Source organism: Triturus cristatus, chromosome 6 (genome assembly GCF_964204655.1).
Source record: "Triturus cristatus chromosome 6, aTriCri1.1, whole genome shotgun sequence".
Classification (NCBI taxonomy): domain Eukaryota; kingdom Metazoa; phylum Chordata; class Amphibia; order Caudata; family Salamandridae; genus Triturus; species Triturus cristatus.
In genome coordinates, this window is record NC_140589.1 from 87,442,125 (window position 1) to 87,514,213 (window position 72,089).

Consider the following 72,089-nt stretch of genomic DNA (forward strand, 5'->3'; position numbering starts at 1 on the left):
ACTGGTCATAATAACCCCGATACAGCACGGGTTGCGTAAGCATATATCAATACGTACGTAAGGAAATAACCCTGTGAACATAAGAGCAACTGGAGTCACCAATCTCTAAAGGAAATCCCTCACTCTCTAATTCACCGAAACTGGTCCCAGGATGCTTGTTTCTGGTCCAGGGAAGACCTGGCTTGGCAGTTCGAGCTGGACAGGTCCCACGAGGAACGGGGTCAAGACTGATTTGCATATGGCTATGTCTGAACTGAGGTGGCGAAGTGAGCTAAAGAACGATGATGGATTCAACCTAGATCTAATAGTGATTGGGGGTGAGTTTTTGAAAAGTTTCAGCGCTCCGTCCATCATCTTCTTGTGTTTGCTTTGTTCGCCCGAAGATAATATAAATACATGTCTGGCGGTCACAGCCCTCCTATCAGCATTTAATATGGAAGGTTTATGTCTGGGTCTCTTGACTGCCCAAATAAGATCTTGTATACGTTTGTTTATGGTATATAACATTTGTTTAGGAGTAGTAATATACCCAACATGTAGTCAAACCAGGGGGCCATCATCATTTCTGCCACAGTTGAATTCTCATTGCAGGTGAATTGTGAAGTAAACTGCAGTGGTAAACTTAAATGCAGGTCTTCATTGGTTATTTCAGGTTTCAACGTCGCATGCTTTGTTGAAATACGTATGCGTACGATGCATGTGATACATATGTCATCATTGATTCAACTTACAGAAACCAGGTGCTCGCGTCCTCAATCGCTCTCCTAGTCGTAATGACGACCCCAAAGGAGCAAGTTAACCACCTCCAAGCTGGTGTCAAATGAACGCGTGAAGGGCAAAAGGCAGCACTTATTGTCTTTAATGTCATTTCTAAACAGATTAGCACATTTGAAAATGTGTTTTTTAGGTGAGCCCCTTATCGCGCTTTACCGGGGTGTAGAATAAACCTGCATGCTGCATCCATCAGGTACACCAAAAGGGAGGTGATGACTGAGGTGCATTAGGAGAGCTCTGTGAAGTCCTAGGGGAGCCTGCTCTTCAAGACTGAGGTGAATAATGGGGTCTGCTTGATGCTGATGGAGCACTGGGCCCATCTTACTGTTTATCCTGCAATTAATCTTTTAGTTGCCAGAGAGGAAAAGGGGAGTTACCATTAATCCAACAATTCAATTTACGGCGTTGGCCATTTGGCCCCACATTAAGGACCAGGAATCGATAAGTAAAGTTAGATGAGTTTTATTCCAAATTAAGGGCCAAACTGATATATATGAATCTCAAAAACATATTGTAAAGATACAGAATAACCAAAGGTAAACTGAAACGTCGAATGAAATTAAGTTTTAGCAGCATACAAGAAATTGATTTATAGCAATGCAAAGGATGAGAAATAAGATTTGATGATCAGTGAACAGGTTTCGATCCTCCTGTCTATACATGAATAAAACTAAAGTCGCCTAAAGTCGTTCTAAACTAAAGTTGGGAAAACTGGGAAAATCTAGTTAAATAAGGGCATGCAGGAAGATGTCAGAATAGAAGATTCCATGTGCATACAAATGGGGTTTAATTCACAACTGCAATTTAGTGGGGTACACATGTGCCTGAGTGGGTTTGCATATAACCTAGTATCTAACCTAATATATTTTGGGCAGTATGTTCTATAAAATAGAACAAAACATGAAAAACAAATTATCAAAAAAAATATTTTTTAAAGTGATCTTAATTAGTTTACAGGGGCAAATATGAGCTTAAATGTGACTGCACGTGCAGCACGGTTACCTCTCAGTGCCTGGGGATATAGCGAGGACACTTGGACAAACGGGGCCTGTTTGCTGTTAGCACTTCTGTTTATGATGTGCAGACAAGAAGAGATGTAATAACAAAGGCCTGTCCTACTGACGTGCTCCTATGCATTACATGCAGTGGAACTGTTGGACATTGAATGTTAATTTTTGTTGGTGCTTTTAGAATTTCTCAACTCCGAGGTTGTGTTGCTGAGGGAGCTTTGCAGTTCGCACCTGATATCAGGTGGCTTCTTTGTGGAGCGCTGCTGCTTGTAAGGTCACAGCTCACTAGGCCTGCGTCCCGGGATCCGGGTCTCCTCCGAAGTGGAAATTGTACAATTGTTCAGGCTGATGGAAGCATTACCACCTCCAGCAACTGTGAAAGCTAAGAACGCAACAGCACACGTAGCTTGCACCGGCAGCTGCGATGTGGTGAGGGCTTATTATTTTCGTGTTTATTGCAGAGGTGTAAAGCTTACTAGAAACATCCCCTGGTTCAGACATGATGTTGGGAAGTTTGAATGGGAGTCTATGTGCCTAAAGACATTTTCAATCAGCAAGATACGTGCATACCTACAGAGATGTTGTGCATTGGTCTCTGACCAGGGCTGTGATCCAAGTTATGAAAGGTCGGGGTTTGTCAGCCCATTTCTAAGTAAATTGTCTTCATTTCTGCATGGTTAATTTAAAGCGCATCTTCACCATTTGAGCCTATTAACCTTCCGAGAGCTTTTATTTGTATAGTTGCAAAATGCAAACGACTCAAAGTGAGCATCATTAATTTTACAGGGGTGGGCGGAAATCCACAGAATCGCGCAGAGTTTTTGTGTAACTCTGCAGAATTCTGCAGAGTACAAGTCTGCTAGTTCCGCCCACCCCTAGTTTTATCAATTTTCATCTAAGACTCCTCCAGATGCTTCATGTCATCACAGTATCTACAAGCTGACTCTCCTCTAACTTTACATTCGCTCTCTTCCTTTTCACTCCCTGTCTTGCTTTTATACACTTATATCCCTTAAAGATCACCAGTGGGAATATCACACAAAGGACAATTATCACAAGTAGTTTCAAGATAGCGCCCAAAATCACATTTCCTAAGTTTCCAAACAATTTGCCCACTGAAGCAAATACACTTCCAATTGCTTCCCACGCACCTGTTGCTTCCAACTCCTTCACATTTTTCTTTTGATCAGTAATGTTCTTAATGTATTCTCTCAAGCCCTTACTGTTGTCAGGGATATAGGTGCAGCATTGCTGGACCTTTAACATCCAACACACTCCGCTCTCCTTTGCAAGAAGGATGTCAAGAAGGATGTCTAAAGCTAGTCTGTTCTGAAAAAACATGGATATTATGGCTACCATTTCAGTATCTACAAATAATAAGGCTGCTGCAGTACTAGAGAACAACTTGTCAACTACAGTAGACAACTTTCTAATCTTCATACAATTCAGTATCACCCCTACAAATGGGATAATTGCATCAAAAATAGCTCCTAAAATCTCACCAGCACTAGTTCCTCTTTTGGGTCTAGAATTCTGTTCCCACACAGGATCATTGAAATGTTTCTCATGATAAATCTTTGGGAAGACTACACCTAAATAGCACGTTCCATACCATTTCTTGGGAAATTTGAAAAAGGTATCCTTTCCACAAATAAAATAAACTCCGGGAATCACAAGATTGTTTCCATCCTAGAATAATTCCCACTTTCCTCTAACTGCAAATGTATGGTCACATTCGGTCTTTCCTACAACTATAAAGTCATATATTTATTCTTGTTGTTCTGCACACACAATTTCCCTTTATTCTGCAAATCTAAAGCTAATGTTGTTTGATGATCATTCCCTTCTTCAGTCCACTTAGGTATCCTGGTTAAGTTTGTTGCTTTTGTTTTATCCCTCTCCTCCTATCTTCCACCAGGTTTTAAAATTCAGGCATTTACAGGAGCTCCAATTGCATTACTTAAGGACACATTCATTTTTGTTAGGCACAGAGAGATTAAGTGATTTGCCCAGGATCACAGGATATTGAAAGTTGTTGCCGAGACTCGAACCCGGTTCCCCAGATTTGAGGTCGACAGCCCTCACCGTTAGGGCCACATCCTCTCCTCCCCTTTATGCTCCTTCTGCAGACTCAGACCTAGGTACTCTTTTTACTTCTCCTACAAAGCCTATTTAAATGTCTCTAATAAATGCACAGTTCAAATTTAGTGATAATCATATCCAGAATGAAATGCCACAGTCTGTGTGATGGTAAAGCATATTCAAAATTCAAACACAATGTTCAGTTCAAGGAGGTTCAGTTGGATCTACACTGTTGTAGGAAAGTGGGTTTCTGTTGCAGTAACCCCCCCCCCCCCACTTTTTGCCAGACTACTGATGCACTTTTTCCTGGTGTACCCTGGGTCCCTGCCAATCAGGTTCCCAGGGCCTGTGTTCTTTGCCCAAAACTAACCCAATTGGCATCTCTGGCCACGGGTCAGCCCCTGGTAAATGGTACCACAGGTACCCAGGGCACTGAGACCAGGGAAGACCCCTAAGGGCTGCAGCACTTATTGTGCCACCCTTAGAGGCCCTGTACCTTTACACACACACACTGCCTTTGCAGGCTGCGTGTTTTGGCGCAGAACAAAGTAAAGAATTGACATGGCACACATCCCTGTGTACTGAGGAAAGCACTAGCGCTGATCAGTGCTAGTGTCACAAAGGGCACTGATTTTTGGTGTGCTGGATTCACCAGCAAATTTTGATCAATAAAGTTTTCCAAACTTGAAATTGCTCTTCATTGCAGTATTTTATTCATACTTATGAAAATATATTCATGGAAGTATTCAATAGTTTATACTTGGTATTCAATTCCTTTTACAACAGTCCATATGTTCCCAACAATCCTTATATTCCTATTCCAATGCATTTCGGCCTGCTGGCCTTCATCTGGGAAATCTATGAAACAAAGAGTGGTATCTATCACTAATAATTCTTCAAAAACAAACAATGTTTAACTCACTAAATCTTTGTCACATATTATCTGGCACCATCACGTGATATACATACTATGCTACGTTCGACAATTGAAGTAGCCATTTACATTTACGCGTGCGGATTATTTTCCGATGTTGAAACCAAATGCATGCGTGTTTTTTCTGCTGTTAACTGGAGCCTAGTAACATTATAAATTAATCTCGCATAAAGAAACCTACTCTCACAAAACCTTTAATAACCTTTAAAGGCACTATCCCATGCAGAAACTGTAGTAATTGCAACAATATCATGGAGGGTAACACCATCACTCACCCCATGCGGGGCAACAAAATCAAGCTACAGGTTAATGGTACCTGCGACACAAAAAACATTATTTATATGCTAAAATGCCCATGCGGAAAAGCCTATGTGGGACAAACTGAACGTAAACTAAAAACAAGATTAACTGAACACAAAAGTAATATAAGAACAAAAGTGTTTAAATCAGCGGTTGCCAACCATTTCATTGAACAAAATCATCAGATTAACCAGATCAGAGCATGTATATTGGAAATTGTGGAAAAAAATGAAGAGAGAGATAATAGAAAGACTTTATTGACACGTGAAAATCATTGGATATTCCACTTGCAAACCCTGCGTCCACAGGGGATAAATGAAAGAACTGAATTTAGTTGTTATTTATAAATCTGTTATTTATAAATCTATTAATATTCTGTCATGATTATGTTAATTGTACATTATGATACACTGTTTCCGTGGTATAATATATTGTAACTATCATCATTGCCATTAAGTGTTAGTATTGCTTAGCATGAAACACACATATAGACACTGGCCCTTTAACTGATACATGCGCGACTTCAAAACATCGTAGTACAGCCCACACGCGTCACACGCCAACTTGCATCGCGCTGAGAACGTTCTGCTTACAGCGCTGATAGAATTCAGTCTCCTGCATATTCGGTAAGAAGGAATTACGTTTAAATGCTTGTAACCCACCCGAAGCAGCTTGCACTCATTTAATATCGGAACCGCGAACATTTGCTTTAAGCGCTTACAAACATTTGTCGGCTAATGTGCCACGCCACTTAACCTGTTTGTAAGTTGAAATAGTAACGTTACCACGTTACATTTAATGCTTGCAGCCCACTCGAGGCAACTTGTACCTTTTTAACATTAGAACTGCTAACATTGGTTTAAAGCGTCAACGAATGCTTGTCAGTTAACGCGCTGCGCTAGCCAATCTGACTGCGAGATTAATTTATAATGTTACTAGGCTCCAGTTAACAGCAGAAAAAACACGCATGCATTTGGTTTCAACATCGGAAAATAATCCGCACGCGTAAATGTAAATGGCTACTTCAATTGTCGAACGTAGCATAGTATGTATATCACGTGATGGTGCCAGATAATATGTGACAAAGATTTAGTGAGTTAAACATTGTTTGTTTTTGAAGAATTATTAGTGATAGATACCACTCTTTGTTTCATAGATTTCCCAGATGAAGGCCAGCAGGCCGAAATGCATTGGAATAGGAATATAAGGATTGTTGGGAACATATGGACTGTTGTAAAAGGAATTGAATACCAAGTATAAACTATTGAATACTTCCATGAATATATTTTCATAAGTATGAATAAAATACTGCAATGAAGAGCAATTTCAAGTTTGGAAAACTTTATTGATCAAAATTTGCTGGTGAATCCAGCACACCAAAAATCAGTGCCCTTTGTGACACTAGCACTGATCAGCGCTAGTGCTTTCCTCAGTACACAGGGATGTGTGCCATGTCAATTCTTTACTTTGTTCTGCGCCAAAACACGCAGCCTGCAAAGGCAGTGTGTGTGTGTAAAGGTACAGGGCCTCTAAGGGTGGCACAATAAGTGCTGCAGCCCTTAGGGGTCTTCCCTGGTCTCAGTGCCCTGGGTACCTGTGGTACCATTTACCAGGGGCTGACCCGTGGCCAGAGATGCCAATTGGGTTAGTTTTGGGCAAAGAACACAGGCCCTGGGAACCTGATTGGCAGGGACCCAGGGTACACCAGGAAAAAGTGCATCAGTAGTCTGGCAAAAAGTGGGGGGGGGGTTACTGCAACAGAAACCCACTTTCCTACAACAGTGTAGATCCAACTGAACCTCCTTGAACTGAACATTGTGTTTGAATTTTGAATATGCTTTACCATCACACAGACTGTGGCATTTCATTCTGGATATGATTATCACTAAATTTGAACTGTGCATTTATTAGAGACATTTAAATAGGCTTTGTAGGAGAAGTAAAAAGAGTACCTAGGTCTGAGTCTGCAGAAGGAGCATAAAGGGGAGGAGAGGATGTGGCCCTAACGGTGAGGGCTGTCGACCTCAAATCTGGGGAACCGGGTTCGAGTCTCGGCAACAACTTTCAATATCCTGTGATCCTGGGCAAATCACTTAATCTCCCTGTGCCTAACAAAAATGAATGTGTCCTTAAGTAATGCAATTGGAGCTCCTGTAAATGCCTGAATTTTAAAACCTGGTGGAAGATAGGAGGAGAGGGATAAAACAAAAGCAACAAACTTAACCAGGATACCTAAGTGGACTGAAGAAGGGAATGATCATCAAACAACATTAGCTTTAGATTTGCAGAATAAAGGGAAATTGTGTGTGCAGAACAACAAGAATAAATATATGACTTTATAGTTGTAGGAAAGACCGAATGTGACCATACATTTGCAGTTAGAGGAAAGTGGGAATTATTCTAGGATGGAAACAATCTTGTGATTCCCGGAGTTTATTTTATTTGTGGAAAGGATACCTTTTTCAAATTTCCCAAGAAATGGTATGGAACGTGCTATTTAGGTGTAGTCTTCCCAAAGATTTATCATGAGAAACATTTCAATGATCCTGTGTGGGAACAGAATTCTAGACCCAAAAGAGGAACTAGTGCTGGTGAGATTTTAGGAGCTATTTTTGATGCAATTATCCCATTTGTAGGGGTGATACTGAATTGTATGAAGATTAGAAAGTTGTCTACTGTAGTTGACAAGTTGTTCTCTAGTACTGCAGCAGCCTTATTATTTGTAGATACTGAAATGGTAGCCATAATATCCATGTTTTTTTCAGAACAGACTAGCTTTAGACATCCTTCTTGACATCCTTCTTGCAAAGGAGAGCGGAGTGTGTTGGATGTTAAAGGTCCAGCAATGCTGCACCTATATCCCTGACAACAGTAAGGGCTTGAGAGAATACATTAAGAACATTACTGATCAAAAGAAAAATGTGAAGGAGTTGGAAGCAACAGGTGCGTGGGAAGCAATTGGAAGTGTATTTGCTTCAGTGGGCAAATTGTTTGGAAACTTAGGAAATGTGATTTTGGGCGCTATCTTGAAACTACTTGTGATAATTGTCCTTTGTGTGATATTCCCACTGGTGATCTTTAAGGGATATAAGTGTATAAAAGCAAGACAGGGAGTGAAAAGGAAGAGAGCGAATGTAAAGTTAGAGGAGAGTCAGCTTGTAGATACTGTGATGACATGAAGCATCTGGAGGAGTCTTAGATGAAAATTGATAAAACTAGGGGTGGGCGGAACTAGCAGACTTGTACTCTGCAGAATTCTGCAGAGTTACACAAAAACTCTGCGCGATTCTGTGGATTTCCGCCCACCCCTGTAAAATTAATGATGCTCACTTTGAGTCGTTTGCATTTTGCAACTATACAAATAAAAGCTCTCGGAAGGTTAATAGGCTCAAATGGTGAAGATGCGCTTTAAATTAACCATGCAGAAATGAAGACAATTTACTTAGAAATGGGCTGACAAACCCCGACCTTTCATAACTTGGATCACAGCCCTGGTCAGAGACCAATGCACAACATCTCTGTAGGTATGCACGTATCTTGCTGATTGAAAATGTCTTTAGGCACATAGACTCCCATTCAAACTTCCCAACATCATGTCTGAACCAGGGGATGTTTCTAGTAAGCTTTACACCTCTATATGGTGCTGGGAGCTTGTCATTACGAACTCCACAGCACCATAATGGCTACACTGAAAACGGATAAGTGTGGTATCAAACTTCTCAGCACATTAAACCCAGACTGATGCCAGTGTGGGATTTAATAAAAAATGCACACAGATGGCATCTCAGAGATGCCCCCTGAAAAACGACCAGCCTCTGATGGGTTCCCTGACTGGTACACACCAGCCTGCCACCACGAGACCTGTCTCTGGACCCCAAGGGTGGGAGCCTACGCTCCTTGAGCCCAGAAACAAAGCCTTTCCTGGGCGGAGGTGTTCACACCTCCCCCAGGCCAGGAAGAGCCATCTGCGGCAGGGGAGCTTGGCAGCCTTTGTAATGCGACCCCATCCTCTCCTGCTATCAGGAGCAGGCCCACTCCCTGTCTCCCCTCCCTTTTGGCGGGAAGACAGGCGGGAAAAACTAGCCAGTCCAGGAGGTGTGCCCACCTCTGCCAACTCCACCCCTCAGGTGGGAGAGGCGAGGTGAAGCCCACTCTCCAGTGCTCGTCATCATGCAGATGGCAGACACTCCCCAATCAGGACTAGGGATTGTGCTCACTCCCCCACATGGGGTGAGCACACCAAGGGTGTAGTCACCCTAAGGTCAGTAGCCCATTGGCTACTGACCTCAAGACCCCTAAAACACCCCGTAAATACAGTATTTAGGGGGCAGCCCTAAACCAAGAAGGCAGATCCAGCCTACCTACGAGAAGAAAAGAAGAAGGACGAAGAGCCGTGCAGAGCTAACAAGAGGGAGACGCCCACTGCTCCTGCGAAATCCCGGCGTGTCCAACAGCCAGCAACATCACAAACCCCAGAGGACCTGCCTGCCTTCACTTCCCAGACTGTTTCTCCCGCGAACACCGGAACGTGTTTAAACTGCAGCTTCTGGTGCCAGCCAGAGACCACGAATCCATCCCACTCTGCACCCGCTGAACCCGGCCACAGCTCGAGTGGAAAAACACCATGAGTAGGTCCCCCCAGTGATCCTGACCCGAGATCCGGCTACCCCTGACCTGCCTCAAGCCTCCAGATGACGCCTGCAGCCTCAATCCAGGAGACCCCGCCCACCGCGACCAGAGCGGGTAAGAGAATCTGATGTCACAAGGCACCCCTGCACCCGACACCCCACGGCCTTGTGTGCCCAAACCAACAGTGCCTAACCAACCCACGCCATCCCAACTTACCCCTCGAAGTGGTGGTCGCACCCAGAAGATCCTCGTCCCTGAGCCTGCAGTGTTTCTTTGTCCCAGAGGTTCTCCGTTGAAAACAACAGGGCACCCGACCTCAAAACAGAACCCTGCACCCGGCCGCCCTAGTGCTGCTAAGGGTGCACCTTTGGTGCTACTTTAGTCCCCAACTTGCCCTGAGCTTAACCCTAGGAGCTTTGCTCCCACAACCCAGTGGCCTGCTTGCCAGCAGCCACCAACCGGAGACCTCTTATCCCCCATTGGCTAACATTGGGCCTCAACACTCTGCACCGAGCCGCCATAGTGCCGCTGAGGATGCAACAACAGTGCATCACTGACCTTGGGAGACCCTTGAGTCTAACCCCAGAACCTTAACTCCCACAGTCGATTACTTACCTGTGAACCGTTAACCTGTTTTCCTTCCATAGGATAACTGACACTTTTTCTGCAAAAAGTTTCTGTGTGGAGTTTTGAAACCTAAAAATATTCCTTAAAAACCGCACAAATAACCAAAACTTGTTTACTTACCTGTTTGCAAGAAATGTCCCAGTGCTGAATCTAGGTATCCAGCAATGAGTTAGAAAAGTAACGTGAAAAGTAACTTACCTGCAATTTATTGTCGAAGCCTATTCATTTCAATATACTGCTCCAAAAAGTTTCTAAGTGTGGAGGTTTGAAAACTGAAAATATTTTTTAAAAATCATGTGAATAACCAAAACATAATTACTTACTGTTTCTAGGAAATGTCCCAGTGCTGAATCTAGGTATCCAGCACTGAGGTAAAAAAGTAACATAAAAAGTAACTTACCTGCAATTTACTGAAAAAGCCTATTCATTCCAATATACTGTATTTGCTAAGTGTTGCATATTACTGCTCCCCTGTAAATAAAACAAAGTACAATTTCTATTGCATTTTCAAACTGTCCTATATCCAGAAACTTATTACTGAAAAGTATGTAATGCTTACCTGTGCCAGGCTTGCTTGGTTCTAAAAATAAACAACACTATATTTTTATACAAACACAATTCAGTTCTTGAGTGTGTGAATTCATTTGCTGACTGAGTGGGTACATCAAATGCTTCACACTGTCCTCTGATACTACCTTGCTGTTCGACCAAGCTACCACTTTAGAGAGTAAGGTTCTATCTAACTTTAACCTCTGCCTACCTCTGGGAACACTTGGACTCTATACACACTATACCTCATTTTGCTGTAGTATATATAGAGCCAGTTTCTTACAACTGGTATCCCAAAATTCCCATAATTATCTCTCTCGCTCTGTCATTGGCAACACTGAATATCCATCCAGGGGATCAGTACCTCCGTCAGGGCACTGTAGCTCTTTTCGATCTCCTGAGTGTAAGCCCTTCCCCTTCCCCTTCTCAGTCGCTCAAATCAGAATCCTCGGTATCCTCTGGAATGATTTGGAGCTCACATTCATCTGGTGGATTCAGTCTCCCTCTTTCTTACCTTTTCTCCAGTTGACACTCGCAGTTCTACATCACTGGGCCCTTCTTCAGGGTCTGGATCTGGCTAGGTTACCACCACAAGACAAGCTTCTCCTGCTTCATCTCCAATTATTGATTCATCAAGACCCCCCACATGCCGATCAAGTGCTGCTTCAGACTTGCTGCTTCAGACTCTTGCTGGCCCCCCCTACAGCTGACTAACCTGCTCCCGTGGTATCTCAGCCACCAATAACACTTCTGGGAGAGGTGCTGTTACATAATCAAGGGGACATGGAACTCAGTGAGTGTGGGCAGCGTGCACCCAGTTGGGGCAGACCGCCACATTTCACTGCAGTTGTGGTGACTAGGATCATCTGGTGAGGGCCACGCCAGCGGGGCTCCAGACAACTCTTCTTCACAATTATTCATCAAGACCCAGTCTCCAGAACTAAGGTCATGACACTGCTCCTGATGAGGTGGGTCTGTAGCTGCTTCACTCTGATGAGACACAGAATGTACCACATTATAAACACATCTGGGCACACCAGTTCGCTATATCTGTCATCCAAAGGCAAATAGCCGTCACAGGGTGAGAAAAGAGATTTACAATATTCAAAGACAATTATAGTTCAAAGAGCCACATATCATATCATCCTTTGCATTCGGAAAAGGTTTTTCTTGAAGAAAGGTCTTAAATCAGGTTCTTCTTTTATATTTTATTTTCGGTTCATAATGGCATGAAAAGCAACGGCAGCCGACGTACGTTTCGCCCCCCTGGGCTTTTTCAAGGCTTTATTTTTCAATTCTATTTACATCACGCAAAGGCAAATGCTTCTGTGTTAAGTACATCCGAAATATCTCGTGCCTGCGATGCAAATCCAATTTATAACTGACATCCCCGTATCAATGCGCGTTGTAATAATGTATGCGTTTTTTTGGAGCGCGATACATAAAGTCGAGAATCAATCATTTAAATGGATGTGCAGATCAGGTAGCATACCCATGTCTTTTTTTGTAATGAAATTACAGAATGTACCACGTCAGCCACTCCTTTGCCGTAATCAAGAATCATGTCATCGGTAATGTTCACAAGCGCACTTGCAGGTATAGCTGGCAGTCTCATTGCTCTGTCCATGATAATTTAATGGAGGGACAATCCTCAACCCAACGCGAGAAGATGCACACAATCACCAGGATGTATCTTAGCGCATTGCACACAGGCATTCTGTTGAATGGACCGCCTGATCTTCCTACATGACTCAGTGTGACTGTAGTTCTCTTCCCTACATTGTTCTGTTGATACACACCACATCTGTGACACAATACTTCAGCCATCAATCTGAATCTATGTTTAAACCAGGTCTGCCTGCACAAGCGGACCATGGCATCCTTACCACATCAGCAGGACCGTGATAAAGGAAACAACCTTCACAACGCAGTCATTACATTGCACTACCTTTACAGAGCAGTCATTACATCGCAACATCCTTTACATCGCATGTCATTACAACCCAGCCATTACATTGCATGTCACTACAATGCATGTCATTACAACGCATGTCACTACAACGCAGGCATTACAGCCCACGTCATTACAATGTATACCATTACAACGCATAGTACCCTTACACTATCCAACACTGACCCTACTGTTGTACTCACTGGAGTTAGAATAGTGATTTTTACCCCTACACTATCCAACACTTACCCTACTGTTGCACTCACTGGAGTTAGAATAGTAATTATTACCCCTATACTATCCAACACTTACCCTACTGTTGCGCTCACTGGAGTTAGAATAGTAATTTTTACCCCTACACTATCCAACACTTACCCTACTGTTGCACGCACTGGAGTTAGAATAGTAATTATTACCCCTATACTATCCAACACTTACCTTAAATGCGATTTAATGATATGCATTGTAATGGTATGCGTTGTAAGGGTATAATGAGATGTAACGAAATGCATTGTAAAGGTAGTTTCTGAAAATGCGATGTAATGTATGCGATGTAAAAGAATGCGTTGTAAAGAACTTTGCGATGTAAAAACTGTGTTGTAAAGGCATGCGTTGTAACATCATACATTCCCGTGATAATGCCTAGCCATTGGTGGCAAAATACTATTTGGCAAAACAGGTCTTCCATCTCCAAATGTCATCATCTCTTTTGACGCAACCTGCTCGGACCCAACTTTGCTGTTCTTCCTCTGGCACCTCTTCCTGAAGCCTCTGAACATAGTCCCATGTATCAGCAGTTGTTAACAAAAGGTTGTAATTGGTTTCATCTGTTCCCTCATTCATATAATCCCCATTAAAGTTACAAGCATTATAAGCACATTACATTGTGACCTCATCAGCATACCTGTTGCCCCCTGTTATACAATCATCTCCACTGCGGTTTGCAGAGCATTTCACACTTACGACTTGGACAAGCATTTGTAATGCTTCAAAAATTCTCACTTGTTCACCATTTTGGATGGGCTGAAGAAGTCCTCGAAGAAGTTATAAACCCCTTTTGGGACCATAACTGTCCAAAGTCATGCATGACACCAAAGCCATACTGACTATCAGTGAAAATCCTCACTTTCAGCTGGTCTGCAACCCAGCATGCTATGGTAAGAGCAATCAATTCAGCCACTTGTGCAGAGAATACTCCTTGAAACTAAGAAGCTTCAATTTACTGTAAAGACTGCGCAAGTAGCTCCCAAATTTCCTCCATGGTCTCGCATAGACAAGCCATCCACGTAAAATGAAAAATCTGATTCAGGTAATGCTCATCTTGCATGTTTGGTCTTGGCTTGGTGTACATTTCAGAGACATCGAGACAGTCATGCTCCACTTCACCATCATCATTGTCATTCTCGGGAAGGAGCATCAAGGAAGCAGGGTTTAAAACAGCACAGTGGTTCAGTGTGATATTCTCGGCTGCAAGTATGATTTGCTCATACTTAGTGTGGCGGTTGATTGTCAAGTGCTGTGTTCTAGTTCTGGTGAACAATATTTCAACGAAGTAGGGAATAAAGACAGTCAAGGGATGACCCATCACAATGCTTTCACACCTCGCTATGCTCACAGCCATTGCCACCATGGATCTGAGACATCCGAGCAGCGCTGCACCTACTGGGTCAAGTGTAGCAGAGAAGTATGCAACAGGTCTGCGAGCACCTCCATGCAATTGCGTAAGCACTGACAGAGTGTAACCCTCTCTCTCACTGCAGAAGAGAGCAAATGATTTATTGTAATCAGGAATTCCCAGTGCCGGGGCACAAAAGAGACTTTCTCTCAACTCTAGAAAGGCAACCAAGCAATCGTTATCTGAGTGTACCAGATCCGACACATCCTTGTGTAACAGCCTCTGTAAAGGCTTAGCCACTAGAAAAAAGTTGGGTATCCATTGATGACAGTAGCCCACCATTCCCAAAATCATCCTGAACTCTCTCTGTGTTGTTGGCGGATTCATTTGCATAATCACCAAGATTATTTCCTGTGACATCTTCCTTGCTTCTCTCTCTATATGATGTCCTAGATACAGAACTTCCCTTAAACAGTAAAGCAACTTATTTGGGGAGACTTTATTATGTCCATTCTCAGCCAAGTGGTTCAACAGGGCGGTTGTATCAATCTTACAAGCTTCTTGTGTATTTGACGCAACCAACAGGTCGTTAAACTCCTGCACCAGGACAGAGTTAAAGGGCATGATCAAGGACTCCAGATTTGTTTTGAGGATATGGTTGAAAATAGACAGACTCTCTGTATACTCTTGTGGGACTTGGCACCATGCCAAAACACGGTTGCTTAACCGAAATGTGAAAAGGAATTGACTGTCCTCAAGCAACGGTATGGATTAAAAGGTCTGGCAAAGGTCGATGACAGCGAACTACTCAGCCTCACATGGAATCTGAAATAAAAACACAGCTGGATTTGATTCCATATGATAACAAGGAACCACAATTGAGTTAATCTTTCTTAAATCCTGAATAATGCCATACTTACAACTAGGCTTCTGTATGCTCATGAAGAGTAAGCTACATGGACTTCTCATAATCCACTTTAAAATGCCTTATTGGATCATTGGCTCAATTACTGGAGTGATTCCAGCAATAGTTTCAGGGGTCAGATTATATTGCGGGGTTCTTGGGTACTCAGCATTGGGCTTTATTTGTATATGGACAGGCTCAACTCCTTTCATGAATCATATGTCCTTTCCTGAAAAATCCCAAATCTCTGGCTTCATTGTGTCTTTAAGACCTGGGGTTAATCATTCGCTTGTAATCATAGGAAATAGTTTAATTCTTGAACTCTGATTTGGCAATTTTAAAACAATGTCCTCATCATCAGTCTGGAACTCCACACCCTTTGGTGTGCAATAAACGGTGCAATTTAACTTGCACAACAAATCGCATCCAAACAGACTCACAATTACATACCACAAATTGTTGATTCTCATCAAATGACCCTATTTTTACATGTACCTCCTCTGTTATGGGACTTGCCATTTGTTTGTTTGCGACTCCTACAACTTAGATTATTTCTCCCGAGTGGGGTAGGATTGGAAATTCCACTGTTTTAACAGTAGAGCGGGTAGCACCAGTGCTGATCAAAAATGACATGGGGTGGCCATTCACCTCACCATCTACGAATGGGCCACTCCCGTCTATCTTCAAGACTACACCAAGCAAGCAATCTTCCTCCCCCTCAGGCACCATCAGGCAGACTGATCGGAGCTGTCATTTTCGAATGTATAAAACACGGGGTGCTGTTGGAACGGGTTATTGTTCTGGAAGGCCTTCTGATTCATATTTGGAACTTGCTTTGAATTGAATCTGGGGCCATGCGCATTTTGCTGTGGCATCGGAGGTTGCGGAACTTGCATTATTGGAGTTTGGAGCACATTGAAATTCTGCACTCTGGGTCTCTGTACATTCTGTAACTGCACAGGGTTATTAATCTGGGGCTGGGCAATCTCTGAAATTTGAACCTGGTTCGCCAGATTAAGACGACATTCCCACTTCCAATGCCCTAGCTTATTGTAATAGTGACAAGGGTTGGTTTTCTTCAAAGTAAGCGCGCGTGCTTCTTGTGCGTTCTAGCAAGCTGGGGGGAAAACTGCTACTACCGGCCACAGCTTGCGCGCGCCCGCGCACATGCACTGCAAGCTGTAGCCGGCGGTAGAATTTTCTGAAGCCCTCACTTAGGGCCCGATTCACAGAACTAACTTAAGACAAAATCCTAAACTTACTACCATTTTGGTATTCACAGAAGGCACTTACTCATTTTGGTATTCACAGAAGGCACTTACACATTTCGGTATTCACAGAAGTTAGGAGTCCTAACTTTAGGACTCCTAAATGCCTTCTGTGAATACCGAAAGTCTTAAAATTAGGATTTTCCTCAGTTTAGTAGTAGTATAGTTAGGACTCCTAACTTTAGGACTCCTAAATGCCTTCTGTGAATACCGAAAGTCTTAAAATTAGGATTTTTCTCAATTTAGTAGTCCTAAGTCTAAACTTAGGACTACTTAATTGAGAAAAATCCTAATTTTAAGACTTTCGGTATTCACAGAAGGCATTTAGGAGTCCTAAAGTTAGGAGTCCTAACTATACTACTACTAAACTGAGAAAAATCCTAATTTTAAGGCTTTCGGTATTCACAGAAGGCATTTAGGAGTCCTAAAGTTAGGACTCCTAACTTCTGTGAATACCGAAGTGAGTAAGTGCCTTCTGTGAATACCAAAATGAGTAAGTGCCTTCTGTGAATACCAAAATGGTAGTAAGTTTAGGATTTTGTCTTAAGTTAGTTCTGTGAATCGAGCCCTCAAGGTTTCGCCAGACCAGCGCCAAAGCACTGGGTCAGGCGAGACCTAAAAACAATGCATCCAGGAGGCTATCACTAGAATCACTATCACTGACCTCACTCATATTGTTTGGCTCCTTTGGCTTTCCCTCTTTCCCTTTCTTTCTCTTCTAGTCCCTTTCTCAGATTCTTCACTTGATAATGCAGGGTATAATTTGAATACCTCTATGATATCAGTTCTCCATTTCTTTTGTTCTGCATCTCACCTAGCATCAGAGTAGGTATGCACTGACTTTCGGGTTCGTCCCTTATACTTTTCTTTTTACCTGGCATGGGCCACACGCTCCCAAGCATTGAGTGCTTCAAACTGTGCGGGTCTAGGAGGTGGTTTCAACTCATATAGTATCCTCCACAAATTTTCAATGATTCTCAAATCATATCATGGAAACACCAGTGCACCTTCTTTCTCTGCGATCTTGTCCCAATGGTTACGCCAAATACATGTATGAAGCCTTACATTTATCATCATATAATGACCTGGGGTATCCTCAGGTGGTGCCTCTTCTTCCTCTCTATCAGGTATTGTCCCATCACCCCTGATCAGATCTCGTACAACTTTAAGATTTCATTTTCAGCAAAAATGTTGATAATCACAAATAGAATATCGTTTCGGACCAGGAATTCTCATCTATTGTTCATTACCAGTCTCAGCGTGGTTCCTAATGACATAGCCAACCAGTAACGGTGCAGCAGCACACCAACTGACCAAAATCAGTGCAACACTCTGTGACATACATTTTTACTCCTCGCAGCAGTTCGCCCTCCCTTACAATTTTTCATGAACACACTCTTCTCAGAACTAAGCAAGCAAAACAAAATGCAAAAGCATTTTCACAAATAACTTTGTCTGCTCCACTAAAGAATCGATAGTATTCAATCACACAAGAATCAATCTTATTCTAATTCATACTTGAATGAAACCTCGACCTGTGGTGTATCATCCGGATTGGTACAGCTTCTCCCTCTGCACTGGGATTCACTATACCAACCATTCTTCACATTCATGCGAAGATAAATGTCCCTATCTCAATTTGTGCCACCGACGACATCGCACGACCAGCACCACAAAACTTAGCAGACAACTATAATATAGTGTATTTTACACTTTTTAATACCATCCCAGGATCTTAGGCCACGCCGGACCCAATACCAACTTCAACTTCTCTGCATTAAGCGCCTCACTCACATAACATTAAAAAGATCTCTGCAAGACATCACACTAGTTCCACAACCGAACCACAAGCTAAGCATAAGCCACTGCAACACGCCGCCCTATTAATACTCAGTCCTCTGCTGTTACTACTCCCACCTGAATGGCTGGAACTCCGCTGACCCTCCAAGCCAAAACATAGGCTCTAGGGGCTGGGGCTGGGTGCGGACTAATCTCGAATGGGATATTCTAACTCCCCCTTCTATAGTAACTAACCATTCTCATGATGCTACCATCTGACTGAGCACTGGGCCCTTCGTACATTTTAACCTGTGATTACTCTTTTCTAGTTGCCTGAGAGGTAAAGGGGAGTTAACATTAATCCAACAATTCAATTGACAGTGTAGCCCCTTTGGCCACTCATTAAGGGCCAGGAATTGATAAATAAAGTTAAATAGGTTTTATTATAAATTAAGGGCCAAACAAATAGAAATCTCCAAAACATATTGTAAAGATAAAGAATCACCAGAGGAATACCGAAACGTCCAATGAAATTAAGTCTTAGTAGCATAAGGCATACAAGAAATTCAGTTGCAGCAATACAAAGGTTAAGAAATAAGATTTGATAATCAGTGTACAGGTTTTAATCCTCCCATCTATGCATGAATAAAATTAAAGTCGCCTAAACTACTCCTAAACTAAAGTTGAGAAAACTGGGGAAACTTAGTTAAATAAGGGTGAGCAGGAAGGTGTCAGCATAGTGGAGACTTCAGTAAAAGTTCTCCACATCAGGACAATATGTAGGTTAAAGCCACAGAATTGAAGTATGAACAGAGAGGTCTGTACCCCTCAGAGTCCAAAGGGTATCTGCTCTAAAGACTAAAGTGTGTACACCAATTAAACGCACAGAACACTCGAGAATTCCATGTCATCAACCCTAGTAGTTTCCCACTTTCTCACAGTAAAAATTGGCAACTGCGTTTGATTTTTCCATCCTACAGTTTGAACATTAGAACGCCCTTGGGTGTCTCCCTGCTGCTGGTCTGACGTGAATCGGCGTCTTCTCTCAGTTTCGTCAGCGCCTCTCCTTTTTGCCAAAAGTTCTCCTCCCGGACCTCACTATCTCTAATGCACAATATGCCTTTCACTAACTATAACATCATGTGAACCCACCTACAAAGAAAGAACACTGCAGCGCAAGCAAAACTTTCCTGTTGAAGGTTCAACATTGAAGACCAAATGCTTAAGGCCTCTGGTTAAGCTAACTTAATAAAAAACAGTCAGTGTACACAGTACACACATGATTATATATGCACCTATGATTAAAGAATAAATGCAAAACATCAATAGATGAATACATGAATACATAAGAATAAAACTTCAGTAAAAGCAGTATAACTCAAAATGCATGAGTTAAATGTGAACAATAACTACAATTTGTAACATTAAAATGCAGGTATTAGAGCACACACTAGTTATGAATGACCACTTGCTACAGTGATACACTCCAGCAGTATGTTTGGGGCTTCACTTCACATTGATAGGGCTAAGGCACACAGTAGATATAGTGTTCTAATGGACGTAAGTATTGCTCTTCTGTGACATATAGGGGTAGAGTTAAAATTATGCGTTTCCAATGTTTAGGGTTAATGTGCCCTGGCGAGCTGACTAGAGTGTGGAGATAAGTCTGTGGGTCTGGTATTGGAGGCTTGTGACAGGCGTTCATATGTATAATAGAAGGGTAGCTTAAAAGGAGGAATCTTTAGAGGAAGATTGAGGTACATGATCTTAATTGCAATTTTAGAGTGGTCTGCACATCAGAGCGGAGTTGTTTTATCAGAGCATGTGGTGCCTTGGGACTGGCTGATACTGAATGGGATTCGATCAGGCAGGACAGTCACCTGAGTCCATGTCCACCACACACATTGTCATCAGTTCTGCGCTTTTTTGGGTAAACCAAATACCTTGTACTCTTAATGTTCTCACATTAAACCAAGGGGTATATTCACAAGAACGTGTGCTAAACATCACCAAAAACTGTTTAATGCAACTTTACACATCGCAGCCTATTGCGGGAAAATAACCCAGTGTCAACGTGGAATTCACAACAAGGCGGTACCATGCGATAGTCTGCCGGAACCGCGGACAATGTCCACGATACAACCACCTCGACGGTGATAAAAACACAAACCACAACACCAAAAAACCTGCAATGGGCCAAAGCGCGAAAAGAAAACAGTGACAACTAGCCCGAGGGCAGCAATACACATGCGTAATGCGGAAAAAAGCACAAGAACAGTATATAGAAAATGCCACCGAAAAAAACATCAACAGCGGAGTACCACAGATGCACCCTGACCGACTGCAGAAGACAATATGTACACCACAACATCCAAGCACCGTGGAAGAACAGGACTGACAGCCACACCGCATTAAAGAGACCAGTAGCAGACAAATCAGAGCAGCAGGAACAACTCGCCCACCGTGCAGCATACGCACAGGAAGTGCATCTCGACATTGACAACATCCGGGTACAAACAGCAACCCGTCCACAAGAGAACACAGGACACTACAGGTTCCGCAAATGTGCACACCATGGCAAATCACATCTGAAACCGCAGGAATATGGAACATGACAATGTACAAGTATAACCTGTAACCTTCAAATATGTTTTAATCACACATGCAGCGCTATTGGACATCCTCAATTGTCCCACGATTTCCATGGATGGCAACAATGTGATGTGCTCATGAGAAGTAAGTGTCAATGATGGAGTTCCTACGGGCCATTCCTGCTGCAGCTGCAGTGGGATGTGGGCCACCTGCCCCATTGTTACCATCATCGTCCGGTACCTCTGGAACTGGGATCCATGAGGCATTGGTGCTAACACAGACGTTGTGCAACATACAACATGCAACGATCATCTTACACACGATGTCCGGGCTGTACAGGAGCTTTCCACTTGTGCAGTTCATGCACCTGAAAATTTTCTTCAACACACCAAATGTGCGTTCAACGATGCCCCTGGTGCTTTTGTGGGCCGCATTGTACTGCCTCTGGGCGGGTGTGTTCGGGTCTCGAAGGGGTGTCATCATCCAAGGGCACAGTGCATATCCTTGATCACCTGTGACAGTGCAGGGAGAAAAGAGTCAATACTTGGTTCGGCAGGATGTGATGGCAGGCCCACCAATACAGTGACGCCTATGCTGGCTGTGTATGGGGTGAGTGTAAGCCAGCCCTCAGGGAGTAGCTGGTGCTGGCAACAACTCCAACAGTCATCAGGCACTCAGTAATGCAATGTCAGTACAACAAGGGGGAATGACTCGAGTCGCACAGGGCAGGTGGCCCCAGATGCACAGCGGCTGACACGGGCTCACCGACATGGGAAGCTGACCTGAAGGAGACTGGGGTAGGGTCATGACGGCATAGCAGGGTCTCGTATGTGTCATATGTGCCTTCCGCTGAGTGTCACGGGGAGAATGGGGGAGCCTACCCCCAGGGCATGATGCAGTGGGCACATGCCAACTGTATCCGGCAACATGGCGCATACGAATGCCACAGGCCCAGGCCCGACACCAAGTCCGTACCTGCCCGTTGTTGATGAAAACCCCCATGCCACAGGCTCAGACACCGACGATGTTCTGCCGGTGGATGATGGACACTCATGGCTCACAGGGTTAGTGGCATCAAGTGTTGCAGGCCTGCTTAATGGAATTATGCCACACTGATCGAAGGGAGTCTGGTGCTGTGGCCGCAGCCACGGACTTGGGTTCACTACCATTCAGGACTCAGGACATTGTTCCACATGTGGGACCTACTGGTCCGAAGAGGACGTCGTTGGAGCATGTCAATAAGGAGTAAGGAGTGATGTGGGCCAGCGTCGGGGGGGCCAGCGATGGACTGCGGAGGCTGCTGAGCTCACGTGACTGGGGCCTGGTGCTTGCACCGGCACATGATGGGCCCTCTTCGACACACAACGGTGTCGGCAGCTGAGCAGTGCGGCTGTGGTGCGCTGGGGCGGACAGGCCTGGTCTGCGCATCAGCGTCCCGGAGTGCATCAGGCGCACAGGGTCGCAGGCCCCGCTGCTCACAGCGACGGCCTCGTTGCAGGCCGTGCGGCGCCGCACTGTCAGTGACGTTGGCCTTCCTGGGAGTGGACCACACCCTGCGCAATGGGGTTTGTCACCACACCCCTGCGCAGCCTTGGTGTACTCAGGGCCAATCCACTATGCTCACGCACACTGGGGGGGAACCAGCGTGCAACATTTCCGCTATCTGTTCCACTGCCGGGGTGACATTGTTGCTTCTACTGCTCACTACTCTCCGGTCACCAGCAGTTGTGACCTGCATGGACATGTCTGTGGTTTGCATAGCCATGTCTGTCCTGCACATCCATGCCTCACTTGCATCCTCGCACATGGCTGCATTCCGCATCTCCACACGTTCAGCAGTTGTGTGGCTGTGGTGCCATGTAATGTCTGTATTGGGTGCAGGGGTAGCCCAGGATGACCATGGAGTGGTGTTGTCGTGTCTGGTAGGTGGTCGTGTAGTTTGACATGTTTGTGGTTTGGTCATGTGTGCATTCCCACAGTCGTGCGTTGTGTGTTGGTGGCTTTGGGGTGTGTGATGTGTTGATTTGTCACTTACCAACGAGCAGTCCCATTCCATATGTGCCATCCTGGAAGCGCTGGTTGATGATGGACTGTCGAAAGATGAAGGAATCATCCACACCGCCTGGGTAGTTGGCGACGACATTGGTGAAGAGTCCCCGGTGGTTCACTATTGCCTGCACATTGATGGAATGCTGATGCTTTCTGTTGCAGTAGTGGTGTGCAGTATCCACAGGGGGCACAAGTGGGACATGTGTGCAGTCGATTGCCCCCAACATGGCCGAGAATCCGGCTATGGTGTAGAAGCCTTGCTTTGACTCCAGCTGTTCCCACGCAGTGTTGGGGAAGTGAAGGTACTGGGGTATGAAGCTGAGGAGGGCATCCAGGACAGGTGTGATGAACTTTGATAGGGCTGGCTGTGAGACCCCTCCGACTCTGGCAGTTGTTGGTTGGAAGGTACCAGAGGCCAACAGATGCAGCACAGCCAGCAGTTTTGTCTGCGGAGGGATGTTGGTTGTCCGCTGTGTTGGTACCGTCAGCCCATGGGCAATGTGGGTCATGATGCGGAAGATGGTTGCCCTTTTGAGCCTGTAGTGGGCAATGACTTCCACGGGCGTTAGGTCTGTGAGAGTGGTGCGATTTCGGTAGGTCCGCTGTCTTACTCTTCGCTGCCTCTGTGGTGTTCCTGGGAGCGGGGTGGGTCCGGGTCCAGGGGGTGATGGAGGTCCTGGGGTGGTGGTGGCGGGTGTTGTGGCCCTGTTGGGGCTCCGAGATGCTTGATGAGTAGCTCCATTGCGTCGTTTGTTCTTTGGGTGTCGTTGTGTGCAGGGTTCCGTTGCCTACTGCAGGGAGTCGTCCGTCTTTACACCTGCTTGAGGCAGTGAAGTAATTAAAATCCAGACGAGGAAGGTAGGTTGAATTCGTAGTTTTATTTCAAGTGTACTCCACCCAGCACACGGAGCATCCCTTTCATTCGAGACTCGAACGGCAACTGGACAGTAACGCCCGAGTCTCCAACAACGGACGCCCCATGCGTGAGCCACATATTTAAACATACACAACTAACACAAAGCATCAATCGGATGCGCGAGTACAACATCATGTGAGTGATACATTGTGCGCTAGTCGCGCGATGCATGACTCATGCGGAAAGCCACTACAACAGTACGTTTATCACCACAGGCAGGTGTTAAATACCTGCGGCTAATACGGCTTATCGCGTGGTTTTGACTCGCATCGCGGATCTGGCAGTTCGTTGTGAAAGTGGCGTTGAGGTTTTTTCATGTGTTTTTGCACGGGAACGCCTACTCTGCATATCTTTAGTGTTAGTTGGTGGTGTCCACCGTGGTGTTAAATTTTAGGGCAGTTATCGCATGAATACTGGCGATGTCTGCAGTTTTCACCAGATTGTGAATGGGGTGTTAATTCTATCTCCACTTTTGGTGCGTTAATGTGGAGATAAATCGGCGATAGCTCCTTGTGAATATCAAGATCAAGATACGTCCTCAGCTACACTCTAACTGAACCTTAAGTGTTCTACCCAACACAAAGAAAATAAAGAATGGAGAACACTCACTACATGAAAATCTATTAAAGAGATATCACTACACCCCCCCCCAAGTAGTTTAACTTACCTAATAGAAGTGAATGCATATAAAATAAGCAAGTATCACCTTTTCTACCTTTTGCCTTCAGCAATAATTTTTACCAATGCTGTACACCATCAGCAAAAACTTTTTTTCCAATACTGTGCAGCCTCGGTAAAAAAACAAGAAAAAAGAAAAAAGTGTTATCACACTTTCTTTTTTTCTTTTTTTGCCAATCCCGAACAGTATCGGCAATTCATTTGTTTTTGTTGTCCATGAATACACATCATTACACTGCGGCAGCCAAGCACAATGATGTCACAACTCACGGGCACACAGATGGCATGACAGTGATGCCAGTTTGTATATTTTTTATTTACCATTTCAAAACGAAGGGTGCTACTTGGAGTAGTAAATCAAATCAAATTATTTATTTGTGTGCAAAAGCAATTTTTGAAAACGTAGCATGCTGGCAACAAATGGCAGATGCAGGGTCCTTCCAAAAATTGTAAAACAATTGTAGTGGGCGAGGTGGAAGATTTGGGGAGCGGGTGGAAGGGCAAGTGTCTCCCCCACCCGGCAGGAAGCAACAAAGTGTGAGAGAGCAACGGATGAGCTTTAGGCAGAAAGGGAGGGTGGGGAAAGCAAACACCAAGGGAGCGGGAATTGGGAGGGGGGGGAGGGAGGCAAGCATCGCACAAAAGAGAGAGCAAGAAAACACATGCATTCTCGTGGAGTACTGAAAAAAAAGAAAAACATTGTTCTTTGAATGTGAGGAGTGGCAGGATGCAAGTCATCCAATCAAAATTATGCTAAAACAGGTAGATTCCATGGGCGGGGCTGAAGTGAAGAGATGAAGCAGGTTGAGAGAACATAGGTTGTTTATTAAATGAAAGTCGAATACAGGAACAGGCGAGCGCCAGGGAACACAACTACTCCTTTCCAACTCCAGCAGCCGTCTCCACTCACACTCTAGAACCTAGAACCTAGAATCCCTACCCATGACATACTACCACTCTAATAACTCATACATACACGCGGCATACAAACACGAGACAACCAAGGTACATGTGTATATACTACACATCCCCCTCCCTTAATAAACAACAGAAAGAATCAGGACAAAGGAAGAACATGGGTATAAGGAGAAAGAACAAAATGAGAAAACAAAACAAAAAAAAGAATGCAATTACAATATTATACAAACAACATTACATCACAAAATCCTTTAACCATGCTGGAGGATTTCTACTCCTTTTCGAAAAACTGACACTATCAGCGTCAGAAGAAAACGAGTCTTGAACTAACTCATGAATGACCCCACCTGTTGTAACAGAACCAAGCTTGCCTTGAATGACGGAAGACCCTTGAATGATGGAAGACCCTTCCCCACTTGTTACAGCAGAATCAAACTTGCCATGAAGACTATCACCCTTGAAAGGTGTAGAATCAAGATTTACCACTGTAGTTTTGTTTCGTTCCCCAGGACAATCTTCAGACTGTAATTGAGATTGCAGACCACTGTTATGAAAGTAATCCTCCACCCAATCATTCTGAGTTGAAACTTCAACCTGTTGATTCTTTTGCAGATCAAGGTGATTAACATCCAACGCTATATTTTTAAGATTCCACACCTTCCCATCAGTTAACCTTACAGCATTGCATAGAACTTCTATGACTTGTTTTGGTGCATCAAATCTACTCTCCCCCTTAGGCACTTTGATAGGTATCTTAACACGAACCCAATCCCCCACACACACATTAGTGACTTTTGTCCCATGACGATTGTCATAAAATATCTTGCTCTTGGAGTGAGTGCATTCCAAATCATTTTTTACCTGCACTGGGGACCATTGCTGAACCCCCCCTTGGAAAAACCAAGAGAGGTTAAACTTACATCTAGGGGTTCTACCCCTCATCATAACAAAAGGCGACAAGTTTGTAGAGGTTTGGATAGTGATCCTGTACGCCCAAACAGCTTTCTGTATCAGTACTTTCCAATCCAATTGTTTGTTCATGGCAGCTTGAATTACTCCTTTTAATACTCTATTAAAGCGTTCCACAGTGCCATTACCACTAGGATTATATAATGAAGTAGTTTTATGCTTTATCCCACACCTGTCGAAATAATCTCTTGCTAACTTGGACGTGAATTGTACCCCATTGTCACTAAGGATACTGACTGGAAGTCCTTCCGCCACAAAAATACCATCCAAAAACTCCAAAACCACTTGAGTGTCCACCTTATCTACAATCTTCACAAAAGGCCACTTAGAGTAAAGATCCATCAAAACCAGACCATACTCTTTAAACTCACCAACCGGTCCAAAAATGTCAATAGCTACCGTCTCCCATGGCAGATTGGGAATTAAACCCTCAGACATTGGAGGTCTTAACGTCTTGAATGACTTGTCAGCGGATGCACATACAGAACAACTTCTGACAAACCTCTCTGTTTCAACATCAATTCCAGGCCACCAATAAGAATTCTTGACGACTAATTTAGTTCTGAGGATACCGAAATGCCCTTCATGACACAACTGTAAAATCTTCTTGCGTAAAGATTTAGGGGGGATAATACGATCTCCTCGCATCAATAGATCTCCTTCACTTGACAACTCTGTACGCACCTCCCAAAATGGTCTCAACTCCCCTTTAATTCTGTCTTTCTTGGGCCAGCCTCTACATATGAAATCAAAAACCAACATTAAATCGCCATCCTTTTTCAATTCTTCCATCCATTCATCCTTTGTGACGGCCGGTGCACCAGAGTCCTGAACAAAAGCAATACTATAACTACTCCAAGGATCATCAACACATTCCTCCAACGGAACTGGTAACCTGGACAAGCAATCCGCAACTACATTATCCCTGCCGGGAACATAACAAATTTTATAAATAAATTCCTTCATGCGCATTGAAATCCTAGCCAGTCTGGCAGAAGCTCCCACACTGCCTTCCGTGGTTAAAATCCTGACTAAAGGTCGATGATCCGTGCGAATGACTACAGGCCTACCCCATAGAAAAGCACGAAAATGTTCCAAACCCCATGCACATGCCAAGGCTTCCCTTTCAATGATGGGATATTTACTTTCTGCCGGAGATAATGCTCTAGAAGCAAATAAAATAATCTTTTCCTTACTACCCTCACTCTTCCTCTGTGACAGAACAGCTCCGAGCCCTTTATCACTTGCATCTGTGGTTAGTAAACAATCCAGACATGGGTCAAAGCTACTTAACGCACTAACATGCTGTAAATCAGCCTTGACCAATAAAAATTCTTCTTCACACTCTGGTGACCATTCAAATTTAGCATGTTTCTTTAAAAGTGCACGAATGTTGAACACCTTCCCTGCGAAGTTATGCACAAATTTCGCACAATACTCTGCCATACCTAAAAAGGATCTGACTTCCTCTTTCGAAGTGGGGGCAGGTGCCCTAATAATGGTATTAATCAAAGAAGGCTTCGGTTTCACCCCTTCTTCACTTACAACATGCCCCAAATATGAAACACTCCTCTCCGCAAACTTGCATTTAGATAATTCAACAGACAACCCAGCATCTTCTAAGGTGTGCAAGACTTTGTGTAAAACGGAATCATGCTCATCCCTATCTTTAGTGGCAATGAGGATATCATCCTGAAAAAAAGAAACCCCTTCTAGGTTACCTAAAAGCTTATGCATCAAACGTTGAAAAACTGCCGCTGCTGACGCAAGCCCAAAAGGCATGCGCCGAAACTGGTAGCAACCAAAAGGGGTGATAAAAGCAGTAAACTTCCTGGATTGCGGTTCCAATACCACTTGATGGTAAGCCTTGGAAAGATCAATGGTAGAAAACCATGTTGCCCCTTTTAAAGATGAAACCATTTCATTTATTCTAGGAAGCGGAAACTTCTCCACCACGATATTGTTGTTTAAGTGGCGTAAGTCAATGCATAAACGGATTTTTCCATTCGATTTTCTTGCGACAACGACTGGAGAAATCCATTCAGATGTATCAATCTCTTCAATAACTCCTTTAGATAATAAATCTTTGAGTTCCTTATTGACTTCATCCCTTACTAATATAGGAATGGGTCTAACTCTATGTACTTTCGGTTCCGCATGTTCTTTAAGTTTGATATGGTGTTCAAACCCCTTAAGTGCTCCCAACTGTTCATTGAAAACATTAGGGTACTTTTTGCATAAAACATCAGCAAGTTTACTACCTTCATCCATAACCAAAACTTTCTCTTGACTATTAGGATCTAAAATAATGTGTAAACTTTTTTGGTCATGCCAGCCCAAAACCGACGGTCCAAGCTTAGCAACATGCAATTTGCCTCTAGCTGACCTTCCTTTAAACAGGAACGTAAGCCATCTGTACCCCAACATGTCTATTTTCTCTCCTGTGAAACTCACAGGATTAACATCTGAAACACTTAAGTAGTTGCCAATCTTATCTACGAAACATGTTCTCCACACCTTTTCATTCACGATAGTATATGGTGACCCCGAGTCAGCATATACCTTTGTTACTACCCCCCCTAGGGATATCTCACAAATGGGTTTGTTCTTCAAATGGTTTTCATCAATGTTCAACACAAAATTCCCTTGCAAGTTTTTAACACAAACATCTTCACTTTCTGTAACCTCTTCAATGTCTAACTCTTCATCACGCACATACTTAACATTACTGCGCCTACGGCACATTTTACTAAAATGTCCCAAAAGTCCACATATCCCACACTTTTTCTTCAAGGCAGGGCAATTTTTACTAAAAGCTAAATGTTCACTGCTGTCGCAACGATAACATCTCCTTGTTTCAGGCCTTCTGTCGCTTGTAAAGTTCCTCTGTACTTGGTTAGACCATCGCCCTGTAACCTGTTGAGTTTTGCCCTTAGGTTGAACTTGTAACTTGAAAACACCAGCAGAGTCTTTCGTTAAATCCTTATCAGACTCCTTAAAAACAGTGGCACACCTGCCCGACATTTCTGATTTTCTCATAATGGCTAAAACATCATCCAAAGGAGCATCTCCATTCACCCATAGCCGATCTTGAATCGGTGAGTTGTTGTTGTGTACTATTAATTGGTCTCTAATTAAGTCATCATGGAGATCTCCGAATTTGCAGTCTATAGCCAATCTCTTTAATTCATCGAGCCACTCATCTACTAATTCTTCTTTATTTTGTTTCCTCTGAAAGAATTTGTGCCTTGTTACTCCAATACACACTTTTGGCGCAAAGTATCTATCCATGTCCTTGAGCACACATTCAAAAACATCTAAATCAGCTACAGTCACCTTTGTCATGCGAGAATAAGTCTTTATTCCCATTGGTCCTAACGAGTGAAGAAGGATTCTTTTTTTCTGATCAGGCTTCATTTTACCTGCCTCATCAATTGCACATACGTAATTTATAAAATACTCTTTCCACTCAATCCACTTCATATCAGGCTGTGGACCACTCACCCAAAATGGATGGGGTGAGCTAATGCTAAAACTCTGTTGTGCCATTGTTTCCTCCGTTGCCGAATCACTTTGATCACCTTGATCCATATATTTGTTTACCTTCCTTATATTAATATTCTTCGTGTGGTGTGCCTTTTTTTTTTTTTTTTTTTTTTGAATAAGTCACGCAAAATAAACCCCAAGGAAGGACAACAACAAAAATAAAATTTTAAATATTTCTTGTGCCCCGACAGCCTCACCTGTTCCTTTCTCCCTTTTTTTTTTTTTTTGCAGTTAGCTTGAAAACGAAAATCTCTGTTCCTTTTAATCCTTAAATTTTAAGTGCACATTATGCCGGTAATTTTTTTTTATCATCCGATCACCTTCTCATCACAACGTACGTGTACTGGTGCTTTCGAGCTCAAAATGGCCGTCGCGCAAGGTCATGTAGCGTGACCCGGCGTGCTGGCGTCACACGTTGTCACCGCGCGATCACAAGCTGAGTGAAGATCCACCCGTGTTTGGAACACGAACTCGGCTGCAGCTTGAAAGATGCGACCCTCGACAGTTATCAACCGTCAGCCAGTAGATTGTTGACAAGGTAATCCTACCTCAATCACGATGTCTTGCACTTTCCTTTTCGTACTACTTTATATTTTTTTTTCCGTTTTTCCACCTCGGGTGCCGAAGCTCTCGCAGCACTAGCGTGTGAAAACAAATGCCATCACACTCTTGTTAGTTGAAATGCCGATTCTCCACTCTTCTTAATTCCACGGTTCTGCAAAATCCCGATCGTCGCCATTTGAAGTGAAGAGATGAAGCAGGTTGAGAGAACATAGGTTGTTTATTAAATGAAAGTCGAATACAGGAACAGGCGAGCGCCAGGGAACACAACTACTCCTTTCCAACTCCAGCAGCCGTCTCCACTCACACTCTAGAACCTAGAACCTAGAATCCCTACCCATGACATACTACCACTCTAATAACTCATACATACACGCGGCATACAAACACGAGACAACCAAGGTACATGTGTATATACTACAGGGGCAAACTCAAGAAGAGGAAGCAGAGCCATTGGATAAGAAGCAAGTAAATGCAAGTGGCAAGAAAGCCAACCAATGATGAGCAATGGGCGGGCTCCAAACACACTGTACGATTTTGGCACAGTCCCCAAGATGTCTTTCAAAAAGATGTCTGTAGACAATAACTAAAAAGCATTACACTCTGGCTGAGTGTTGGACAATCGTATCTCACCAAGTGGAGAAAAAAACAGAAAAGTCATTCAGCACACCCACACGTACACTTACAACACCAGGAATACCCTCTGACAACTCACTTTTCTTGCCTTTAACACACACAAAGAATTTCAAAACTTGACATCGAACCATCTTTTTACAAACCACGCACCAACAAACCATCCTTCACCATCCAACAATGGTTCCTCCAGTTCGAACCTCCCCTTCAAAAGGGCCCTCAAACACTGAATGTGCGACAGTTAATGGCTGTCGGCGCCCCTCTGAGTCTGATGCAAATTGTTCAGTGGTTTTATGAGAAACCATCATCCTCCAGCAGGTGGCAATTAGCATGTTAAAGTGAGCATTCTCGAGCTCTCGACTTTACATGAAAGAGGCCATGTGGTGAATGATGTCACAGTACACCTTAGGAGACCCATCGTGTTCTAGAATGTGCATTTCTGGTGATTTCTAGAGCTGCAGGGCCTGGTAAAGAAAACAGCTTTTCTCTGCACTACAGAGACACTTAAACAGTTGATCTTTTCTTTCCATGGATTTTATACTGTGTCAATTATCTAATGACATTCAATTAGCTTAGATTTTTTTTGCATATGCATTTGACAACATCCTTTAAGATGACTAATGGGATTAATGGTCTCAAAGTGAGAATTGAAATGTTTTTATCTTTTGCCATGGTTAGTAGCTTCTGTGCTTGGTATGTCCTGGTACTGATGCTGCGTGTCATCCTGATCGGGGAGCGCATCAAGAAGGATTTGAGGAAGTTTCAAAACATGAAAATGAGAGCATTGGATTCTAGAAAGACTTGACATTTCAAAAAAGCAAGTCAAGTGGCATAAAAGGTGGAATTTCGTTCTCTTAACTTGCACTTGTGTTTTGAAATTGCTGGAGAGTGTTGTCAAGACAACAAAGTCAGATATGGTGGAATGAATGCCCAAAATATAATGCCTCTCTATGGGTGGGCAACGTGAAAAACGGAGTCCAAGAAACACATGCCACCAGTCTATCAAGTTTCAAATATTGGGCTACAAAGATATAGCTCGAATAACAACTACACAAGTGTTGTAAAAGTGAGGGTGCACAGGCAAAGACAAGTTTACCTTCCTGAACTCCACATCGATGTGCCTGGGCCTTATGTATCTTCAGGATAGATACAACGCTGTGAAGCCAGGAAAAGAAGAATGACACTCGCACTTTATACACTTACCTCCCACTATTGGGGCAGTCGATATTCTGGATGCAACATTTTTGTAGCGTGGTTTGTTTGTGAAATATTCTGACAGACAACCCCATAAAGGCAGGTAACTTGACTGTTTATGCAACAGCACAAGGTTCCCTGACCTTTTACTCATCCATTCCCGGCATCTAGATGTCTTGAAGTTTATGCAGTCACTACTACACTGCAGCCGGATGTTCTGAGGTTCATGCAGTCACTACACTGCAGCCGGATGTTCTAAGGTTTATGCTGTCTCTACCCTGCATCATGGCCTGAGGCTTATGCAGTCACTACACTGCAGCCGGATGCCCTGAAGTTTATGCAGTCACTACCCTGCATCGATACATGTCCCGGGTTTTAAAATATCGCCCGAGACATGGCTCGGGTTTCGGGATAACTTCCCTCCTCAGTAGAGAAAATAGTTAGGGGTGGAAGAGAGGGCCGCCAAGCAACCGTCAAGAGTCTCAGTGCCCGCACAGGCACGCAGGTGCATCGTTCAGGAGCTCGTCAGCTCAAAGCTCGAGGGAGCCATTTTTATAAACAACCGCAATGGACCGCACTCCGCTAGCCCCTCCTCCGGGTCGCCCCAAGGGAAGCTGGTACATGAAGTTCTTGAGTGGTTCACCCCAGTGGGTGCAAGTGCTGGAGCAGGATTTTCTAAATGAAATCTATAGGGTTTTGAAGCTCTGGTTTGTCTATTTGTCATAATTTAATCTACTAATTATTAATTATTAATTATTTGTTTTGTGTAAGTGTTTTTTATACTGATCAACATGTGTGTTTTAACAAGAGAGAAATACACGTGGGAATGCATATGTGTGCTAACTAATAATAATGTGCATGTTTTATTAAATAAACGTTGCTGAGTGCTGTTTATTTTTAAGCACGAAACGCTTTTGAATTAATGCTTTTTTGTGTTGCTAAAGCTAGATAATTGCATACACATAAGGGTATTAGTGGGGTTAACACTGTTCAATCACTATGCTGTGGTAACGTTGTTTTTGTCTCTTTCGATTAAGATGGTCTATTGTGGCCTATTGTGGCCTAATCAAAGATGGCTGACTTTTGAAGCCTGGTTTCGAGTGAGAATTTGTGATGGAAAAGGCCTTGCTGAATATGGATGCGAGTCATCTGTCCACAGTCCTTGCCTGGTTAAAACTTTCCGTGAGGACAGCAGCAGATCTGGGCATGTCTCCAGATGCATTGGGACAGCCTTGGCAGCCTTGGAAAACAAAGGAGCTTTAAAGAAAGACTCTAAACTCTGAGCTCACCAGAGGAAATGTGTGGAAGTTGAGAAGATACATTTAATATTTCGTTCCTGTTCTGTCTTTTTATTTTTGTGACTTTTTCTGAGCGGAGATTTTTCCAAATGTAGCGATGCTACATCCTTTTCCTTCTCGCTCTGCTCAGCGGTTCGGCGGATGAAGTAATATTAAATGTTTCTTTCTTTTGTCTGAATTATTATAAATATACTAGACTAGAGAGGGTTTGTGTCATTGCGTTTTGGCCCCTTTGCCATTTTCTTCCCAAACCTGCGTTGGTGAGGATCGATGCTGTGAAGACGGTGACTTGGGAGATTTCTACCGAGAGACTTGTCCTGATGACCCATTCTGACATTTAGCTAGAATAGGTAATTATGAGAAAATGATTTATTCTGATTAATTTCTTTTGACTAATTTAGATAAAGAATCATAATTTTAAATACGGTGTTGGTGATTATTTCTTGTCAATTATTGAGTACTCTATTTGATCATTGATGTATAGATTGTTTAGATTATGACAATTGCAATAGCTAGGTCTTATCGACCTCGGTGTAGATGTGGGGTTTAGGAGTTTAGGAGTTTTCTTTCCACAGGTTCAATGCTGGTAGAGTATTTGAGTGTATGTTAGTGAAATGGGCCCTAGTGTATGGTGAGTGTATGTGCGTATAACTGTGAAATTACTCTATCCGTGGAAGTAGGGAGATTTTGTACACCCCAATCTGCATCAAGTTCCTGGTAGCAGAGTGATGATGGTTATTGATGATTGTCTTGATCTGATTAGATTGCTTGTACATTAGCTTATTGATTATTGATTGATGTTGGTATATGTACTAATACTATATGTTGGAGTCGTCATGTTGAGTTATATGTAGTGCTTCTGGAACTTGGGAGCTAGTAGCAGTTCCGTAGTAGGGCAGAGGGAAGTATATGCTGCTCTCGGGAAAGACGGGATTGTTGGTCCTGTATGTATGCAGGAAAATTCACATTGTCTGGGTTCGGAATCAGTGACATTGTTATGTTACTATTAGAGATATTTCTGGTATATAAGGAGTGCGTATGGTAGTGAAGGTTATCTATGAAACTCTGGTTTTAAGTCCCAGGGATCCGTAAGGTTCGCCGTTAAAGCTTATCGCGGGAGAAGTAATAGGTATTCTCTGAGCTTGTTTGAGAAACTGAGTAGAAGTAAGCTGCTTGGTTGATGTGTGTTATAATTCTGTAGTGGAGCAGATTGTTCGCTGTTCTCGGGAAAAGCAGGATTCTGTGTGTATGTATTATATTTTCTTGTATGAATGTGCGTGAATGTTTGTATACATTTAGTTGATTGTAAGACTCTTTGGACAAGTCCTAGAGGAAACAGTTAATGAATCTATGTTAGAAGGGCAGAGTAGAGGGATGTGCTACTGTGTCAACGAGAGGTTTCTTGTGAAATAGATTTTCTTTATTATTCTTTGGTTAGCGAAGCAGACAATGGAGATGTTTATATGTTGTAACTAATAGATTTTGTAGAAATTCGACACGAAGTCTACTGAGAAATTTTGTAAAGGAGGGGTAGACGACTGACAGGAGACAGGAGCGAGAAACTGCAGCGACTGCTGACGTCAAACAGACCGCGCTCTCATTGGATATTAGATCAGAATAGTGCTCGCGCTGAGATTGGTGCGTTGGTGTGAGCCGCGCAAGGATTGGTGGAGCTATTCTAGTGACGTAACGTTCCAGGATTGGTGCGTTAGTGTGAGTCGCACTGTTATTGGTTGAAAAATCATATTGTGTAGTTGTATTACGGAAGGGATTAGAAAGTTTTGGTAAGCGTTAAAATGTATTACCAAGAAGAGAAAAAGAAAAAATCTTTGTTCAGAAAGATTAAAAATTGGTTCGACAAGGATAAAGATGTTAAAACGAGAGAGGGTGAATTGTTACCTCCATCGAAAATGCCTGCATCCTTCATGGCTGCGAGATATGGGTATCATACCTGTATATGGTTGGAAAATTGGGTTAGGTATACCAAAGAAGATGGAGTTTTGGCATTTCCAGAACATGGTTCATTTAATCTGGCCGTGTTGAAAAATTTACGGGAAAAGATGTTATGTCTTGACCCAAGACCAAGGCCGACACAATTCGAGGCTTTAGTGGAATGGGAAGAAGAAGTACATGAGCGAGAGAAACAGAGGTCTGGAGGCAACTATAGGTATATGTTTGGGAGGAGACATGGTCGTGAAACTCATCATGATCGAATGACGAGATGGCGAGATGCTAGTATGTCAGAGGGATTATATCCTGTGAGAACAGTTGAAGAGGGAGCAGAAAGAGTTCCTGAGGCAGAAGTGAGAAGATATGGAGTTAATGAATATGAGGATGAGGTTTTAAATGACATGATTTACAAAAGACCACCTCCATATAGACCGGAACCAGAAGAGAGTACACCAATTGTTTCTCCGATAAGAGATACGCATCGTATCATTGAGACAGAAAATGTGACACCTGAGTTAAGAAGTGGTAATCCTTTCAGGGAAAGAGAGAATAGAATCAGTGGCGAAAATACGAGAGAATTAGCCAGAACTACATCGGAGTTGACTGAAAAGATCAAAGAACTGACAAAGAATCTAGACGCTGTTACGGTACCCGTAACCATAGGTCCGGTTATGCCTGTTTTTGATAAGCAGAGGAAGAGTGAGAATGGTTTGGTTATTCCATATGTTGGGAATAGATTGACAAGTTTGGCTGGTCCTTCAGGAGATTCAGGAAAAAGGGGAGAAAAATTCAGACATGACACCTGTAATGAAGGATTAGAGGAGTCTAATTCAGGACTGGATGCTGGTGAAGCTAGTTGTTCAGGGATGCCGATTTTAGAACCGCAGAAGAAAGTGGTTCCAGTGAGAAAATCTACTGAAATAACAGCTGAGGATCTGAATGAATGGATGAAAGTTCTTCAAAAGAGGGATAAAGATTCACAAGCAATTGATGTTGCTAGGTTACGTGTAGAATTAGAAGAGCTTGTTGCAGGGACAGTTCCAACCGAAATTCTAAAAAATCATCATGATGGTGAATTATTGTTTATGTGTAAAAATATTACCTGGAGAGCGAGAAATACTCATGACAGATTAAGAGCAATAGCAAATGACTATGGAGTTGACATTGATAAAGTGAAAGTTTTGCAGAAGTCTTACAGGATGGATTTTACAGACAAAGACATAGAAAATTTGAATGGTACTGGTAGAACAGGACAGATTAAAGAGATGATTGCTTTATTGCGAAAATGGGGTGATGTTGAGAAGTGGAAGGATAGATGGTACAAAAAGAGAGAAGAATCAGGGGATAGGACTTATTCAGCATTTCCTGTGAGAGAAAAGGAAAAACCAGTGGATACTTATCCTATGAGAGAAATACCTGGAGGAGGATATGTACATGTTCCATGGACCAGACAGGATATTTTATCATTTACGAATGATTTCCCTCGATTGAGAGAAAAGCCCGTCGAGTGGTACAGGCAGGTAGACAGGTTTGTGAAATTGTCAAAAGTGCTGTGGATTGACCTGAATAGTCTGTTTGATATAATTGTTCCAGCAGACTTGTGGGCTGAGTGTAAAATAGTTGTGAGTTGGCCTACTGAGGAATATCCAAGGGATAAGAGAACAGGAGCACCAGATCCAGAAGTAATGAGAAAGTATGAGCAGGTGATTGTATACCTGAAAAATAAAGTACCTCCAAAAGAAACAGACTGGGTTAAAATAGATCGAACACATCAGGAAGCAAAAGAATCAGTTCATGCTTTTTACGAGAGGCTGATACTGGCATTTAAACAATTCAATGGAGATGAACATCTGGGTGACAAGGATTTGAGTCATTTTGTATACAGATTTGTATATGGCCTGAGACCTGAGATTAGTGAAAGAATTCGTGAGCATACTGTGGATTGGCAGAGTAAGAAAATAGATGAGATTCTGAGACATGCAAAATACTTCAGTGATGAGATTGAAGCAAAACAGAGAAAGCTGAAAGAGAAAGCAATGTGGGCACAGGTGAAAGTTGCGGAAAGACAAGAAGCACAGTTGGTGGAACAGGCGAATAATCCAGGAAATAATGCAGGGAATAGACCTAGGTATGCGGGGAAAGGAAAGGGGAATCTTGAGGAAGCTAAGAAAAAGTTCCCATGTCACAACTGTGGCCAACTGGGACATTGGAGATCAGAATGTACCAATCCACCATTAGTGAATAATGAGGGAAACTCCTTGAATCAACAGGTGCAGAACGAGGGGAAAAATCAACAGCAGCAACAGCAGAAAGTTGTGAGACAGCAGAGTCAAGAGCCAAAACCGCCCTTGCCGCAGAATAGAGGAGCACAAAAGTATAATCCGGATTCGGGATTCTACAATGATGAGCAGGTAAACAAACCAAGGCGTTCTAACCAGGTACAACAGTACTTGTTAAAGAATGAAGGGAGTGAGTCTGAGGGTGATTATTGACGGTGCCGAAGAGAGGAGGAAGAGTGCATACTTGGTGCAACTCTAGAAATAGACCAGGCAGGACCATTTGTGGATGGAAAAATAAATGAAGAAGGTGTTACTTTTTTAGTAGACACAGGTGCGACAAGATCAACTGTCAGGTCAACAGATATTAGAAATCTTCCTCTCTCGGATGAAGCAATCCAAGTAGTTGGTGTAGCCAATACACAAATCAGAACACGTCTTACTGAACCAGTAAGAGTACAAATAGGGAAATTTTCAGACATGCACAGATTTATCGTCTGTGACACAAGTCCAGTGAACCTGTTAGGTAGGGATCTACTCTGTAAAATGAACTGTACAATTTTTTGTACACCAGATGGAATAGCTTTTGAAACACCAGATGAGGATGTTTTGTACCGAATGACTCTAGAAAATAGAGAAAGTGAGTTAATTGGTGCAAATGCTGTGTTTGATCCAGAGGATTTGCCTCAAGAGCTGAGAGACACAGTGAAAAGGACAGTTTGGGATTTTACTGGAGAGGATGTGGGATTGATGAATAATGTAGATCCTGTGAAAATTTCAGTAAAAGAGGGAATTACTTATCCTAACATTCCTCAGTACAAAATGACACCAGAAATAATTGAGGGAATAACTCCTATAATTGAGAAAATGATTCAGCAGGGAGTTCTGAGAGAACTACTGAGTAGTCCGTGTAATTCACCGATAATGGGGCTAAAGAAGCCTAATGGGAAATTCAGGATCGTACAGGATTTGAGAAAAGTTAATCAAATTGTGGTGGCATGTTGTCCTATTGTGCCAAATCCATCAGTGATTTTGTATCAGATTCCACATGATGCTGAGTGGTATACAGTGATTGATTTGTGTCATGCTTTCTTTTCAATTCCATTGCATCATGACAGCCAGCCGATTTTTGCATTTAGATTTGGCCAGCGTATTTTAGCATGGTGTCGTATCCCACAGGGGTATACAGAGAGTCCTTCAATATTCAATCAGTTATTGAAAAAGTCATTGGAGAGTTTGATCATGCCTGAAAACTCAGTATTAGTGCAGTATATTGATGACCTACTTGTGGCATCAAAGACACGTGAAGCTTGTGAAGTAGATACTATAGCTTTACTGAATCATCTGGCAGATGGAGGGTTAAAAGTATCTCCAGCTAAATTGCAGTTCTGCAAGAAAGAGGTGCATTATCTTGGACACAATATTGAGAAAGGTCTGAGAAAAGTGACTGATGACAGGATCAAAATTATCAGGGAAATGAAAGCTCCAAAGACCCAGAGGGAAGTGAGAATGTTCCTGGGAATGGTGGGTTATTGTCGTCAGTGGATAATTAATTTTTCGCTGATAGCAAAGTCACTGATTAAGCTGACTAAAAGTGAGATGACAGACCCATTGGAACTAGATGGAGAACAAATGGCAGCATTCGAAGAGCTGAAAAGCAGAATGTGTGAAGCCCCTGCTTTGGGTATGCCAGATTATGAAAAGGAGTTTGAATTGTACTGCGGTGAGAGAAATGGATGTGCACTTTCAGTGTTAATTCAGAAGCATGGATTACTGAGAAGGCCTATTGCGTACTTCTCATCGACACTTGACCCTGTAGCTGTGGGTTTACCAGGTTGTCTGAAATCTGTGGCTGCAACATGCAGAAGCCTAGAACAGAGTGAGGGAATCATAATGGGATATCCTGTAAGGGTATTCGTACCTCATAATGTGGCAATTCTTTTGACAAGAAGCAGAACTCAGTACATGTCACATAGTCGGTTGATTAAATATGAAAAAGTCATTCTGGGAGCATCAAATGTGACTCTTGAGAGATGTGTGAATGTGAATCCAGCGATATTGTTGCCGGATATTGAAAATGTGGGTGTGAAAACAGAAGATGATCACAATTGTTTGGATGTGCTTGATTACTGTACAAAACCGAGACCAGACATAAGGGATCTTCCCTTGCATGAGAGTGATCATGTGTTGTTTGTGGATGGATCATGCCTGAGGAATGATGAGGGTGTGCTATGTGCAGCATATGCAGTGTGTAAGGTTTCAGAAGTAATGGAAGCATCATCATTGAAAGGAGTGAAATCTGCGCAAGTTGCTGAATTAATTGCATTGACAAAAGCTTGTGAAATTGGGAAAGATTTGAGAACGACTGTGATGACTGATAGTCAGTATGGATTTGGAGTTGTGCATGATTTTGGCCAACTTTGGCTACAAAGAGGTTTCTTGACGTCGAGTGGGACTCCAATAAAGAATGCTGAAGTGATTGGGAAATTGCTTGAGGCGATACAGCTGCCTAAAGAATTAGCAGTTGTGAAATGTGCTGCTCATGGACAAGGAGATGATTTTGTGACAGTTGGCAATAGATATGCTAACGACATTGCACAATATTGTGCAAGAATAACCAATCTATTAATCGGGAACGAGAGAGTGAAATGTCTTTTTGTTCTGTGATGTTTACTAATGTCTTAGAGACATGGGATGAAGTGAAACAGTTGCAGGATGAGGCAGAGGAGGAAGAAAAGAAAGATTGGATTAAGGCAGGTTGTGCCCCGAGAGAGACAGACCATGTTTGGGTCTATAGAGATGGCAGACCAGTAATGCCGAATTCCATGCTGTCAGCAATGGCAAGGATGTATCATGGCCAGGGACATTTGGGAAGGGAGATTCAATGATTAGGTCTTTTAAGCAGACCTGGTACAATGCAAAGTTCAGGACAATTGCAGAAAGTATCTGTCAAAGATGTTTGATTTGCCAGCAATGTAACACTGGGAAGAAGACAGTGGTGAGTCTGGGAACAATAGGTAGAGAAGGAGGTCCTTTTACAAGAATGCAGATTGATTTCATTGAAATGCCCCAAGTGAACAGACTGAGATATGTACTAGTGGTAGTCTGTTTGTTTTCAAGATGGGTTGAGGCCTATCCGACTAGGAGAAATGATGGAGTAACAGTGGCAAAGTTACTGTTAAGAGAGTTGATTCCTAGGTACGGATTTCCAGTAACGATTGAGTCTGATAGAGGTGGACACTTCTATAATGAACTCATGAGTTTGATTTGTGAAGCATTAAGCATACAGCAGAAGCTACATTGTGCATACAGACCAGAGGCTTCTGGTGTTGTTGAGCAGATAAACGGCACAATTAAGAACAGGATTGGTAAGATGTGCTTAGCCACTGGCATGAAATGGCCAGATGTCTTGCCTCTAGTGCTAATGACTATTATATCTACTCCAGATAGAACTACTGGTTTAAGTCCGCACGAAATCATAATGGGACGTGCAATGCGACATGCATATGTACCTGTCAATAAGTTGATGACAATAACTGATGACATGATTTTGGATTACTGTAAAGGCCTGGCTGACGCAGTTCATTCTGTGTTTCACCAGATTGGAGAAGAAGCTACCACACTTGAGAAGAAGCAAGCTCATGATCTGAGTCCAGGAGACTGGGTGAGGATTAAAGTGCACAGAAGAAGAAATTGCTTGGTTCCAAGGTGGGGAAGACCAAGACAAGTCATTCTAACTACGACGACTGCAGTAAAGTGTGCTGGTGTGAAAAACTGGGTGCATGCGAGTCATACTCTGAGAGTTCCAAACCCAAAGGATGGGACTGGTAGAGAGTATTTTAAAGAGTCAGATTCCAGTGATGATGAAGACCCAGAACCAGTGAGAAAGAATCAAGGTTCAGGAAAAGAAGCAGAAAAGGCTTCAAGTTCAAGAGAATCATTGAGAATTTCAGAAAGGAGATCTGATTCTGAGAGAGAGCCTGAAGTTCCAAAAAGCAGTGGAGGAAAAAGAAAAGAAAAGAGCAGTTCCACAGAAATTACTCCTGAATCAGAAGAGGAGGAGATTGAAGAACCACTTGAGATTATTTCTGAAGAAGTAGGGTCAGAAGAAGATAGAGAGGGACAGATTGCGGAAGACCCCCGAGGAGGTGTAGGGAACACTTCTAATAAGCTAGGTGAAGGGACAAGTAGACAGCAAGAAGATTGCGTGTCAGAGACCCGAGGAGGGAAAGAAGTAGGGAAGTCTCAAATAGTGGTGAAAAAGACTGTGGAGCGAAAGAAAACTGCTGAAGAACAAGAGGCATTTGAAACAGAATCGGATGAAAGTGAAAGTGAAAAATCAAAGGGTCGAGTTCTGAGAAAGAGAACTTGGATTGGAGAAAGAAATAATACAGAGACAAGACCGAAAAAGGTTGTAAGAGGAGATTTTTGGCCTAACAACAGAGTAAAGAGGCTGAGATACAGACTGATAAGAGGAAATACATCGAAAGCTGAACAAGTGAATGAAGTATCGAGTCAAAACGAAGTAAAAAGAAAGGAACAAAAGGAGTCAAGAGAACCTGAGGAAATAAAGAGAATTAGAAGACCCAACCAAAAGTACAGATCACCGGAATGGTCTTATGTGGCACTGTCTGAAGAAGGAGAAGAAGAAACAGTGACTCGAGATAATCCGGAGGGGATCTTGAGAAAAGTGGTTGAGGAAAAGGAAGAATCTGTTGGAATCTTAAAAGTTATCCTGACTGACATTGGAGAAGAGTCAGATGCACAGGATGTTGTTGATGATCTGATACAATTTGATGTTACTGAAGAAGAAGGAGTGAAAAGTGATGAATATCCAAATTGAGTGAACTGAAGAAATCACTTGGAGAAAGTGAAAAGGAGAAAGTCTGAAACTCAGCTGTCTGAAGTAATCCAAAGTTTGAGAAATTACAGTAGTGGAGTAGTAGAGGCTAAGTCAAAAGACAAGGTCAAAGTAGTAAAATGGCTAACATAGAGAATAATCAAAGTAGATGTGCCTTCTTAAAAAGATGGTGTAGAATGTGCTGCTGCTGTACTGGATTATTAATGCTACTATGGGGTATTTTAGCTGTATTAGTTACATTTAGAGTTTCAATAGGTACATTTGGAATACATACTGAGAATGAGACAAATGTAGAAAAGAATTCGCAAAAAGTAGTTCCAACTAGAATTAGTAATACTTACATGCATAAAGATAGGTCAATTAATGATTTTTCTAGTAATGTTTTTTCAAAGTTGTTATACGAATATGTGAAAACAATGGAAGTAAGGGATTGCTACGTTTGTATGCAATTACCTGCATCCGTTTCAGAGGGTGTTACTTATCACCATTTACCAGCTACATATGGAATTTCTTGTAGTGTATTAAGTAGTATTTTTTATTTGTTAGGGAAAATGGATTATAAGATGTCTAACAAAGATAGTATTTTTGGGCACTTGCCAATGAACAAAGAGTTGAATCCAGCTAAAGAAGCTAACATTTTTGGTGAGATTTTTATTGAGAAAGAAGAATTAACATTAGATTACATTTTTAAGAATAATTTAACTTGTAGTTTGGAAGAAGAGGAGAAAGCTTTCCTGAACATGGTGGAGGAAAGGAGATTGAGCATGCATGAAAAGGCAGGGAAATATAAAGTGAGTGAGACAATTTGGGACATTGAGATGGGAAAAGAATTGAGAAATGGAGCTAGTCCAACTTTAGCTTTAGATGCACCACAGAAGGGTAAGCTGTGCATTACAAGAGGGAAATCCCAATATGATACATATTTTGTTGGGACTAGTGAATGTCATGATACATACTTCATTGCAACAGGATGGGGTTTCAGAGGTGGAGAAGATACTATTTTTCCAGGAGTGTATTATGTTTGTGGGAACAAGGCTTATTACAAGTTGCCTGACCATTGGTATGGCACGTGTTATGTGGGCCTGGTTTTTCCAAAGATTTTTCATATAGATAGAATAGAAGATGTAGAACATATTAATTTACTAATGCGCTTCAAGAGGGAAACTTGGTTTGAAATTGTGGGTGACATTTTTGGAGCTTTAATTCCAGCAGTGGGAATTTCTTTAAATGCTAATGGGATTCGGAAACTGTCAACAGTGGTGGATCGCTTATCGACAAATACCGCTGGAGGGTTTCTTTTGGTGAATACGGAATTAATTGCCGTGCGTGCTATGTCTATGCAAAATAGACTTGCTCTTGATATATTATTGGCTAAGGAGGGTGGAGTTTGTGGAATGCTGAAAGTTCAACATTGTTGCACTTACATTCCAGACGAAAGCAAAGACCTGAAGGTCTATATCAAAAATATTACTGATTTGCATGAAGAATTAGTACCACTTGAAGCTGAAAGTATCTGGACTAAAATAGCTAATAAGGTGATAGCTGTTAAGAGTTTTATTGCAAAAATAGGTAGTACTATTATAGGTAAGATATTGTTTCCTTTAACTTGTATAATTGTTGCTTTATTGATATTGAGATTAGTGTGTTTGTGTTGTAAAAACAGGGGAGGGAAAAAGAAGTTAATTAAAAGAAATAATGAAAAGAGAAATAAAAGGTTGTTGGAGGGAGGATTCATTACGGGTCAAGGAAGCTAGGGGCGGTACTCAGAGCCCCGGGAGCCACCACAGAACTGAGCAGGAGAGTTAGTCAGGGACAAAAGGGGCACCTTAATTTGAACCGGGGTGCCTAGGAATGCTTGCTCTAAAATTGAAGAAAATAGACATATGAGACATGGAATTGGAGGCAGAATACAATGGCAGTTTAATGAGAAGATGCAACTTCAAAGAAACTGCAAGACAAAGGCATAAAATACAGAATACAGAATTCAGATAATCACATGGAGCTCATCATGATACCCTCTGTATCTGCACTATTGTACTGTCAGAGAAAGAGAACGCATCTATAAGTGTAATTGAAGAAACAGGTTACACCAAGGAGAAATGTTTCAGAGTGAAAGAACTCTGTTACCTAGGAACTCTCACGTTTACTCTAGAGCAAGCATTCCTGCAATTACAATGAATACATTATGTGAATACAAAAAAGGAAAAACAAATAAAGAGAACAATAATTAAACATAACAGGACATTTCATATGGGTAAAATACAACATAATGCTAAGCAGACGCAAGAGCTTCTTTTGCTCTTGGGGAAAACTCTACGCAGCCTGTAACCCACATACAGACAGCGAGGTAGTCCAACGAGGTCTCTGGGGGCACCCCTTTTATATCTTTCTTCGGGCTCCTTCGCACGCAACTTCTACCTACGTACGCTACCCAAATAGCTTCGTCTGCAGTATTTACCAGACATGTCGTCATTTACCCACTTAATGCTGACAATGAACTAGGTGAAAAGGTCAGTGTCTCAGGCCAATCGCTTGTCGTAAATTTCGCAGAGCAAGCAGAAACTATAAGCAGACATTGTACGCGACTCAGAAAATATAAACAGATATTGTGCGCGAATTGAATATAGACACATATAAATCTCCTCAGTTCTCCTAACTTGACACTCTGCGGTTGCCACTTCCCTTAAAAGCGGGACCCCTGCTCAGGAAACAAGTGCCATGCCATGATGCAGCTTACTGTATGTCGAAGTCTCAAGGGGATGCTGAACTTTGATTCCGATCACAGAGCACGGCAGGGTGGGGGCTACTAGTTTGGAGCGGGAAACCTCGCAGAAAGAGGAACTGAATATGAGTTGGGTCAGACCTGCCATCAGCCTGCAATACACTAAAACGGCAGAGCTATGGTCAATGTAACAAAGGCCTATATTTCGAACAGAAGGGCCTACACAGCAGTTTCATGCTGGCTAAGTGGGAGGGATGTCCCAGGGTGATTATATAGCAACACAGGACCCACTGGTCAATTTAATACGGCCTACAAATTAGGCTGGCAGGGCAAGGACAAGGGTCTCATAATTCAGGTGTGGCCAGAACGGGCCAGGGGCCCCCTATGATACAAAACCTACCCTCTCTCATTCCCCCCTCTTGTTCATAATATGAACAAACTTCTGACAGCATACCTATCAGGTCTTTGAGGTATTTGGTAATGGTAGACGCATTTAGGGTGGTCCCATTGTTACTTCTACAACTTCTATAAGTGCCAAGATATTCATATTCCCTGTTCTATGCTTGTTCTCCCTTTGCTAATTATGCAGTTCTCAGGAGGTGCAACTGCTACGTACTCGGTATGTCTACAGAAGAGGATATTGCACATTAGGACAAACAGGTATGACATTGTAACACATGCTCTGCCAACCGTCCCCTTGTCCCGTCTTCATCAATGGTAACTCATTCAATGTGGTACAAAAGTCATTATAATAGCAGAAAAGTGGGATCAATGCTGCTAGTGGCACCCATGATCATTTTCTCTAATTGTTCTGAAAGTCTTGAGCAAGTCTTGAGGCATTGTTCCAATCGTTGGTACGTTTGGCTAGTGTGACTAGTTGGAAGAATGTCTTATCTTCTGCTGCGTCTGTACTACGTTCCAAAAGAGTCTGCTGAATAATGATGTAGAGCCTCAGAGATGATACCTTTAAACAGAAAAATTAACCGTTGGTGCCCGTCTTCAAGTAATTTGAGAGGTTTGCAAGCACTTCTTATTACTTGGGCACATTCGATATGAAGAAACAAAGTGAAGAAAAGGTAAAGATGTCTCGTTGCCACCTCTTGTAGACTGAGCGGTTGGGGCGTCGATGTTTCCAGACGTTCTTTAGGTGATGTTTCCTAGGGGCCCGCTTACACACTCGTCCTTTCTCCTCTGTGTAGCACGTGCAGCCCTTCAGGATGAACTTGGGATACCATTCCCACTTGGTAGTTTCCGTGGAACGCATGTAGCTTCTGTATGGCTCCTTGCCCCTTTCACAACCCCTCAATCACATGTGAGATGAACGCCGGTCCATTTTCAGAACCCAAAAGCATAGGTTCTCGAAAGCGCGGTATGAACTCTTTCAGAAGGCATTTGGCAATAGTTTGTGGATTGCTGTTCTTGAATTGGCATGCCTTAGTCCACTTGCTGATCATGCACACAATAACCAACACGTACTTGTAGTTTCAGTAGGAGATATGTTGATGAAGTCCATTTCATGTGGGGAAATGAAGTGTCCTGAGGCAGTGGAAATACAGCTTTATGAAAACAGTCTGGTCCTCCTATCACATCGTACAAGTATTGAACCAAGAAAAAAGACAGGCCATGGGGGCAAGCATTATGGTTGGTAAACATTCCTTTCCATTTGGGCCTATTCATATCCCTTTTCATTTGCATACATCCTCCCCTGTTCCCTTCTTCCTTTTCTTCCACCCAGCCCTTTTATAATATATTCAATAATTAGTGTCATACACTTTCTTGAACATCTGCCTCAACAAATTCTTTACCAATTGATACACAGTCCTTGGGGGAGGTGTGTGCAACACATTCTACAATTGGAACTGGAAGCAACAGGCCTTGCAATAGTTGAGTTATTAATGGTGCACACTGCATCTGTTGTCCAGCAGAGAAGAAGAAAAGAACCCAAAAATGATATTGGCATCCCTATACAAGACCTTACAACGAAATTCACTATCTTAAGAGCAAAAGAGGAATCAAAACACTGTACCACAGCTTGACCCAACAGAAAACACAGATGAAAATCTCTGTCACAGTAACACCTTTAGTAATCAAAACCCTCCTAGTTGTCAAGTTGTGCCCAGGGATGTGTAATTCCTATAGCCCCACGCCCAGGACATATCCGTTTGAGGTCCTTTGGCTGTCAGTTTACAGTACCACATTAAGGATCTGTGAAAGGCACAGTTTGCAAAAAGGACAATATCTGTGTCCATGTGCTAATGCTGAATGTTCATTGATGCAAAGGCTTCGTTATCAGGGTGAGCGCTCTAAGTAAATGTTGTAAGCTCAGACTGCACTACTGACAGTCGTTAGAGTATGAAAATGTGTACACACTTTTATGTATGACTATGAGACTATGTATACTGCTCTCAGAATGCTCTTCAATTAGATGCAAATATTTGCAGAAGCTTGAAAGCAAGACTGATAATTCTTTGCTTCACAAAAAAGAATGCAAAACAGTTAGCTAAACAACTGGAATGAGGTAGGTACCATTTCTTTGCAACATAAAAATAAACAAGCACTGGTAAAGCCAATGAAATTGTTGTTCAGCCTTTTGGCTTTGTCAATGCACAACTTGTCTTGGCAATATTTTCACACACACCCACACGCACAACTACGGCGACTCCACCAAAAGATCTCCGATAGAGAGCCCTTTTAGGGCCCGTGAGGGACTGCAGCGCCACCCCCACGAGGAGCACAGCCCGATGATGATGCTTTGCACCCGCAAGGGTGTGTGAGGGCACTTCTAGTACCATCCAGGAGTCTCTAGTCTCCATCACACTATCACTTTCGAACCTGGTCTGAGACCCTTTGCCATTCTCTCCTTTTCCCCTTCCTTACGCTGAGTAGACCATACTGGCCTATATATCTCTTCAGGAACTGTTACCTTATTTTGCATGTAATATTTTCATGAAACCTCATTGGTGAGGGTGTTGCTGGGCCCTCATCTTTATAACAAACATTGGCAAAAGCAGAAATTGTTGTGGCTTCAAAAATCACACATTGCACAGTAGTTCCTGGCACTGGATAAAACAACTGTGTGTGAATATGCTCCTTGTGAAAGAACAGAATGAAGTCACTCACAGTGAAGCTAGCCAAGAGAGGGAGGGAGACACAACATTTTACCAAACATGAAAGGTCATTGTTAACACCAGACCTAATTAGGGGCAAAATCAACAAACATAATATAAAGACAACATTACTACTTTTCTATATTCCTATCCTCTGTGTCCCTGGCGAATGTACTGCACTGAGAATGCATTTTAGTACATATCACCTTACACGGTAATCTATTACTCAAATATTCTTCCTGCTTGTGAAGATGGTGTTGTTTCTGTTGTAGCTGATCACCCGTCCTCTTCTTCATTGGACTCAATGTTGATGGGGCAGACCCTTCTCCTTCTGCCTAAATACCTGAGTAGAAAGAAACTTCGCAGCGGGTGTTAATCTACACAAAAACATGCCTCTTACATAATTTCAATGCCACTTTGATACCCAGTTGATGTGACCTATACATATATTAATTGATTAGGGAGAAGTATATGGAGTGAAAACTGAGTGATCCATGGGCAATAAACTATTTTTGCTTTCTCTCAATTCTCAATTCATTACCCTTAAACAGTCTGTTCAGGCATTGCTGAAAGTTGTTGCTGCTTTTATATCATAATGGACACATGGTCTAGCTGTCATCCAAACTTGTGGGAAAATGTGGTAGGCCTGAGCCTGTGGAATGATACATTTTCCTATTTGTATTATATTTAGAACCAGACACGAGTTGGTGAAATCAATAACATAGAGCCCATGTAAGCAAACATTCCGAAGACGGAAAATCCAATATACTCTTCTTGGAGACGCAGGGAAGAATCTAGTGATAATAACCTCCAGTCATTCATTAACTAAGAAAGCGAAAGAAGAACCCAAACAGAAGATAGAATCTTTCAAGAACGATAAAAACTTGTAGTGGTTGAACTGCTAAATATATGCAACCATCTCTAAAGTCTGCAACTCTAATTTTAGAAGGCCTCGACACCTTTTATTCTGACAACACTGCAATACTGAGTATCGCATACAGTCCTTTAATATTAAGATCTACTCTATATCTGCACGTATTATGTATTCTTTTGTATTTTCCTAGTACTGGGGCATGTGGTAGCTACCTGTGGTAATCTTATTCCTACGAATCTCTGGTTGTCTCATATTTTGAAGGCTGCACACATTATTCCTCACTTCCTCTCACCCATCTGTATATAAACACATACATATTCCTTCACTGAACTGCTCCACGTGAGACCTGAAAACACTATTCAATCTCGATTTCACCCGTTACCAAATTGTGTGATTCTAGGCAACTCTTCCTTCTCCTCATTTCACTTCCACAGACACAAATATATGTCTACACATACATTTTTCTTTCTACAAAATCCTATGTTCACTTCCAAACACAGGAAGCACCTTTCCTGCCTGGCTCAACGCCCAGAATCTGTAGTTGGCCAGGACTGCTACTTCTGAAGGCAGCCTCAAAAATCCGTTAACCCTTCAACACCATGTAACATCCAGACACATGTTGTCTTTAATTGTACGTAAAATATAGCTTAGTTTAAAATAATATGGCTTTTCTGTAAAGCGTACGTTTACTCAGAATGGTATTGTGGCGCAAAATAGCAAACCTTTACTGTTCCCCTAACTCCACGGTACTAATTTTATCCAACTTGGAAAGATGAAAGGCTGAGGAGATCTGGCAGCACTTGACGTGTGCCCATGAAGTCAAACCATGGGTATGTCTAGCGTGCATTCCACTCCATCATTTTATCTCTAAAGTGTCACTAACTTTCTTGGCCATGAAACACAATTTCAGAATTTTCCCTATTAATTAACCCCAACTGTGTGCTCTTTGTGGCAGCACTTACTGGATCTGCCCTAGCATGATGGGCTACTGCTTGAGCCTGCTTCACTTGCTGCAGAATGTGGAACGCAGGTAGGAGTAAATTATTCTGTACTTGGTTGCTCAGTACTACAGCACTCAGTGCAACCTTCAGTGTGAATTATAATTGGCCATCCAAAGAGAGAGATATTAATATGTATTTGAAACTGAAAGTATCTCCTTTTCTGCCAGGTAACTATATTACTTATATTGATGGCTTTTTTAGTGTTTCAATATTGCGGTCCATGACCCATAAATATCATAAGTAACAGCTCCATGTTACCTGGTATTACAACTTCTATCATTGTGCTCTGGGTGGTAAGGGACGGCAGTCCTTAACCTCATCTTATTATGTTATTCTTTCTTTTGCGTGGCTGATCGATCATTTGATGCTGGTTCTAGTCAAGGGTGTAACAGCAACCAGAAAACGCAAAAAGGTGCTGTGTTTCGTGGCGAGAAATGCATGCAAAAAGCCTTCCTCCCCTTCTTACTACCACCTTACTGAGTATTCAAGTGGGAGGATCCTGTACTATGGGTGCAAACACGCCAGAAAGGTGAAATGAGAAGCGTGAGTGTGTAATGAGTCAAAATAGGGGAGTCTTTTCAAAACTGTGCACAAAAAGACGTAATTAAGAATCGTGAAGGCAGCTACTTGGAAGCTAGACACAGTATTCCCTGGATGCACCGCGCACCGGTTGCGTGGTCTCTAGTTGAACCTGTCTCAGTTAAAGTGGGTGTGCTTGGCACGAACCCAGATGTTCCTGCTTATCACTTCTTACTGTAGTGCACAAGAGAAGTACACCTACATATAACATCTCCTGTGGCACCACTGTGAGAGAAAGAGATGAGGAGGGCCCATAAGAAAAATAAGAGAAAGTGTTTCCCTTCTAAAAACAAAAGGTCTTACGTTGAAGTGCCACTTTTATTCATCAAATCATTAACCCAGCAGAGAATATATTCATCAGTTTGTTAACTCCAGAAAGACTATTCAAAACTACATCTGTAATCAGCCAAAAACAGTAACACAAAAATAGTTGTTTATGACGCTCAATGATCTAGAAGGCAAACCCTTAAATGAGAAAAGTAATCGTGCAAGGATTTAAAATTTCAAAATACATTTAAATGCAATGAAAGGGTGAAATTACATGGTCCTGGGGCACTGCACCAAGGCAGTTTAATTTGAGGGGGTGCTTCTGCAAAAGTATGACAATATAGACGTGTGAACGATAGGGAAAAATAGCTGTCTTATCTGTATGAAAGAAGAACCCCTTTGTTTAAGGAAAATTCAATATATAGCCTGGAAGTCTTAACAAAGTCTTGGCATTTAAAGACACATATCTGAAGCGAAGAACGAACTCATATAGTGCAAATACTTACAAAATGCAACATACACTTTACTGCAATGCCAGGAATGCACATGTTAAGTTAGGAGGGACAACCATTAGTGCTTTGCAATAATGTTTCAGAATAAGGACTATGCAGAGGAGAGAGAAAAAGACCATTTCAAAGCACAATAAGAAATCAGAGCTTCAGCCAAAGATGCTCAAATAGAGGGCTGAAGGAGACCACACAGGCGTCAGTGACCCAAGGGGTCACTGCAGCAGGGTAGTCCGTTGAATGCATTAAGGAGCAGATCTTTATACTCTTTTAATGATGAACTATTGACCACAAAAGGACAACATTATCAGGTGCCTCTGACCTACAGGACATGGCGCATTTGTAGTCACTTCTGGGAAAAAGGCTTATAAGCCAGGTACGAAAGTGAGAGACGCTAAATTGCAAATCGAGAGAAGGCGACAGACATCATATCTATTAAAGTACACCGCACGTAGCTGACAAAGGAGAAGAACAGAGGACACCCATTACAAATATGGAGAGAGATGTCAAAAGGCGTTGGCCACTGCCAGGCCTAAGATAGGAAAAACCACAATGCTACGTGAGGAAGAAAAGTAGCTCCGCTTTTGGAAACTCGCAATTTAAAAATAAGACACTGTTAAACGTTCAAACAATACAATCTACACCAAATAAGTGATCAATATTCAAAACAAATGTGAGCTGCCAGATGCAGTCCCATAAACAAATATTTGCGGCACAATGTGAGAGACGCCAGACACAACCTCCTCTCACTAAGTACATGTTTCAAAATATAAATGTGAGGAAATAGTTAAACAATTCGAGATATATTGTTGTGCACTACGTGGTCAGTCATCTGAAAATGACCTGTGCTAATTAAATGTGGTGCTGAGCCACATGGATCAGACAGGGGCTAGGGGGCAAGGAAAATGATATAATACTATTTATTCACAAAAAAGGCAACAGCTCTAATACATAAAAACAGTTACAATCCTAGTTATTATTGGTCTTACTAAATACATGAAAGGTCGGTGCGCCAGGATTGTGTACCGCTATTATTCTGTCATCTAGTATGTGCAGAACTACCCCAACTGACTCTTGTTCACTATAGCTCATCTGTATCTCTTAGTACTATTTATATATATATACTGCTCTCCTTATGTGTCAATAGTTAGGGAGGAGGCAGGGTGGTCAAGTATAAGCTTGTCCCCTAATGCCTCTTTGATGGTTAAATAAAATGCCTCTTTAATCTCCCGTTTATCTGGGCCGTTATAAACTCCTTCTGGTGAGAAGTCAGATCACTTCAGTTATCAGTGGCAGATCAATGCATGTGGGAGTACAAAAAGCATTTACATTCCTCCCTAGTTATTGAATCTCACTAACAAACCAATCTTCTGCATTTGGCAGTGATCTTCTGTTACAATGGTAACCCTACCTAGCAGGTCTTATCCTAATAAAACGATACAGACCAGTCAACATCAATTCAACATAACCATCATATTCTTATACATTCAATATACATCTGCATATCATAAAACATATCATCAAATCTGCATATCATAAAACATACCATCAAAAAATACAAATAACAAAATAACTGTGCACGTAAATAATATGGCCTTACTAAAAGCAGCTTCTGTGTCAGTCAGTGACCCTTACTGCAGTGCCCATATAAGCACCAACCACAATAAAGTGCTATTGCTTCACTTTAATGAGCCTCTGTATGCATTATCAAACGGTAACCTGAAGTCATGCAGTCATGAAATTCTACATGTGTTTCACGAAAGAAGTAAGTCAGGCACGTTCAGAGTGTCTATTCTCAGACAATGACTGCATACCTTGCCCTCTGAAGGACAAAAATAGAACACGTGCTTCCTATTTACAAATGGCGCACACACAAAAGGGAAACTGTCACAAAACTACCAAAAACTCATAACATCCAATAAACCATCCCGGGGAACCTCTTAAAATCCTCATAATCCAGGCGATATCCGTTATCCAGTAGCCAAGTGGACCGACAATATCCAACCTCTTTCCTACCTTGTATTGATGTAGGAGAGCCTCCACTGTATCCACTCAGTGGAGCACTTTTTTATTGCTGAAAGAATACGATAGTAAATCGAATCTCTCCTTCTCTTCTACCAGGCCGACCCGTAGCCCCCTGATAAAGAGGCGCTCTCTGTTTCACTATATACAGAGAGACCCAACAGCAAGCTATACCAAAAAGAATAGCATTGAAAAGACTGCAGACATAAACAGCCTCTCCTTATCCCTTATTCTTTTTACTTTTTTATTGTCTTTCTTCTATGCCTGTTTTCCTACAAAACTCATAACAATGTAAAAATGTAAAATGTAAAAGTGTAATAATAAAAAAAGAGCTAAATAAGCCCGTGAAAGGCGCAAGACGCAGCCTTCTCCTCCGGGCACTCAAGACAAAAACAATAGCACACACATCTATGTATAACAGAAGGAAACAATAAACCAACAATTTCCTGACCGTACTGTCCAGCTCAGAATTCCATGCTGCACACACAAGCCTCCCCAGTTAAAAATGTCCTTAGCGAGGCCAACCAGACAGGAGACAGGAAAGAACTGAGAGCCGAGAAAAACACAGAAGCCTCACAAGCGCTCCTTTCATAAACCGTTACCAAAGCGTCACCTCACGTCAGGTAGTCATAATACTCACCCGAGTGCTTGTACTCAAAGGCTTCGGCCAGAAAGGAGTCACGAGTGCTCAGTCTGCGTCCCCTCGAACCCAGCCGTTACTGCCCCCGTCTGCAGGCACTGCTAATCCGAGTCACGGCACCAAAATGTTGGAGGGAGGATTCATTACGGGTCAAGGAAGCTAGGGGCGGTACTCAGAGCCCCGACTGAGCAGGAGAGTTAGTCACGGACAAAAGGGGCACCTTAATTTGAACCGGGGTGCCTAGGAATGCTTGCTCTAAAATTGAAGAAAATAGACATATGAGACATGGAATTGGAGGCAGAATACAATGGCAGTTTAATGAGAAGATGCAACTTCAAAGAAACTGCAAGACAAAGGCATAAAATACAGAATACAGAATTCAGATAATCACATGGAGCTCATCATGATACCCTCTGTATCTGCACTATTGTACTGTCAGAGAAAGAGAACGCATCTATAAGTGTAATTGAAGAAACAGGTTACACCAAGGAGAAATGTTTCAGAGTATAAGAACTCTGTTACCTAGGAACTCTCACGTTAACTCTAGAGCAAGCATTCCTGCAATTACAATGAATACATTATGTGAATACAAAAAAGGAAAAACAAATAAAGAGAACAATAATTAAACATAACAGGACATTTCATATGGGTAAAATACAACATAATGCTAAGCAGACGCAAGAGCTTCTTTTGCTCTTGGGGAAAACTCTACGCAGCCTGTAACCCACATACAGACAGCGAGGTAGTCCAACGAGGTCTCTGGGGGCACCCCTTTTATACCTTTCTTCGGGCTCCTTCGCACGCAACTTCTACCTACGTATGCTACCCAAATAGCTTCGTCTGCAGTATTTACCAGACATGTCGTCATTTACCCACTTAATGCTGACAATGAACTAGGTGAAAAGGTCAGTGTCTCAGGCCAATCGCTTGTCGTAAATTTCGCAGAGCAAGCAGAAACTATAAGCAGACATTGTACGCGACTCAGAAAATATAAACAGATATTGTGCGCGAATTGAATATAGACACATATAAATCTCCTCAGTTCTCCTAACTTGACACTCTGCGGTTGCCACTTCCCTTAAAAGCGGGACCCCTGCTCAGGAAACAAGTGCCATGCCAGGATGCAGCTTACTGTATGTCGAAGTCTCAAGGGGATGCTGAACTTTGATTCCGATCACAGAGCACGGCAGGGTGGGGGCTACTAGTTTGGAGCGGGAAACCTCGCAGAAAGAGGAACTGAATATGAGTTGGGTCAGACCTGCCATCAGCCTGCAATACACTAAAACGGCAGAGCTATGGTCAATGTAACAAAGGCCTATATTTCGAACAGAAGGGCCTACACAGCAGTTTCATGCTGGCTAAGTGGGAGGGATGTCCCAGGGTGATTATATAGCAACACAGGACCCACTGGTCAATTTAATACGGCCTACAAATTAGGCTGGCAGGGCAAGGACAAGGGTCTCATAATTCAGGTGTGGCCAGAACGGGCCAGGGGCCCCCTATGATACAAAACCTACCCTCTCTCAAGGTTGAAAAGAGAACCACAAGAAATTGAATTAGAAGAATTAAGGGAGAGTGTCTACTTAGAAACAAAGAGGGATGATGAAAGAGTGTCTGGTGTGTAGTGCTGTGTAAGGAGGGAAAAGACATTTCAAATTTCTCCTAAAATGGGACTAAATTTCACTAAAAAATTTTTTTGGGGGGTTATTTGGTGATAAAATCACCAAAGGGGGGATTGCTGGAGCAGGATTTTCTAAATGAAATCTATAGGGTTTTGAAGCTCTGGTTTGTCTATTTGTCATAATTTAATCTACTAATTATTAATTATTAATTACTTGTTTTGTGTAAGTGTTTTTTATACTGATCAACATGTGTGTTTTAACAAGAGAGAAATACACGTGGGAATGCATATGTGTGCTAACTAATAATAATGTGCATGTTTTATTAAATAAACGTTGCTGAGTGCTGTTTATTTTTAAGCACGAAACGCTTTTGAATTAATGCTTTTTTGTGTTGCTAAAGCTAGATAATTGCATACACATAAGGGTATTAGTGGGGTTAACACTGTTCAATCACTATGCTGTGGTAACGTTGTTTTTGTCTCTTTCGATTAAGATGGTCTATTGTGGCCTATTGTGGCCTAATCAAAGATGGCTGACTTTTGAAGCCTGGTTTCGAGTGAGAATTTGTGATGGAAAAGGCCTTGCTGAATATGGATGCGAGTCATCTGTCCACAGTCCTTGCCTGGTTAAAACTTTCCGTGAGGACAGCAGCAGATCTGGGCATGTCTCCAGATGCATTGGGACAGCCTTGGCAGCCTTGGAAAACAAAGGAGCTTTAAAGAAAGACTCTAAACTCTGAGCTCACCAGAGGAAATGTGTGGAAGTTGAGAAGATACATTTAATATTTCGTTCCTGTTCTGTCTTTTTATTTTTGTGACTTTTTCTGAGCGGAGATTTTTCCAAATGTAGCGATGCTACATCCTTTTCCTTCTCGCTCTGCTCAGCGGTTCGGCGGATGAAGTAATATTAAATGTTTCTTTCTTTTGTCTGAATTATTATAAATATACTAGACTAGAGAGGGTTTGTGTCATTGCGTTTTGGCCCCTTTGCCATTTTCTTCCCAAACCTGCGTTGGTGAGGATCGATGCTGTGAAGACGGTGACTTGGGAGATTTCTACCGAGAGACTTGTCCTGATGACCCATTCTGACATTTAGCTAGAATAGGTAATTATGAGAAAATGATTTATTCTGATTAATTTCTTTTGACTAATTTAGATAAAGAATCATAATTTTAAATACGGTGTTGGTGATTATTTCTTGTCAATTATTGAGTACTCTATTTGATCATTGATGTATAGATTGTTTAGATTATGACAATTGCAATAGCTAGGTCTTATCGACCTCGGTGTAGATGTGGGGTTTAGGAGTTTAGGAGTTTTCTTTCCACAGGTTCAATGCTGGTAGAGTATTTGAGTGTATGTTAGTGAAATGGGCCCTAGTGTATGGTGAGTGTATGTGCGTATAACTGTGAAATTACTCTATCCGTGGAAGTAGGGAGATTTTGTACACCCCAATCTGCATCACAAGTAAGTACTTGTTGAACTGATGATCTCTGATGGAGTTCTTGAGTAGTTCACCCCAGTGGGTGCAAGTAAGTACTTGTTGAACTGATGATCTCTAGACCCGATACATGTCCCGGGTTTTAAAATATCGCCCGAGACATGGCTCGGGTTTCGGGATAACTTCCCTCCTCAGTAGAGAAAATAGTTAGGGGTGGAAGAGAGGGCCGCCAAGCAACCGTCAAGGGTCTCAGTGCCCGCACAGGCACGCAGGTGCGTCGTCCAGGAGCTCGTCAGCTCAAAGCTCGAGGGAGCCATTTTTATAAACAACCGCAATGGACCGCACTCCGCTAGCCCCTCCTCCGGGTCGCCCCAAGGGAAGCTGGTACATGAAGTTCTTGAGTGGTTCACCCCAGTGGGTGCAAGTAAGTACTTGTTGAACTGATGATCTCTAGACCCGATACATGTCCCGGGTTTTAAAATATCGCCTGAGACATGGCTCCGGCTGCAGTGTAGTGACTGCATAAACTTCAGGGCATATGGCTCCCTCGAGCTTTGAGCTGACGAGCTCCTGGACGACGCACCTGTGTGCCTGTACGGGCACTGAGGCCCTTGACGGTTGCTTGGCGGCCCTCTCTTCCACCCCTAACTATTTTCTCTACTGAGGAGGGAAGTTATCCCGAAACCCGAGCCATGTCTCGGGCGATATTTTAAAACCCGGGACATGTATCGGGTCTAGAGATCATCAGTTCAACAAGTACTTACTTGCACCCACTGGGGTGAACCACTCAAGAACTCCTTCAGAGATCATCAGTTCAACAAGTACTTACTTGCACCCACTGGGGTGAACCACTCAAGAACTTCATGTACCAGCTTCCCTTGGGGCGACCCGGAGGAGGGGCTAGCGGAGTGCGGTCCATTGCGGTTGTTTATAAAAATGGCTCCCTCGAGCTTTGAGCTGACGAGCTCCTGGACGACGCACCTGCGTGCCTGTGCGGGCACTGAGGCCCTTGACGGTTGCTTGGCGGCCCTCTCTTCCACCCCTAACTATTTTCTCTACTGAGGAGGGAAGTTATCCCGAAACCTGAGCCATGTCTCGGGCGATATTTTAAAACCCGGGACATGTATCGGGTCTAGAGATTATCTGTTTAACAAGTACTTACTTGCACCCACTGGGGTGAACCACTCAAGAACTTCATGTACCAGCTTCCCATGGGGCAACCCGGAGGAGGAGCTAGCGGTGTGCGCTCCATTGCGGATGTTTATATAAATGGCTCCCTCGAGCTTTGAGCTGACGAGCTCCTGGACGACGCACCTGCATGCCTGTGCGGGCACTGAGACCCTTGACGGTTGCTTGGCGGCCCTCTCTTCCACCCCTAACTATTTTCTCTACTGAGGAGGGAAGTTATCCCGAAACCCGAGCCATGTCTCGGGCGATATTTTAAAACCCGGGACATGTATCGGGTCTAGAGATCATCAGTTCAACAAGTACTTACTTGCACCCACTGGGGTGAACCACTCAAGAACTTCATGTACCAGCTTCCCATGGGGCAACCCGGAGGAGGAGCTAGCGGTGTGCGCTCCATTGCGGATGTTTATATAAATGGCTCCCTTGAGCTTTGAGCTGACGAGCTCCTGGACGACGCACCTGCGTGCCTGTGCGGGCACTGAGGCCCTTGACAGTTGCTTGGCGGCCCTCTCTTCCACCCCTAACTATTTTCTCTACTGAGGAGGGAAGTTATCCCGAAACCCGAGCCATGTCTCGGGCGATATTTTAAAACCCGGGACATGTATCGGGTCTAGAGATTATCTGTTTAACAAGTACTTACTTGCACCCACTGGGGTGAACCACTCAAGAACTTCATGTACCAGCTTCCCATGGGGCAACCCGGAGGAGGAGCTAGCGGTGTGCGCTCCATTGCGGATGTTTATAAAAATGGCTCCCTTGAGCTTTGAGCTGACGAGCTCCTGGACGACGCACCTGTGTGCCTGTGCGGGCACTGAGGCCCTTGACGGTTGCTTGGCGGCCCTCTCTTCCACCCCTAACTATTTTCTCTACTGAGGAGGGAAGTTATCCCGAAACCCGAGCCATGTCTCGGGCGATACTTTAAAACCCGGGACATGTATCGGGTTTAGAGATTATCTGTTTAACAAGTACTTACTTGCACCCACTGGGGTGAACCACTCAAGAACATCATGTACCAGCTTCCCATGGGGCAACCCGGAGGAGGAGCTAGCGGTGTGCGCTCCATTGCGGCTGTTTATATAAAAGGCTCCCATGGGCTTTGAGCTGACGAGCTCCTGGACGACGCACCTGCGTGCCTGTGCGGGCACTGAGGCCCTTGACGGTTGCTTGGCGGCCCTCTCTTCCACCCCTAACTATTTTCTCTACTGAGGAGGGAAGTTATCCCGAAACCCGAGCCATGTCTCGGGCGATATTTTAAAACCCGGGACATGTATCGGGTCTAGAGATTATCTGTTTAACAAGTACTTACTTGCACCCACTGGGGTGAACCACTCAAGAACTTCATGTACCAGCTTCCCATGGGGCAACCCGGAGGAGGAGCTAGCGGTGTGCGCTCCATTGCAGATGTTTATATAAATGGCTCCCTTGAGCTTTGAGCTGACGAGCTCCTGGACGACGCACCTGCGTGCCTGTGCGGGCACTGAGGCCCTTGACGGTTGCTTGGCGGCCCTCTCTTCCACCCCTAACTATTTTCTCTACTAAGGAGGGAAGTTATCCCGAAACCTGAGCCATGTCTCGGGCGATATTTTAAAACCCGGGACATGTATCGGGTCTAGAGATTATCTGTTTAACAAGTACTTACTTGCACCCACTGGGGTGAACCACTCAAGAACTTCATGTACCAGCTTCCCATGGGGCAACCCGGAGGAGGAGCTAGCGGTGTGCGCTCCATTGCGGATGTTTATATAAATGGCTCCCTTGAGCTTTGAGCTGACGAGCTCCTGGACGACGCACCTGCGTGCCTGTGCGGGCACTGAGGCCCTTGACGGTTGCTTGGCGGCCCTCTCTTCCACCCCTAACTATTTTCTCTACTGAGGAGGGAAGTTATCCCGAAACCCGAGCCATGTCTCGGGCGATATTTTAAAACCCGGGATATGTATCGGGTCTAGAGATTATCTGTTTAACAAGTACTTACTTGCACCAACTGGGGTGAACCACTCAAGAACTTCATGTACCAGTGTCACGTGGCTTTAGGCTACTCCCTATTTACAGTGCTAAATTAGCTTAATCACGTTAGCTGTTGGAAAACCATCTTGTTGCTTTTGCTGACTTTGCACCCGACACTGTTGTTACATGTTATTAATTTGAGAAATGCAGACTCGCTCTTGTCTCAAGGGAATGTTATTTATACATCCTTAACAGTTGCTAGTGCCCTTGGTCTGTACATCGAGTAAAGAACTGTTCTAGGACACTAGACGGTGCCGGCTGATTGTGTTCAGGGTGATCGTACCACTGTTTATTCACAACATGCACGTAGCTGCAAATACCAGAAAGTCTTGTGCTTTTAATATCACAGCGCAGCATATTGTTAGGGGATTCGATAGAAGAGCTGTTGCAGAGAACACTGAGCTGATCCTGTGATGTGACACACCTGAGCTGATCTATACGGTATGGGGTCCCCTATGCAAGCCTATGAGACCTTCTAATAGTCTAATAATATTTTATTAGTTGCTAGAGAAAGGAGGGTGGTTATTTTCTACAGTCATTATTAATATGATTGCTCCTTTTGTATTCTATGGTATTGTAACAATGTTAATGGTAATGATCTTAACCATTTGTCTACTTATGTTAGCCAAAGGGTTTTATAACAGGACTCGAGTTTTATGAATAAATTCTTTAAACTTTACTGTGTCTTAGTTATTCTGTTGTGGACTGATATCTATGTGCAAACGGGTATTTCGGGTTCCCACCATTCCTGAGAATAACTAAGTCGCTTGTTCTGGGTTGTCTATACATTGGGACCGCCGAGCTAAATCTCGGATAACGAATGTGACACTAAGCTAGTCGGATAAGGGGTTCTTAGTTCTGAGGGGAGTTTCTGGTACACCACAATTCTCTAAGGTTCTGGTTTCCTGCGCATAGTTCTGTGCATACGCAGAATCCCTACAACATGGCGCACCTAACGTTTGGTCTTAATATCTGAGATGCCTTAGTAGTGCTTTTTATTAGTCCACAACGCCCTCACTCTGGTTTCCGGATAACGGGAGTGACGGCTTAACCTACCTAGGTTTTAGGCTATAGGTTCTTTCAAGCTTGATAATAAAAAGGTTAAAATAATATAAGCCCAAGTGCTACTAAAGATCTCGTTGTATCTTTTTTTTCTAAGTCCTTATGGCGGTAGATATTCCCGCTCATAGTAGGGTGTCTCTGTGTGCTCATTTAAGGACGTATGGGGTGCCTGATGACGGGATGGCAGTGGTATTTGTCGTAAGTGCAAGTGCTACTTACCCTTATGAGTTGTTTTACTCTTGGGTTACCTTTGAGGCTGTGGAAGATGTCGATAAAACATTCCACAAATACACTGCTACACCGGTGCCTCTAAGGTATACGCCATATATGGCTCTGGAAATTCCAATCTCAACCTGGCAGCACACTTTTTGGTTTAATGGCGCCCTCCCCCACACGGTCACCCCGGCGAGACTGGGTCCTTTGTCTATTGAAGGAGCTACTTGGCCGGTGCTGGCCGGACATACACCTCATCCACGCTACCTGACGGTAGGAGTGGATAGCTTACGTATACTACACACTACCCTGATTACGGTCCATAGGGCGTTAGTGCAGTATGTGTCGCGCACTGTACAGGTGGGGGCACCTGCAGTTGCGGGACACGGGGCTGATCATCATCATGCGGTTGTGATCAGTCCTGTAATGGTAAACGCGGTTGTTGGCAAGCGCCCCCAGAATAAGGATGAGTATCCTTATTGGCTTGCAGAGAAATTCGATCAACTAGAAGCCGTGTTTCCTAACACTAGTCCTGTGGATAAACACAGGATTCTCACTATTACTTTGCCAAAAGAACTAGTCCCAGACATTGTCGATTGTGACAATTGGGGCAAGGTCTTTGCCGCGACCTATTCGAAGTGCTTCGGTACTACGTCTATGTCGGTACTACCTTCCGTTATCAAGAAAGTCCAGGAGGACCATGGTGCGGAAGCAGCTATTGAATTGGGAATGCGGCTTATCGACAGCTTCGATGTAGTATGTTCCATGATTATGGGAAATCTCAAAGGAGATGCCATGCAGTTTCAAGTGGGAAACATGATGGCACTTATTGCGGATGAAGATAAGCCGAGGGAGTTTGCAAAAGTTATTGCAAAAGCCTATAGGATGGTTGGACGTAGTGCCCTGGGCGTGAAACCCGTCATCAAAATTCCTGATGTAGTACAGCACACTAAAGTGAGTTCGTCTACAAAAGACGATAAACCTAACTTTCCAAAACAAAATTGGCGAGCCAAAAAACAAGATAAACAGCAACAGAAACAGGAGACCCGTCCAGCTTCCCCGGTTCAGGCATATGTTGAACGAACTTATGATTTGCGTGATCGTTCTTGTATTAAGTCACCTGATAGGTTTCAGGTTCCTGACCAGCGCTCTCCTCGTTCTTCACAGGAATCAGCGGCTTCACACTTTGGTGGCGGAGACCGTGGGAGAGGTCGGAGTGCTCAAGGACGTGAGCAACCCAGACAAGCGGACGTAAAAGGCAAGCAGGAGGATTCTGCACGTCCGCGTCCTCCGTTTCAGAAAAAGAAAGTTGCTGCTATCTCAGCGAAGTATGCCTCAGATGGTGCGGACACAGCTTCTGAACATGAAGTGGGCTTTGACGCTGCTAGACAGCGCGGCGGAAGTTACAGTAGTGCGGGGAGCACTGCGTCCATTTCTGGAGGCGACAGCAACTAAAATCTATGTAACAGTAGAAACTGCTGATACTCGCGTAGCCCCCCCTGAGAGATTATTTGACGTAGTCCTCAATATTGAGGGTGACATACAACGCAAAATTAACGCGGTATTTTGGGATAATCTAACAACCACCTATGATATACTTTTGGCGGAAAAAGATTGGCCCCCGGCTTTCGTTCTAAACGCTCCAAGGGGGGAAGAAGTTATTCTTCCTTCGTTTGGACACGTGGTGCCCAAGGAGGAGTCTGAGAAGTTAGCCGAGGAGTGGGCGCGGGTGCTTGCACCTGCGTTGTATCGTAATCAGGTGGGGTGGGATAAAAGTTCTACCCTCCACGATTTTCCATTGCGGTCCGACCCCCAGCCACAACCCCAATACCCTATGCGACGTGAGGCTAGGTCTCATGTCGCGGCTATCCTTGAACAATTGGAATATCAGGGTGTAATTGAAACATGTGTGTCATCCATGAATAATCCTTTATTCACTGTAACGAAGCCTGACGGATCGTACCGCCTAGTTTTGGATTACCGGCACTTAAACTCGCACTGCCGGAATTGTGCGGTGCAAAATACCCATAGTTCGGCTCTCGTTGATAGTCTTGTGAGAAAAAGGTTCAAAACCACACTTGACTTGTCCAATGGTTTTTATTGCCATAACATATCCCCTCATAGTTATGAGTGGACCGCTTTTACTTCGGGTGGTAAACAAAAAGTGTTCAAAAGGCTTCCAATGGGCTATAAAAATAGTCCTGGGGTCTTTGCTGCCCGTGTGGTCTCTCTCTTAGAGATGGTAGACCCGGAGGCATACTCGTACGTTGATGACATCTACTTAACTGACGACGAGTTGCTTCCTCACCTTGCTCGCGTGGACAACATAATTTGTATGTTTGCGGACTTTGGTTACAAGTTTAACTTTAAGAAGTCCCACATTGCCGAGTACACTGTTTTATTCTTGGGGTACGAACTCCACAATGAGGGCCGAGGCTTGGCTCCGCAGTTCCTTGAGAAATGCGCACGCCTTCGTATCCCTACGACACTGAAACAACTTCAATCATTGCTGGGCTTTCTGAATTTCGGTCGTACCTACATTCCTGAATATGCCCAGCGTATCAAGACATTATATGCCTTGGTGCAACCTACTTTTACCAAATCTTGCTGGCTGCCAGAACATTCGGCTGCATTACACTCTTTGCAGTCTGACCTTCTTACTGCGATATATTTACAAACTCGTGATAACCACAAAAACCTGGTAATTAGAATTGTGCCGGGTGCTGAGGGGTTCACGTACTTAACTTACAATGAAGGCGACACAGTCCCCATTGCTTACAAATCTCATTTATATACTTCGGCTGAAATGCGTTTCTCCCCTGTCGAAAAGGTTTTGACAGCTGTTCAGATGGCAATCCTGAAAGAACGAGCGCTATCACAGGGGAAACGCATGATGGTGGTAACACCATTCCCTGCCCTAGAGGCAGTCACTAAAGCAAGTGTGCCGAATTCTAAAGCTTTGCATCCACGGTGGATACAATGGGCAACCTCCTTAGCCTCACCTGATGTCGAATACATTTTTGACGCAGGACTTCAGACTCAGGAGAGTTTGGAGTATGAATTAGTTCATCCGGCTCCGCTTACATTGCGCCCGTTGGAGGAATTCCATTGTGTCATTTACACTGACGGGTCTGCGCAACCCGCAACTGGATCAAGGCACGCTTATTCAGCGGCTTGCGCAATTGTGGTTGGTACTTTCGTGAATGGAGAATTCGTTCAGGATGCGGTGCATACGCAGACCTTGGGTGATTGTACCGCACAATTGGCGGAGCTTAGAGCTCTGGTGCTTGCACTGGAGTTTGCTGATTATAAAGTCACAACTCTTATAGTGAGTGATTCTTACTATTGTGTACAATCTTACAACGACAATCTGATGTTTTGGATCACGAATGGTTTTCGTGATTCAAAAGGTAGCACAGTGAAGCATAAAACGCTTTGGGCTAGGGTGGCTGAACTAAAAGGCAGTCTACCCCTTGTGAGTGTTATTCACACTCTTGGTCACCAACGAGTTGGTGTCCATGCTGTCGGTAACAGTTTGGCTGACGAGGCAGCTAAAACAGCAGTGGCAACATACTTAGTAGCAGCAGTTACAAGATCCAAAACTAAGATCGATGATGACATCTTGGCAGCTATTGCTGCAACAGAGACTGGGACAAACTTCCCTAGAGGTTTCCCTTCTCGATACCATTATCACTTAAGTCCTGATAACGTCCCGTTGGTGAGGATTAATGAGGTTGGGGATAGGGTTATTCCCAATTCGGACTGCAGGCCTGCTTTGGTACAGGCTGCGCATGAGGGTGTTGCGTCAGCGCACGCCGGAGTGTCCGCAACTGTGTCACTGTTGCAACAGCGTTATTGGTGGTACGGTTTGTACAAACATACACGGACTTATGTCCTCAATTGTGGAATTTGCCAGCAAATAAAGCCATCTACGGTGGCGCGGCCACCACAAACGCAGCTGCATATATCTAATCAACCACTAGCGTGTGTTTATTTAGATCACTGCGGTCCTTTTTCCTCAGACACTGCGTACAAGTATATCTTGGTTGCAGTAGATTCGTGCACACGTTTTCTTTGGGTATGGCCACAAAGGAGTGCTGACGCCAGGACTGTCATCAAAGCATTGCGTGTCTTTATAGGGAGTTTTGCATGTGGCACCCTTCACTCTGATCAGGGCCCTGCGTTTGCCTCTAAGGCTTACAAAGAAGCCATGAAAAGTTTGGGGGTCCAAGTCAAATTTTCGTCTCCATATCGGCCTGAGGGCAATAGTGTTGTGGAACGAATGAACCGTGACCTAAAGCAATCATTGACGGCCCGGGTGTTAGGTACTGGCAAAAACTGGCTAGCCCATTTGTATGACGTCCAACGTGCACTTAATAATCTCCCTAGAAGGTCTCTGGGTGGGAGGACCCCGTACATGATGCTCTTCGGAGTTCGAATGTTTGTCCCTGACCTTGAGGGTCTCGACATGGCGGCGGCAGCCGCGCCTTTTGACTTAGATGACCACTGTACTGTTTTACAGAATCTTCAAGAAACAAGAGACACTCTAGCAAAAGAGCACGTATCTTCTGCGACCGAGGCTGGACTGCAGATTCCGGTAGTCGGCTGGCTACCCCGAGTTGGTGATCTGGTCCGTGAGAAGGTGGAGAAGAAGAAGGAGTTTGGACCCTCTTATCGTGCACCAGTGCCGGTGCTTGGAGTTGAGGGTACCCGCACAATTGTTTTGCCTCCACTTGCTGGTCACAGAAACAACAGGTACATTTCGGTTGACAATGTCAAGCTACACAGGGTGGCCGATACTTCATAGTCTGACACCTGCAGTTTCTTGCCCTTCAATGATGCGCAGTGCTGTTGTGGTGCGACCATCTGACGTAGTACCTGAGGTTGCCATTGAAATGCAAGTACTTTCTGATTCTGCTGTTTCACCTGCGGATGGTGCTTTACCTGATGATGCTGAATATTCATATCCTACTGATGTCCCATTGCCCCTTTTGCATTCAACTGACATTGTCCAGTCTCATTTTTCCTTTGGAACTGAATCATTGACTTCCACTGCCCCTTCCAAATTTTCTAAATTTTTTGCCTGGTTCAAGAGACAATTTTTGGTTCCCCCCTGGATTTACATCTGGCTGGTGCTAATTTGTATTTTTTTGTTCATGTCCATTGGTTTTGTGGTGGTATTTTTTAGGTTGATAAATGGACACTACCTGAATGAACGTTCTACAATTAGATTAATTAATGGAACTCTGGCCCCACATTCATCGTCGCACATCATGAAGAGGGACCTGACCTTTGTTAATATCACCGCCTGGCCTGTTCGTGATGGAATAGCATGGGATGCAGTTAAATTTCAAATTCATGGCCCCACGGAAGTGATTAATGTGCCATCTGTATATCGTGTCTCTATGGGTGATGTGGTGAAGCAAGACATTCGATCTGATGATTGGGATGTTAAATCTATAGAGACACTGTTTTCTGATTTAAAATACTATGCCGCTTTTGATGCTGAGGATTTGTATTTGAATAATGAGAACTATGCAGAGCAATTTTGTTATCAACATTATGGCACACATTTTCTCCATAGGGCAAACACATTTCGTAGTTTGGTTAACTTCACACAGTGGGAACATTGCCCTGCCCCGAAGATTGGAAGTTCAAAAACATTGATCGCAAAGTTTTCATATTTTTCAGATTTTAGTGTAACTAATAATGCTTCTTTTTATTTTAAGCTTAACAAGGACCCTGTTTCAAAGGTGCGTTTGACCCACACTAAATTGTTGTTTTCTAAGTCCTTCATGGATGATTTGGCAATTGGTGGGTATGACGTTTGGAAACAGGCTATTGATCTCAAATCAGTTTGGGGTACTAAATCTTGGCAGGTACAAGGTACAGAAGCTTTACATCGTGCCTGCCTGATCCCAAACCACATGTTGTTTTTAAATTCTACTGTTTTTCAGACAACCTGTTTTGGATTGGCTATCTCTAAAAACTTAAATTCCCCCTCGATCCCGGATCTGAGAGCTTATCTCGGTTGGGAGAATCACACAGATCTGTCCCTTACTATGTTGCAGTCTTTTATTTCCAATTCCACCTTCAATATTAGTGCATTAGACCCTACAGGTTGGTTGATATGGCAGAAAAGTTCGGATACCTGTCAACGTAGATTTTTGGGGTTAATTCCCGGGTACATACAGGATAGAGTAGACCCACGTTTTCTGTCCTCACATACTGTCACTACCTACTCGGTAGGTAAATTATGTCAGACATGGTTGCAACATTCCACATTAGATTCTGTTAAACTTCACTTGTCACGTTTGCATGACAACGTTGATTTGAATGATTTTGTTAAGGGTCCCGCATTAGGAAGATCCAAAAGATGGGTGTATGCGGTTTACAACGAGGTTTGGAAGTTGTCACAGATTGAGGCTGCTTCCAGACTCCGTGCTATTGACCAAGCCAATATGGAAAAAGTATTGGCAGTAATAGATAATAGTATTAATACCTTATCTTCAAGAATATATACATTGGACAACATTATTTCATCTGTTGTAGATATTGTCCAGGACGATGTGTCTGTATTGTATCATGGTCAAAATCAATTACGATCGATTATGCAATTTGCTTGGACTTTGCAGACGTTAAAGGCGGGGAAAGTACCATGGGATTACATGAATGTTTCGTCTTTATTCCGCCCGTTTAATCTGTCAGCAAAGCAACAATTCATGTCCATGAAAGATGCTACATATTCACTACTACATATAGAAAAGTTAGAACCTTTGCCTTTTTCTGTTGCTGAGTCGGATTATTCAGTGTGGCTCGTACATGGAATGGTAACTTTACCAATTTCTATGTATAAGTTTAGTTCTTGCATGAAACATTATGCCTTAGGCAGATTTGAAAAACTTGGTTCTGCATTTTTGCATGAAGTCTGGTCTCTCCCATTTACATATCGATGTGAGAGAGACGGCAAAGAAGTTTATTTGAAGGGTGAGGAGTGTACGACTGCTCCAGATCATTCAGTAGTATGTAGACATATCCAATTACATGGATCATGTAATATGAATGCCCCTAATTTAGCTTGCGTGTTGAAGGGCATTCCTGTACAAGTTATAACGCCATCATTTACGCTGCTTGCTAATGGTAGTTATCTGCTTTTAAATAGTGAGGCTTGCTGTGGGATGTTAGCTGGAATTCCATATATTGTTTCAGTTTCACGACGAGTAGTTTGCTGTAATAACGTGCTTTTCCCACCCCCGCAAGGCCGGCTTGATATATCCATCTGGCCGACGATTCCAACCTTGAAAGCAGAGTTCAATAGGATGAGCAGAATAAGGGCTCTTTTGTCTCAAAAGGAGGTTGCGTTGACTTCGTCACGAGAAACATTTCTCCTTCAAGTTGCAAACACTCGCACGGAAGTTCAAGCGCTTTTGAATACTGACCTTCCCCTACATTTTGGCACACTAATACACACTATCTTCAATGCTTCTTCTACGACTGGTCTGGTGCACTTTTTTAAAATTGTAGGCTCTGGCCTTGTGACGTCTTTCCAGTCTATCTTTGGTATAATACCAGCTATTTTTCATTCTATTTTTTCTGGTGTTTTCGGAGGGTTTCCTCTGATACTCGCATTAATTGCTGGCTTACTGCTGTTGGTCTGCGCACTACGCTATAGCTGCACGACTTGCGCTACTCGACCACGGATTCAACATGCTCCATCTGCGTAGCCGAATGTGGGAAGCCTATGGGACTTTACCACTGGCTACCTTGAGTGTCGCTTATGGATTATCCTTCAGATTCCCGTTTTTCACTTGTGTACAGCCTGTCTTTCACTGCCTCGAATGTCCGTTCCAATGGGCTCTGGATATGTGTCTGTCAAACTTGGTGTCACCGGACCTGGATTTTGATCGACTGATGTATCCCTTAGTGGTACATGAGTTTGACTGTTCTGGAGTCGGGTTTATGGCCTTGGGTGCGGCGCAAGGAGTCCTTGGGTTATGGGATATAGAACAAGCAGCAATTGACTTCCTGACACGCAGTTACATCGAGATGCCTGCTTCTTGTCCACGTGGAGTGCTTGATGCTCAAATCCCTGTGGAACACGTGTGTTCTTTTTCTTTGCTGGATTGGATGTCAGCCAATTTTGCTGATGACTCAAATGATTTGCTACTAGAAGCTGCAGCCGCATATGCGGCTTATACTTTCGAAAATTGAATGTCTGATGACGAGCTCAATGGAGTAAATTTTTTACCTTCACACAAACGTTCGTAATTCTCTATGAACGATGGATTGTGTTTTTATATATATTTTTTTTTTCTTTTCTTCCTCTCATTTACTGAACTCACACTTCAAGCTCTTTAGTCTGCATCATTGATCTTGAACTCTGCGTTCTGCAGACTTACTCGCCCCTGGTTGCACAGTGGTTCGATCAAAGGGGGATGTCACGTGGCTTTAGGCTACTCCCTATTTACAGTGCTAAGTTAGCTTAATCACGTTAGCTGTTGGAAAACCATCTTGTTGCTTTTGCTGACTTTGCACCCGACACTGTTGTTACATGTTATTAATTTGAGAAATGCAGACTCGCTCTTGTCTCAAGGGAATGTTATTTATACATCCTTAACAGTTGCTAGTGCCCTTGGTCTGTACATCGAGTAAAGAACTGTTCTAGGACACTAGACGGTGCCGGCTGATTGTGTTCAGGGTGATCGTACCACTGTTTAGTCACAACATGCACGTAGCTGCAAATACCAGAAAGTCTTGTGCTTTTAATATCACAGCGCAGCATATTGTTAGGGGATTCGATAGAAGAGCTGTTGCAGAGAACACTGAGCTGATCCTGTGATGTGACACACCTGAGCTGATCTATACGGTATGGGGTCCCCTATGCAAGCCTATGAGACCTTCTAATAGTCTAATAATATTTTATTAGTTGCTAGAGAAAGGAGGGTGGTTATTTTCCACAGTCATTATTAATATGATTGCTCCTTTTGTATTCTATGGTATTGTAACAATGTTAATGGTAATGATCTTAACCATTTGTCTACTTATGTTAGCCAAAGTACTTTATAACAGGACTCGAGTTTTATGAATAAATTCTTTAAACTTTACTGTGTCTTAGTTATTCTGTTGTGGACTGATATCTATGTGCAAACGGGTATTTCGGGTTCCCACCATTCCTGAGAATAACTAAGTCGCTTGTTCTGGGTTGTCTATACATTGGGACCGCCGAGCTAAATCTCGGATAACGAATGTGACACTAAGCTAGTCGGATAAGGGGTTCTTAGTTCTGAGGGGAGTTTCTGGTACACCACAATTCTCTAAGGTTCTGGTTTCCTGCGCATAGTTCTGTGCATACGCAGAATCCCTACAACACCAGCTTCCCATGGGGCAACCCGGAGGAGGAGCTAGCGGTGTGCGCTCCATTGCGGATGTTTATATAAATGGCTCCCTTGAGCTTTGAGCTGACGAGCTCCTGGACGACGCACCTGTGTGCCTGTGCGGGCACTGAGACCCTTGACGGTTGCTTGGCGGCCCTCTCTTCCACCCCTAACTATTTTCTCTACTGAGGAGGGAAGTTATCCCGAAACCCAAGTCATGTCTCGGGCGATACTTTAAAACCCGGGACATGTATCGGGTCTAGAGATTATCTGTTTAACAAGTACTTACTTGCACCCACTGGGGTGAACCACTCAAGAACTTCATGTACCAGCTTCCCATGGCGCAACCCGGAGGAGGAGCTAGCGGTGTGCGCTCCATTGCGGATGTTTATATAAATGGCTCCCTTGAGCTTTGAGCTGACGAGCTCCTGGACGACGCACCTGTGTGCCTGTGCGGGCACTGAGGCCCTTGACGGTTGCTTGGCGGCCCTCTCTTCCACCCCTAACTATTTTCTCTACTGAGGAGGGAAGTTATCCCGAAACCCGAGCCATGTCTCGGGCGATATTTTAAAACCCGGGACATGTATCGGGTCTAGAGATTATCT